The 72,089-nt window shown below is 39.1% G+C and overlaps 1 protein-coding gene across 2 annotated transcripts; it reads right to left on the minus strand.

The window, feature by feature from the left end:
* Positions 1–18,279: 18,279 nt before the first annotated feature.
* On the minus strand, positions 18,280–51,182 carry LOC149248245 (uncharacterized). 2 transcript variants are annotated; one of them, XM_089458383.1, is made up of 5 exons: positions 50,999–51,182; positions 47,403–49,525; positions 47,271–47,285; positions 47,031–47,056; positions 18,280–19,498 (listed from the first exon to the last, which is right to left on the minus strand). In XM_089458383.1, exons 2-5 carry the CDS (start codon positions 49,384–49,386, stop codon positions 18,680–18,682), a joined length of 2,844 nt encoding a protein of 947 aa, XP_089314509.1. In that variant the 5' UTR covers positions 49,387–49,525; positions 50,999–51,182; the 3' UTR covers positions 18,280–18,679. The 2 variants fall into 2 exon arrangements, with proteins under 2 accessions (XP_089314509.1, XP_089314510.1); XM_089458384.1 differs by lacking the exon at positions 47,271–47,285 and having other exon boundaries at positions 50,999–51,179.
* Positions 51,183–72,089: the final 20,907 nt, after the last annotated feature.

Raw genomic sequence — 72,089 nt, forward strand, 5'->3', positions numbered from 1 at the left:
AATGGAAATTTGAATTTTTAAATTTTCCTCCAAATTTATTAGGTCAGTTGGGCCCCTAAGTGGCACCCATTCGACCCCCACTTGAAGGCTATATAAAGGAGATCATTTCTACTCATTTGGAAAAATATTCTTGGTCTCATACATCTTTGATCCAAAAAAATTACAGGAGGGCCAAAATTTTAGGACAAGCCCGAAATTTTAGGAGGCTGAAATTTTAGGGAGGACCGAAATTTCAGGGAGTTGGTTTTTGACATGGCATTTTATCATGATTTTGGTTACTAGTTTGGTTATTATTCTGCTATTGTTATTTATGATGTATAGATGAATCTGGAAGTTGTCTCTCTCTCATAAGACAGAACTTTTCTGGATTTTCCCTTTCTGGGTTTTGCCTTAGCTATGTGCTAATTTATGTGCCTCTTATCTCTTCGTTTCATGGTTACTTTACTATTATTTCATGTTTCTTAGTTGATGTCTTTCTTTTATGTAGATGCCTAAATGATATTGAATTTCATGTTATGTGAAACTAATGTTTAATTGATCATTGAAGTAGTCATCAAGTGAATAAAAACGTAATTCTAGAATGTGCCCTAGAGGATCAATACTTTAGGCCCTAGATTATGAGCAGATTCCTTTTAAATGCAATTGTCTCCATGAATATGGGCACTTTACGAAAAATTGTTTTGACAACATCTCAACCACCTTTTAAGTCAGCACCATCTTCTCAAAATAATGATGAGCAAGGATTATTCAAACAAGACTTGGTCAGCCATTAGGCCTAAATCACATCAACCTACTCCCTCCAATAATAGATTTGAAGCATTGCAATCTTCGAGGGAAGAATACAAGGATTCAAAAGCCCATCCAAGACCTCATCCAACATTCCATTGGGACCAACTAGTGGCAAATCAAGTGCAATCAAAGAACATAAATTCTCACACCGAGGAAGAGATTCCATATGGGGAAAATTCGGAATCCTTAAAAAACAAAAATCAAATTTAGAAAAGTAGTAACAAAAAAGAGAAATAGGATGAGGTCTTTCCTCTTCTTTCCCTTCCTATTCAAATGTTTAAAAAACAATTTGTGTTCCTCCCCTAGAAAATCAACACTTTAGGCCATGGATTATGAGCATATTCCTTTTAAATGCAATTTTTTTCCATGAATATGGGCACTTTGCGAAAATTTGCCTTGACAACGTCTCAACCACCTTTTATGTCAGCGCCATCTTCTCAAAACAATGATGAGAAAGGATCATTCAAACAAGTCTAAGAAATCAAAAGAAATAGTAGTGTAGGAGGACTCAACCGACCATTGGCCCTAAATCACATCAACCTACTCCCTCCAATAATATATTTGAAGCATTGCAATCTTCGAGGGAAGAATACGAGGATTCAGAAGCCCATCCAGGACCTCATCCAACAATCCATTCAGATCAACCAGCTGCAAATCAAGTGCAATCAAAGAACATAAATTCTCACACTAAGGAAGAGATTGCATATGGGAAAAATTTGGAATCCTTGCAAAACAAAAAATCAAATTTAGAAAAATAGTAACAGCGAGAAAAGAGAAAGAGGAGGAGGTCATTCTTTCCTCTTCTTCCCCTTCCTATTCAAATGTTTAAAAAAAAATTGTGTTCCTTCCCTCCTCTAACAAGAAGTACAAAAGATCAAAGAGAGAAATCCCCAAAATCTAGTATTTAGCACTCTCTCAACTCCCTTGGCTATAGTGGGGGCTAGATCTCACTCTAATCTAATAAATGTTTTATTTTTGTCTCATTTTGTTGAAGCAATTTGTAAAATTATACTCTTGTACTTGTAAAGTAGTACATTCAACTTTTAGAAAGTTCAGTGTTGGATCTCCTCATTTTTTGTTAGAAAAGATGATTTAACCCTTTTTGTTTTAGAGCTTCTAAAAAATGTTTCCTTGTATATATTTTTAACGTACTTCAACTACATGTTCCAACCATAAATTTTTCATTAATACAAATTTACTATTCCAATTTTATATATAGCTTGAGTGGGCCTAACGGTTAAGGGCACGTGTTTCCTCCTAAGAGGTCACGGGTTCAAAACCAGAGGGTGGTGAGTATATATGCCTTCATAGACTCAACAGTCAAATCGTTGTGGGGAGGTGGGTCCCTTGTCCCACAAACAAGAGGTTCTCATACACCAATTTGGTGGTTGGTTTGGCCGTGACCTTAAAATTCTATATATGTTCTACTAACATATTTATCATATTATATTTCACTAACATATTATATTATTATTTGTCATCAATATTATTTTTTTTAAATCAAATATAAAAATATATATATATTATCCTTGTGATAATATTTGTATCATATTTCTTTAATTTTTAACTTTATTGGAGAATTAAATTATCTCATTTAAGATAGTCATACGTTATTATTATTATGATGTGTATTATATATGTTTTAAATCTAACACCATAAGTATTACATATAGACAACATCATGTTTGGTTATAGATCAACTGCAATTAGAACATTAATGCTCACAGTGAGGAAGAGATTTTATAGGGAGGAATTCTAAATCTTTACAACACAAAGAAATCAATTTTGGAAAAGCAATCACATAAAAAAGGAGGTTATTATTTCTTATTCCTCTCATTTTTATTCAAATGTTATAAAAAAAACATGTGTCCCTCCCCTAACGGCAAGTAAAAAATATCAAAGAAAGAAATCCTCAAAATCAGGTATTTAACACTCTTAACTCCTGTAGCAATAATGGGGTAGATGTCACTCTCATCTTATAAATGTTTTGTTTTTGTATCATTTAGTTGAAACAATTTGTAAGAATCTAATATTTTACTCAAAAAGTAGTATGTTCAAATTTTAAAAGGTTTAGTGTTGGATCTCCTCACAATTTGTTGAGGACGGTTTAACCCTCATTCCCTTGTTTTTGAACTTCTGAAGAAATTTTCCTTGTAGCATTTTATCTAACATACTTCAGCAACATGTTCCAACCACATTTTTTTATTAATACAAATTTCCTATTCATGTTTAAAAAAAAATCACTAATATAAATATTATATATTATATTATTATTTGTCATCAACATTATGTTTTCTTAAATCAAGGTATAATGATGTATGTATTATCCACATGATAATATCTATATCATATTTAATTAAGAAAATACTTTCGGTACTAATCACATAGGAGAAGCTTTGTTGACGCATTTTGAACTATCCAGTGTGGTTCATCATTAGGGCAAAATGAAGAGGCAGATCATGGGATTAGCTTAAATAGAGAGCAATGTAGAGACCCTTAGTCAAGTTAACGGTTATAATAAACAGCTAGTTTTTGAAAAATAATATTTTAATATATAACATCAATTATTAAGATCAAATTATATTAAATAAAATCCAATAATGAGTTATGGTTCGATATATAGTTGAATAATGAGTTATGGTTCTTTAATTGTTGCACTATATAGTCTAGTATGGAGCATACATTGTATTTAACATTGCATTTAAAAATGATAAAATAATACATACATTCACAACAACAACAACAACAAAAGCATAAATAAAATATTTCAATTTCCATCTTAATTTTACACAGAGAGAAATAGAAAGTGAAATAATAATAATAATAATAATTTACTTTTTTAATATGAGAGAGATGTAGTTTCTTCACTATTTAATATAGAATTAATAAAAATCAATATTATTAGCGTACATGATGTGTAATTCATTTTATGTTCAATTTAAATGCAATATTTAAAACAAAAATATATTAATAGCAAAAAAAAATTTACTATCAACCTTAAGTAAATATTTTAATGTTTATATTAAACATAATTTTATCTATATAGAGAAAAAAAAAAAATTAAAAAAAATCTTAGGAAAATGTGTAATTTATCTCATTCTTAATATGGAGTTGATATATAACATTTAAGATATATATATATATATATATATATATATAACTGAAAAGAGAAGGAGTTATGTATTAATCTGCGTCGGTACGTGGCCAAAAACCAGGAGACCTACAAAAATTGTTCAGAGCCACCTGTGGGCATCATAATTTACATTATGTTATACCAAGCCCAGATTTTTCATCCCCAAAATTACAAAATTCTCCCTAACTACTTGACTATTGCTATAAATCTTACAAAACATGTTCAACAGATATTTACATTTATAATTTAACATCAGAAAACAAGCAAAAAAAGACACATGGTACTAACTACTCATCCATTAGCGTTGGGCTATTAAGATCGATTCCAGTATTTTGTTCATCCAACCTTCGGATTTTCTCAACCAACTTGAGTTGAAGGTGCTCAATTTGCAGACGCGGAGCGTCAACTTCGCTTTCCAGTTGAATCCTCTCATTTTTTTCCAACTATTGTTCTTGCATCTCAAGTGTCTCCTTTTGTTGTTGACGAATGCACCTTTGAATGATCGCCAACCCCTATTATTTCTACATGCTCTTTATCACAAAGACGGCAAGCATGGTGGAACCTCCCTCGATCATTCACAATGTGCCCAGACATTCTTCCCAAACGAGGCTGGTAGCAGCCCCAAGAACCTGACACTGTGGTACCCTCCTCTGCTAGACTCAAAGCTTCCATATTGATCGTGGGGGGTTGGTGACCAAAACTGCAGCACAAAGAGAGAAAAAGGACTACAAAATCGAGAGAGGACTTACTGAGTTTCTCTAAGACTGCACAGGACGAACGAAAGTAAATGACTTCCAACAACAATCAATTCACACTCACATACCCTGTTACACCACCATCAATGGCGACCAATTAAGAAAACTCCCTCTTGCCTAAAACACTAATTATGCCACCCTCAACAGCGACCAATTCATTCCCATGACTACCCTCTGAAACCACCACGATGCAGATTACACAGACTCTGCCACTACCCAGACTTCCCAAATTTCCCTGACCCAACCACTGGGTCCTTAAGTTGGAAAACCCCAAGACAGCAACAAACCAATTCTTGTGACAGAATATCTTACCATTGCTACTTCTTATATAGAGAATTATGGTTTGGATCCTGATGCAGAGTAGTAGCAGTACCCATTCCTCTTAAATCTCAATTCTCTTCCATAATTTCTCTGATCATGGAAACAACCACCAGCTTGTCCAACACTAGCTTCCCTCGCGTGAACTGACCACCCCAGACCAGATGGATTAATTACTCCTTGCACTCACCATAATTTCACATGGTTTCATCTCGATTTCGTCAGCTGTCACGACTGATACAAGGAGAAATTACCAAGGCTCCCATGCCTAAAATTCGCCATATTCCAAGTGGAGTACCAGCCCAAGGACAGCAGTCACGTTGCATCGTAAGCGAAACGTCACTCTAAGGAGGGGCGCCACAAGGCAAGAAGAGGGACCAAGGGATATGAAGGTCAATGGGACAGGGGCGAGGGGAGAAGGGAAGAGGGGGACAATGAAATGGCTACCAAGGTGGTCGAGGTGGAAGGCGAAGGGAGAAGAGGAGGATGAGGTGGAAGGGAGGGAGGCAGAGGGGGGAGGGAGGGAGGAGAGGTAGAGGGGAAGAAAGGGGAAGCAGGGGGGGAGGGAGACAAGCTAGGGGAGATATGGCAAATAAACTCCATGCTTTCACTCCTTTTATAACTCTTTTTCCTACAAAAATCAACATTAACTATCATAATTTTGAGATTCATATCAACCATTAGGGGATGGTAACCAATCCCACAATGCCATTCACCTCATTGCTTTCTTCTTTCATCCTACAAGCCAAATTGGCTTTCTTGTCAGCTTCCTTATTATTACCTCTTAAGATATGGAAAAACTTAACTTATTCAAAGAGAGGTATCATTCCCTGAGTTCTCTTGATGATCTGGTTCAATTTAGTGTTTTGAGCGGCTGAGTTGTAGTTCATATGCTTTATAATCAACATGGAATCCCCTAGGATATGCATATCCCTGAATCCCTTTTTTTGGGCCAAAGAGAGCCCGAGGAACAACCTGTAATCCTCGGCATGATTATTTGTCTTCATTCCTAGACCCCAAGCAAATCTACTTTCTATGATTCCTTTGGGAATAATGAGAATCCCTTCCCGTCCTACCACCCCAGGATTTCCTTTTGATGCTCCATCAAATTGGAGAGTCCATTTTTTCGATGATCGCATCCAATCCCTTCAGAAGACAATCTAAGAATCCAAGAAGGGCATGAAGGAGAGGCTTTTGCAAAGGGTTGGGGAGTTGGGGGGAAAACCCAAGGAGTGGTCCATGTTGTTTCTACTTGATCTAGAAAGGGGTTTATTGTCGGGTGATGCAATTCCATACAAGACGAAAGGGCTTTAAGAGATGTGGTACTAGCTGTCATGCGGGACATTCTGAAGATCGATGTATTCCTTATTAGCCATATTTTCCAACAGACATACTTGGGTAGAGCGGTCCATATCTCCTTGAAGGTGCTTTTGGCCTAAAGGGAGCCCGAATAGAATTTGGGCCAAGAGTTAAAGAATTGAAGGAGATCATAAGGCCATTTTGTTCTGAGGAAAAGTGAACCAAGAGCCACTGACTAAACTTCCTTTGCCACTTGACAATGGAGAAAGCGATCGGGAATAGACTCTTCAAACTTTTCACAGAGGACATCTGGATGGTCCAATGTGACCTCGTTTCTGAAGGTTCTTGGCTGTGAGAATTTTTTTATGAGCTATTAACCAGCAGAAAAATGTACCTTTGGAATAGAATTTGATTTCCAAATTTTATTCCAAATTGAGGACTTTGGAGGGACTTGAGCATTGAATAGCAGGTGGGAGTATCCTTCTTTGACCGTGAAATTGGCGTGTTTCCATCCCCACTTGTCCACCATTGAATACACAATAGGGGCGCATCCTGTTAATTTTTTGATAAGGTTTTCTCTTAATGGTTACAGATCAATCGGGATGCTATCCAACTTCCACCCCTTCCACAAACCCTGAATATCCCACTCTGAAATTTGATCTAAATATACCACCCCAATCTATCCCAAATAGATACGAAGAGGATTGAGGGAATGGTCCAAACCCAAAGGTTGAAGCCCCATAATCGAATCCAAAAAAAATTCTATAGTGTCTCCTTTCCCTGGAATTTTACATAAATTATTCCTTATAATGTCTAATGAGGATCACATCAGTTCCCAAGTTGGAGCGGCTTGCACTGCCTCCATTCTCACTTCTCTATGGTTCTGCTTTTTTATATACTTTGCTCTCATCACCTACATCCACCATTGATTCGGCTTCGTGGTCATGATCCAATAGAGCTTGGCCCCCGTCACCATATGCATCATCTTTGGGTCCCTTATTCCAAGCCCTCCATGTTGTTTAGGCGCCCTAACAGTTTTCCAATTTACCAAATGGTATTTTTTGTTTTCTGTCTTTCCTCCCTCCCACAGAAATTTTCTAATATAAATTCCCAATTGATGCAATATGTACTTGGGAGCTTGCAGGGCAGAGAACTAATACAATGGGATTGTTGAAAGCATCGACTTCACCAAGGTTTCCCTCCCCGCATGGTTGAGCCAGATTCCTCCCCAATTCATTATTTTAGATTTGATTTTGTCAAAGGAATTTTTTACGGGAATAGGGAGAAGCTCGTCTTCGGAAAATAGGGACCCCTAAATAATTAAAGTCTTTCCAATCCCTAATTGATCTGAACCCCATAATTTCTTCTACTTTTTTGCTTTCTAGGGGGGATGTTCCAGTTGTATATATGATTTTTGTTGTCATTGATGGCACCTCCCGATGCCCTTAGGAACCTATTGAGATTTCCTTTGAATCGCTTCGCAATAACAACAGAGGCACCTCCCAGCGAAATTGTGTCATCCGCAAATTGTCCGTGATTAATACTTCTGATTCGATCATTATATATGATCCACAGAAGGAGAAGAGAATCTCGATCTTGTTCCAATTTTCTACTCAGTGTGTCTACCATCATGATATAAAGAAAGAGGGAGAGAGGGCAGCCTTGGCGCAACCCCATGGAGGCTTTGAAGAAACTGACCACTCTACCATTGACTAACAATGTGATCCAAGGAGTAGAAATACAAAGGGTCGTCCACCTGATGAATGTTTCATCAAACCCCATTTTTTCTAAAACATTTAGCAGAGTGTTGTGCCTTACTCTGTCGAAAGCATTTGCCATGTCTAGCTTTATATCATTCCTTGATCACCTCTTCGCCAGCTCAAGTCAATGGCCTCCTAAAGCATAATAATATCATCAAAAATTTGCCTCCTCAGAACAACCCCGCCCCCTCCCTCACCCCCCAGTTGGCCGATATCAAATTAGGCAAGAAAGGTTTGAGCCTCAAGGCCAACATCTTCGAGAAAAATTTGTAAGAAACATTTCAGAGGGATATAGGACGGAATCTAGAAAAGGAGGAAGGATTTGACTCTTTGGGGATTAAGGCTAAGAAGGAAGTATCATTCCCCCACCCATAATGAATCTCTTAAAGGAGTATCCAACCATTCTACAAATATCTTTCTTAATTACCTCCCATAATTTCGAATAGAAGATCGCAGAGAACCGTCTGGGCCAGGAGCCTTATCAGGGGGGGAGGAGAAGACCGATGGAGCAGAGAGCAATGATTTGTTCATGTCCGTCGAGACCATAGTAGGGATACTTTCCAGGAAATAGTCCTCATTCTCAACATCCCGCAGTGGGTCCTCCCTATAGAGGCTTTCGAAATGCTCCACCATTGCTCTCTTTATTTCTTCAAAATTCTTTATGGTATGTCATCCAAAATTGATCTGAGCGATGTTGTTTTTGGTTTCCCTTAACTTAGCTTGCTTATGGAAGAACTTTGTGTTCCTATCCACAACCAACAGCCAATTATTTCTCGATTTCAATCTCCAGTGTGAAAATTCCTAGACTTGAAGGAACCCCTGCTGCAGCAAATCTGAATCGACTTCACCTACTTGATTTTTAAATGACATTCATCAAGTTATTCTTCTAAACACCAAGCAAAGAACAAGATACATAGGACACTTATTTTTAGACACAATAGTCCCCCAAAAACCTAATGCGGGAAAACCGATGCAGCAATTCTAAGGGTTTATTATTATGCAGGAGAAATATATGAATACAAATCTAGGATGCTCATCTAGCGATCCTTTACAGAGAAAATACTAGCAGATAATCTGAGTGAGTTTTACCTCACTTCACCCGACAGAATTCCGGCTGATCCGACACAAAACTGGCTAACCACGGCTATTTTTGCGCTAGCCCTGCATAGGCCCTATGTCACCTCTTTTGCCCCCTACATCCACTATCTCGACTGTTTCGGCAATTCCCAACGATTTTTGTTGTTCCCGACAGCTCTGGCTTCTGCATGACAGACAACTTTTTTGCTCTGCGTCAAGCACTGCGTGCGCCCAGACTGGCCCAACGTCAGCTCCTCCCAGCTTTTGTGTTGCCTCTCTGCAAGCTCTCTCTGTCTCTCTGTCAGTATTCTCCGAAAATTCCTTTTCCTAGATTCTCATTGCCCCTGTACTGCTTAATGATCACTTAGTTCGAATTTCTCAGCGTCCTAGACCCAAAAATCAAACTCCAGATCAATTCTCTCTCTCTCTATGTTTCCAAATGAACCCCAAGTTTCTATTTTATACTTTTCCTGTTGAGTCTTCAAAAACCGAGATTAAGTTTCTAATCAATGGCTATGATTAAAACATGACTTGATCCACCTTTTAGATAATTCTCACCCATATTTTGAATAATACCCATTAATATTTTAATTTCCCTAAGTTTAGACTTAGGAACTCCATTAAAAATATTAATTATTTTAATAAAATACAATCTAGTTGGAATTTCACCAAACGGTTTGTGTGTTCTTTAGAACTCATGTGCCTTAGCCTCTCCACCAATTTTCAAGGCTAGAGCACTTCCGATGCTACTAAAAACTAACACTCCCTCTTAGTGAGGAAAGTGCTCTAGCAACAATGTCCACCTGCATGCTACTCTGTTTCTGAAGCACCTCCTTTTTGCATTGTCGCTGCCACCAACATTGTTTTGTTGCTGCTACTGTATTGTTGCCCATGACACTGCCACTGCTACATTTGTACTACAACTCCCTCTCAAACGCTGCATCGCTATGCAGCTAGCACTGCCACTTCTAACATTGCATCCGTACTACAACTCAGTCACTGAGAGAAGCAACTGAAAAACATCCAAAATTAGTTGAACTTAACTGTGTTCAGCATAATACAATGAATGTTGAATTCTGATTGTTGTTGATTCTGACCCTCTGAATCTTTTGCGCTGCTGCTGACTCCTGCACTGTGCCAACTGCACTACTGCCAACCTTGTTCTGCGTTGATCAGTCGCTGGTCCCCAGCGACTGCATCTGTCCTCCAAACACTCCACTACATCATCTAACACTAAGTCCATATCGCTACTGTTGAATCTTGGGCTCCCGAAGCAAGGAATTGATCCAAGAGGTGGACTCCTCAAGGATCATGCCTACATGTAGTCCTCCCGACTATAGCTCAATATCGCCCCATCTCCCGCCTGGAGATGCGTGGGCATTCATGGCAAACTCATCCTCATTAATATTTGTTGAAGCAGCGTTAGGATCATGTTTTTCATCCTTGTCCTTTTTCTTCAAAGAACACTAGGATGCATAGTGGCTCATCTCACCACAACTGAAACATTTCACCCTCGAAATGTCCTCCTTTCGCTTCAGCTTCTGTTGTCCCTTTGATGTTAGAGTTGCGTTCTCCTCCTTCGTCTTTGTGCCACTCCCACTACTTCCACTGAGGTTGACCTTCACTAGGTCCCTCCTTAACTCCTTCTGTTGAAGAGTCGCCCACATCTCCTCCCATGAAGATAGTTTTTCTCTGCGCAATATGCTTTGGACGAAAACTTGCCATTCATTCGAAACTCCATTGAGGGCTATCCTCACCATCACGGTTCGCTGAGTGGACCCCACTGCAGCAAGTTGGTCTCTAGTGTCTTGAAGACGCTGAAGATAGAGGTTCACCCCTTCTCCTTTCTGCATCAAGGTTCGCTGCAACTTTTTCTCTAGGTACATCTTTCGTTGTTCAAAAGAGCCTTCTTACAGAGAAGACAAGGCTTCCCACATTTCCCGAGTTGTATCCTAGCCCTGCGAGTGTGAGACCACGTGATCTCGAACTCTATCGGTAATGAGCCTCTTTTCCTTCCCCTGCTCGGCCTTGTACTTCTTCTTTTTATCATTGTCAGCAAGAACAACGACAACACTTTTGACGTAGGCCTCGAGATCATATTCCTCCGAAACAACTAAGATTCTGGTCTTCCACATGACATAGTTGGAAGCTCCTTCCAACCTGTCCTGATCTCTGAGCCCATGCGATGCCATCTCACCCAACTGTCGAATTGACTCCTCTAGTCACTGCTTAGCACTGCACTGCTACTTAGCAAGTGAGAAATCCAAACTTCTTGGCGAAAAGTTCTCTGAGGAGAAAATTCCCCTTCTACGTGTCTTCGTTCTTTTCCAGCGAATTTCTGCCCCGGCAGAAACTGTGCCCTTCAATCACTACGTTGAGGCTCTGCATCACTCCCTCTGCCTCTACAAACTCACAAACTGAAAATACCTCTTTGTCGTCTCACTCAGATAGAGATTTCCTTGGATCTGCTTCCCGACAAGGATTGCGCAATCTCTTCAAGGGGATTCGAATCGCTGCCAAGTGCAACTTTTGGCCTCTCTGCCCAGCACTGGATCTACTCTTCCTGTTTCAAAATCAATTCTCTAATACCATGTGAAAATTCCTAGACTCGAAGGAAACCCTACTGCAGCAAATCTGAATCTACTTCATCTACTTGACTTTTAAATTACATTCATCAAGTTATTCTTCTGAACACTGAAGCAAGTTACTTCTACAGCCTACACTAATTAGATATTTGATCTCATGAAACATAAAGCATAGCAAAGAACAAGATACATAGGACACACTTATTTTTTGACACAATAGTCCCCGGAAAAACCCAATCCGGGAAAACCAGTGCAGCAGTTCTGAGGATTTATTATTATGCAGGAGAAATATCTCAATACAAATCTAGGATGCTCATCTAGCAATCCTTAACAAAGAAAATACTAGCGGAAAATCTGAGTGAGTTTTACCTCACTTCACTCGACAGAATTCTGATTGATCTGGCACAAGACTAGCTAACCCCGACTATTTCCGTGTTGACCCTGCATAGGCCTACGTCAGCCCTGCATCACCTCTTATGCCCTCTGCATCAGCTATCCCGGCTATTCTAGTTGTTCCCGACAATTCCAACTTCTGCATGACAGACAACTTTTCTACTCTGCGCAGGCCTTTCTGGCTCTGCGTCAAGGACTGCGTGGGCCCAGACTGGCCCAATGTCAGCTCCTCCCAGCTTTTGCGCTGCCTCTCTACAAGCTCTCTCTGCCTCTCTCTTAGTATTCTCTGGAAAGTCCTTCCCCAGTTTCTCACTGCCCCTCTGTTGTTGAATGATCACTTAGTTCAAATTTCTCAGCTTCCTAGCCCCAGAAATAGAACTCCATATCAATTATCTCTCTCTCTCTCTCTATTACCAAATGAACCCCAAGCCTCCATTTTATACTTTTCTTGTTGAGTCTTCAACGACTGAGATTAAGTCTCTAATCAACGGCTAAGATTAAAACATGACTTGATCCACCCTCTAGATCATTCTCACCCATATTTTGATTAATACCCATTAATATTTTAATTTCCTTAAGTTTAGACTTCGGAACTCCAATAAAAATATTAATTGTTTTAATAAATACAATCCGAGTGGAATTTCACCAAACGGTTTCTGGGTTCCTTAGAACTCATGTGCCTTAGCCTCTCCACCAATTTTCAAGGCTAGAGCACTTCCGATGCTACCAAAAGCTAACATCCAGTACTCTTCTTCCCTTTTGAGATTAGTGTGGAGGGCCTTGAAGGTCTCAGCTTCTTTTTGGAAGTCTAGTAGGTTTATCTGAGAGGTTTCCATTTGTCCCTGTATTGAGGCTAGGTTTCTTCCATTTCGTTTATGTCATATTTTCTTTCACGTTTATTTTCTTTCACGTTTATTTTCTTTTAGTCACTTTTTGATATCTCCTTTCAACCTTTTGATTTTTGTTTCCCAAATAGTGATTGGGCTGCCCTTGACCCACCCCGACCAAGAGAGGAAGACCACACCCAGCGACCCATGAGAGTCCAACCATAAAGGGGAGAACCAGAAGGGGATAGGACCCAGGTTAGGGGACGGGGAAATCAGGAGGCTGATCGGGCGATGGTCTGAGCCACACCACGGAAAAATGGAAGACTTTAGGCAGATGCTCAAAACTAAAAGGTTGTCTGCGGCTAGAAAACGGTCAAGCCTAGCAGCAATGTGACCCAGGGCAGATCTTTTATTATTCCCAGTGTAGAGAATTTTCTAAGGCTTGACATCAAATAGGTTTAGGTTTAGGATAAGATCCTCCATATTCTCCTGAAGGGCATCTCTTACAATTGAGCCTCCCCTTTTCTCATGTCTGCCCATTTAGGTTTACGATAAGATCCTCCATATTCTCCTGAAGGGCATCTCTTACAGTTGAGCCTCCCCTTTTCTCATGTCTGCCCATTATGGTATTAAAATCTCCTCCCAAAATGCACTTTCGACCATACTCTGAACCTTTTAACTCCATCAAAGATTTCCAACATTCTTATTTTTCTCGGAAATGTGCGAGCATGTATATGTTGATCATGGTGAAAATTTGTTGCATCTCTACACTATTAAAATAAGTTGATATCCAGTGGATGGTTTTTAAAGAACTTACTAGTTGAAGTTTCGATGGATTCCACATTGTACGTAGCCCTCATGATGCTCCTCTCGAGCTTACTGCTACCAAATTACTGCGGCCCCAGATTTTATTGTGGAGTGAGTGAAGGTCATACTCATCCAACTTTGTCTCCTGAAGGAGAGTGACTACTGGTCTTTCCTTTTGGATTAGAGATTTCACTTCTGATATTCTTTTCCCAGATCCTAGTCCCCTACAATTCCAGGAGATTATATTCATAAATCACTTTTTTGTGGATGTCGCCCCCTTGACAGGGCCCATATTACTTCCTTTTTTTCCTCCTTTGTTCCCCAAGCCAACTAGCTGGCAAGGTATTGTATGATGAAATCCCAACTCTGTCTTTTTCTATTTTTTCTCGCCTTATTTCTTTGTTTGATTTCCTTCCTGATCTTCTAACCTTCCTATCCATTTCCTTGGCCCTTGTGCCTTCTGACTTTTCATCTGCTGAGCTCTAAGGTGTTATCGTTCCCAGTGCTTCCTTTGATGATAAAAAAACCACCTTCTTCCTCCTCTTCGTCCGAAAATTATTCAGTACTGCTAGTTGTTTTTGTACTAGAGCTTATTTCCTTTTGTTTTTTCGAGGAAGAGGAGGGAATGGCGATCATAGTGGCATGATCCACGCGGATTATTTGAGGGAGGGGATCTTCCAACCTCGAGAGTAGAAGCAAGGACTGCAAATCGATTTCTTCTTCAAGACTCGAACCACCCACCAGTGGCGGACCCAGGGGGGAGGGGGCACTCCGACTTGGACCAACATCCTTGGAGGTTGATTGGTGACTTGGGGTTGGCCCATTATTCTGCCTTGGGTTTCCCTTTTTTCTTTTTACTTCCTATCATTGTTCATTTGATTCTCCTGGTTGTTTTTCCATGCTATCTTGGATTTTTGGGTAGCTTTTACTAAAGTATCCATATTCATGGCAAATGTTACATTTAAATGGGAGTTGATCATAGTCGACTTCTTACCCATGTGTCCAGCTATCCATACAGAGATTTACTGCCACTGGGAAACCTTTCTCTAAGTCGACCTCCACACAAATCCTAGCAAATGAGAAAAAGCCATCCTTCAGTTCAAAAAAGTCTATATAATTTCCCATGGAGTTCCCTATCAACCTAAAAGTAGCATCGTTCCAACAGTGAAGGGAGAGATACGACAACTTCACCCAAACTGGAACCAAAGAAGGCACATCACAATCTGTATTAAAGCTTGGACTCCAACAATCCAAATACAGCCCCTAGGTCCCCATGAAGTATGGATTGCTTCTGAACACTAAACCCTGTCCGTCCTATTCTCAAAATAAAAGTTATAGAACCCTTTGCCACAGAAAGAAGATGTCACCTCAACTTTGATGAGAGGTTTCCAGTTCTTCTTTATCCAGGATTTAACCATCCGCGGAGACAGCCAAATGCCCATGAACTGGCCAATAAGTCCCCGATCTGCAAGCTGCAAAGCACGAGGGCGTGCTTGAGAGGCACTAATCTCTATCTTTGGGATCTCCTCAACCCGTTTCACAAACTTTGACACGCCTTGCTTCTAAAACTTTGGAGCCAACACCACCAAGAAATTGAACACAACGATATCGGCCAAGAGAGGCTCCGCCTAGGACAGCGTTGCCATCATGGCCCAAACCAAAAAGATATGCTCTCCAAGACCAACAAGAACTTAGAGAAAACACGGGGGAAGCGAGGGGGAACTTCAGCAGGACGTTGAGAGGAGCCTGACACGCAAGCAAAGGTAGGGCGAAAGGCCCTCAACAAGAGGCCGGGGGATTAGCTACAGGTGAAAACAAAGCATCAAGCCATGCCTTCCCTTTGAGAATAATTTTTCAGGTATTGTTCAATCCAACTTTAAGAAATATTAATAACAAAGAACAGTGCAATATGGATTAAAAATCAATTATTTTAATATGTATGTTAATAACATCAAACAAGAGAGAATTGTTATTTCATTAATAACTGTTTTCTCATCTAAGAGGGGGATTTGTAATTTTTTTAATGTTTTAAAAAATATTAATAATAAAAATAATTCTATGCATCAACGTGTGTGTATAAAGAGAGAGGGGGCATGTATTAAATAATTCTATACATCCATGTGTGCGTCTATAAATATATATAGAGATATATAGAGAGAGAATCCTAGGCATCTATTGACATATTAGTGTGAGAATGTGGATCATAAATATAATAATTGAATGTTAATTATGTATATATTATATAAAACAAGTGAAAATAAAGTCGAGAGGAATCAAATCTCTCGAGGTGCAAACCTTTCATCAAGTTTTGCAATAAGAGAGAGATTTGCATCTTGCAACATTTGATCTCTCTCAGCACTTAGTAAATCCTAAGTTGGCGCTTGGTTAATCCAAACTTAAGATAAATCTATGCTAGTTTTTAACTTTACCAGAGAATTAGATTATCTCATTTAAAATAAGCATACATTATAATAATATAATATTATTATAATTCTTATGATGTGTATTATATATTTTCTAAATCAACATGACAATATCATGTTTATAATAAATAAAAATGGAGACAATTTTCTTCAGAAATCTAACCATGAATTACAACAGTGAAATGAAATGGATTTTAATGACATCCATGAGACCTCGCAGCCTAAGGGGCCACCCACTATCGCTTAATCCATATTCAAATTTTATCTAGGTTGATTGTATTGTTATGTATCTTGAGTGAGAAATTTGTTGTTTTGTGAAGCCTTGTCTCCTCAAAAAGCTCATTTCATACGATGCACTCTTTGATAAAATGTCATTCTGTTTCTACCACCCCTGTGTTGCAAAAAAATGCAAATTTGTTCTTCCCAATCTTCTTTAGGAACCGCCCATCTACCAATTTCACATCTTAGATGATGGGAGCTAGTCCTCAGTTGAGCAATTAAAATTTTAATTGTTCCCTTAATTTAGGAACTCAAATACTCTTTATCATCATGTTTCCACGTTGGGTTAAATTTTTTGACATAATAAGCTTCATCTTTGCCTACCTGCTTTGTCCACACGGCAATTCTAAATTTTTCTGACACCCACCTTTTTATCTCCTTCTTAGCGAGAGGGCAATCATGCAGATTTATGTCCCATTTGCCTAACCACTTTTTGTTTTGTTTCATCCATGTCTTTTTTCGGCAATTTAGCTCTTCTTCAACAACCAATTTGGGCCGCTAGTGCTTATCCATATTTTCAACCTTTTTCGCGAACTTCGCAAATGAATGATCGTTGATGCCTCAATTGGAAACATACCAGCCTCAGCTAAAAGGATATCATATGGGACCATTGATTTGACTTTGAGGCTACTTGTGATCGGGTGCTTTTGAATTCTTTCTATTTGTCGCCATTTGTGGCTTGATATGTTGTTCCCCCATATTTCGCAACCATAGAGGATAATTGGAACCACTAATAGACCAAAGAGGGTTTTCTTAGTCTTCCAATCCCATAGTTCTGCATGTCTACACATGTTTGAAGAAGGTAAGAAGCTTTCCACCCTCCTTGGATTCTCTTTGATCTATATGTCTCCCAGCTAAGCCTATAGTAAAAATCAATTCCTAAATACTTGTACCCATCTACCACCTCCAAGGGGTTTCACCTAAGAGAAAAGTGACCTAATCTTTCTTTCTTTTTAAAGAAAAAAACATGACTTTAGTTTTGCTGGTATTTACTTGCATTCCCACCTCTTGACAAAAGAGTTTCAGAGCTTTCAAGTGTTCTCTCAAACCTAGTGCCGATTTAGCGATAAGAATAAGGTCATCTGCATATAAAAGTAGTTTCACCACATATCTTGCCAGCTGGATGCCTTCTCCTTCCGTATTGTTTATCCACTCTTCAAGCTTATCAATATATAAACCAAATAACGGCAAAACAGAACTCAGCTAGGTGAGAAATATACAATTTCTTTGTACAACACCCATAGATAAAGAATATGCATTTAACATAAAGTTAACAACCAGAAAGAAATACTGATGACATTCACGAAGAAGCCACCGTATTATCCATGCAAGTAAAAGAGTTTCAATAACAACAGATCTTGTGACCAGAACCTGTATATGTAAAATCCTGGACAGAACCTGAGAACCAAAACATTAAGTAGAAATTTCCCATGAAAATATCCATCCATCTAAACCAAGCCCATTTTTCTGATTGTGTAAACTTAGATTGGATTTAGAATAATGCTTTTGTTCATATAGTCTGTCAGAATAATCGGTACCCCACAAGTTGGCACAAAATTTACCGTCACATCAACGAAGCATAAAGAAGGTATTCACATACTCGTTTACCATCTCTAAAATAAGTTCCTTGATGGAAAAACATAGTTCTCACATCCCCGCCGAGGATCAAACACATCCTTCAATAAAAAAACAATTAAAAACCTAAAATGAGTATTAAAAAAAAAAATGAAAAGGAAACAACCCAATAAGTAGAGATGTAAACCCAAATGATTCAAATTTTGAACGAACGTTTTGGATTTCAATAAAGACAACTCTTTACTTTTAAACTGGATGGTAAAAGAATAGATCATCTGAAAACTGGAACGGATTGGTGCTTAAGCAGAAACAAACAAATAGCGAAGAGGTAAGAAACCTGGTAAATGCAACCATCATAACTACAACTGCAAACATTGAGATTCAGATTTTATATCTATTTCAGATTCTGACCTAAAATCTCAGAGAATTGAAGCAATCAATCCTCCAAACACTGGCTTTTGGTGCCAATGTAAAGTTCATTCTCGACCCACTCCCCATCTTTCATGTCTCCTCTCTCACACAGTGATATATGCTCACATGCAGACAAGCATTCAGAAATCTGATTTTCTCTAAGCTGTGTCTAAATCCCTTCGCCAATATAAATTATTGTAAATTTTTTGCTAGTTTGCAGTTCCATTCACTGTAAAACCCACTGCATTCTAGACTCTGGAGATCCACTTCTTTTGCCGCTTACAAGAATGCAGTTGTTGGGAAGCAAGCCCAACAATGGCCATTGCAGCAGCACTTGGTATCGTTTTCACTGAAAGACTTCTAAGATTAATTCCCCTCGTAGCCGCTGAACCACAATGTATCTCAAATACAGAGGATTTAATCTGATACGAGGGACACCAGCGCCGGATCCAAGGCAGGGATAGCACAGAAGCCATATCTATCTTCTTTTGTGAACTGGAAGAAGCACTCTTACCAGAATGGTCAACCCTTGTCTTCACTGTTATATTCTCTGCAGAATGCTGCATGGATCCTACAATATTTTGTTTCACGAGAGTATGGGGCAAACCAGTGTGATTGACCAAACTAGAACTTGCTAGATGGCCACCATGATGAGAATGTTCCCCAAGACAAGACGGTGACACATCACCCTGGTTTGACACACGTAGTATTTCATGATGTTGTTCTCTTGAATCCTTTTCAGATGCAGTCAATCTACTATTTTCCATCGCATCCACAGATGCCTCTTTAAGTTCTGCTCTATAATGTAACTGGATATCTTCTCGGTCTTTGTTGTCTTTAGCTCCACTGCATTCTGCTACAACCTTTTCTGAATGAAAGAAATCTAGCATTTTTACATCATGGTGGAATGTCTTCCTTAATCTTCTGGAAGAATGAAGATCTGTACCCATATGTTGGTATTCTAATGTTGAAGCCTGGGGACTAGAATGTGATGCAATACTGATTTCTGAAAGCAACCCCTCAATTTTCGAGCTACTGCAATCTCTGTAATGTGGAGGTGGTACGGCCTGATAATGATAGTCATACTAAAATTGTTATTTCCTTCAAAATACAAGACATTGTGTGTTCCCAGTTAAATAACATTTTTAGGTACACTGAAAAAGCATAAATTTTCAATGTCATTGCAGGTGTGTATAATTTTAACAAACATTTTAGTATTTTACTTGTCACACAAAAATCATGTCTCCCAAATCACTATTGCTAATGTTAAACAGCATTTGTTGTTATCATTTATGTAAAAGTTCACTCCCATAGAAAAATAAGTTAAATATGCCCACTGAACTCTTAACAACATTCTAATTTTGCTTTCATGTATATTACTCTTCAATGAAGCTGATCAGTCTTGCATCTTAACAAGGCCCTGAGGACCAAACTTATTGGGGGGATATATAAGAAGCCTGGAAGTTTACTATCTGAAAGTTTGGAACAAGATAATTGAAGGCTCGTAATTAATAAGCTTGAATTTTTGGATTTGCAAACATTGCTATTATCTCATTACTTTCTTAATGATGGGAACGATATTTTGGCATCTATTGGTCAGTTTCTTACAAGTCAAGTGAGGCATGGATGTTTGCAAAGCTTGTAACATGGTCCATGTTGGAACATGAAGACCATTGAAAGATATCTAGTTGTATTTGGGCAAACACTATTGACATTGCAAGCAAGGCTGCTTGGAAGCGGGAAGCGAGAGCGGGAGCGACAATTTTAGAAGCTTCCGGGTCAGGAGCTTTTTTTGGAGCGTTTTTTATATGCTGTATATTTTTATATATTTCGATATATATATGTCAACAAAAGCATGTAGAATATTGAATTTGTTATAAAAACAAACATATAACATCAATCATCTAGTAGTTATGATCTTCATCAACCATAGGTCCACAACATCTCGATTCTCATCAATCTTAAATTTTCAAAGTTTCAAAATTCAATATATAATGTTTGTCATCACCAAATTGTACTTGTAACCATTACCAAACTATAACAAAGAATATCAAACATGAAATGAAACGGTTCACGAAGCATCATATTCATAATTCATTTCCAATGAGTTATAATTGCCAACTTCAAACTTCAAGGTTAAATTGTCATATATTGTTTACAAAAAATATCATAATTAATACGAAATAGTCAATAATTATAAAAAGTACTAGAAACTAGAAAAGACAAGTAAATCTACTATCTACTAAAATTTCTTCTTGCCACGAGAAACTTCTAATTTCTTTTCTCGTGATCTATGAACAATGGGAGTCTCCTCCCGCATAGTCTGACTTTGCAATGGTTGTGAACCACATCCAAGACTAGAAGGCACGTGACCTCCAAGCAATGTTGCAGATGGAGGTGGCAGCAAAGTTGGTGCAACTTGAGCCCTGCTAGTGGATGGGGGTGGCATCGTTGTTGATGTTGTTGTTGTTGCTTGTTGATCGCCATCCTCATCATCCAAAGTTATGCTTCTAGCTATTCTAAATGTAAGGCTCCGTCCTCCAAATTATCCTCCTTCGAGTTGTCCCAAGTGATATATGCTCTATCAACTCAAGCCCGCTCACAATAATTTGTCAACAACCTCAAGTTGTGTACATAAACCAAGCTTTTTGCTCAGTTTTCATTGAGGAAGCTTCTATTGACATTGTGGATGAAGCTATAGGTGCTCCAACACCTCTCCGCAGAAGAAGTATAAACCACCTATGAAAGCACTTTAATTGCCAATTTCGCCAAAGGTCCCCCGGATCCATACATGTTCCACTATTCAACAGGATCCAATCTATCTCTATCATCGATCGCATGCAAAGTACCAAACGTTCTAGTTTGACTGAAGTATTTGCTTAATTCTCCATAGATTCTAGCACTCTTCTCCCTGTTAGTGACCAGATTGTCTAATGCTAGCATGTACCCATTTTGTACCTCTGGATCTATATGGGATTTTCATCTAACCCCACCCCCAGGTGCAGGTTTGGCCAACCAAGATGGAGAGTAGTATTTGTTGAGAAATCTAGGGAGTTCAAAGTTAAACAATTTCTTTGCTTGATAATTGCTTGTGATACACTTTTACTTCTTAGCTTATAGTCTTTTCTTCGTTAGCTTATTAATGTGTTCTTCCATCAAGACAATTACCAAAATGCATAATAAAAGACAAGCGACATAGTATGTAGGCTTCTCTAGCTAGGGCCAAAACCTCTCACCTCTTGAGAGGAAAACCCGATCAAAATTATTTTTCTAGATCTTCAATTGATAAGTACCCAAACCTTGACACAGACCCTTGACTCTAGTATCCTCTCAAGATCCTTGTCACCAACCTTGATGCTCTGCCTCTTCCTCCGCCTTTCTTCTTGATCTAGAACTACTCCTTTTCGGCTCCTTCTAGAAAAACTCGATCTCTATCCATTTTCGCTGCACATTCACAACTTCCCTAGAGAATCTTGGTCTCTATCCTTTTTCGCTGCACCTTCACAACTTCCCTAGAGAATCTCGGTCTCTAAGTCTTCTATAGAGAAACTCGGTCTCTACTTTGATTACCCAAAAGAGTCTGTCCTTTGCTGCCCTAGAAGAAACCCTTCTTCGTACTGCCCAGAAGATACTTCATTGCCCCAGAAGAAAGTCACTTTCACTGGCCCAGAAGAAACCCTAACTTCGCATTACCCAAAAGAATCCTTTCTTTCCCTTCTTCACACTTCTATTCTCTTCCTTCTTCATAATATTGTCTTTCACCCTTTCTTCGCACTTCTTCAAGTCGAGTTGCTTGTCCAAATTGTCTATCTACAAATGAGGCCAAGTTAGGTTATTTATACACGTCTTCACTGGGTCTTTAGGCCAACTTGACAGCTAGAGATTAGGCCGACTTGTTCTAGCATATTCCTCCATTGATGTAGGCCGACTTGAAGAGGTTAGGTGACAAGTTCTTGGAGGATACTTTAACATAGACAAGATGACCTTTTACAAAGTGTAACATGACTTCATTACATGACAATGAATCTTACATTTTATGACTAAATGACAAATAAATCCTAAAGACTCTCGACGGGAGTCTTGACTCAAAAACAACATCCTTGCTCATGAACCCATGAAGCAAGTTAAATAATTTCATTTTTTTTATTTACATCTCATTACATAAAATCATATTTACGTGTCATTATGAAGACCAAACCTAGTTACACTTTTCAATAGTATTTTGGCATAAGGACATATGTCAAGAGGCATGGAGTTAAACATTAAGATTATCCCACCTTTTGACCAAATGTTTGTGAATATGATCATACAAGATGGAATCTTTCAGTTGAACAATACCTTTGATTTTCCCTAGCATGCTATCCATCTTCTCATATATATCCCCAATCATCGGTGCATCTGTATCTGCAAAACGAAACATGTTATAAATGGTCTTAGTGAATTGCAAAACATTCTTCACACTTGCCCAAAACTAACCATCAAGAACGGTGTCCTCCACCTCTTGAAAATCTTCCCTATTAGATGTGGTTGTAGCCCTATCCTTTAACACCTGACATGAGTCACTTGATACCATGCTAGCGAATGCCTCTCTTACCTTCAAAAGGCACCTGAAGGTGAGGTGATATCTAGCAAATAGCTCCAACCTTGAGTGACTGCATAAAAGGCCATGGGCATTGCTTTGATTGGTAATAAATATTATCATGTACTTCCCTTTCTTGTACAATGAACCAATCCATTTGTATTCAAGTTCATTTATCTTAATAATGTCATGCATCAAAAGGTTCATTGTGTGAATCAAACACCCAAACCAAAATATGTTGGGGTATCTATCCTCAATGATTGCTCCCGCTACCTTACAAATAGAAGCATTATCAGTATACTTGGATGACATTGTATGGCCCAATAGTTTCAATTAATGGTTCTACAATGTCGAAGTTGGTCTTGAACTTATCTTAGTCATGAGATGAAAGGAAGACTACACTAGTAGCAAACACACCAAGAACACTTATCAATGGCTTTCGTTTTACATTTATCCAACCATCAAATACAATAGACACCCCATATTGATTCCAAGCATTTGTGAATTTACCCAAAAGCATTTCTGATTTTGGCTTTTCCCCGATCAGGGCCCACAGTTATATCTTTTTCATACACATGGCTCTTGTATCCTTTAGGGGCATCATTGATGACGGAAACCATTTCATGCCAATAAGTTGAGTGAAGAACATTAAATGGTACGCAACATGCAAAGAGAAATTTTTAAACTTTGCATCCACGTCATCCCTACAACCTTGATCAAGGAGTTTTGTTATTGTTCTACCCCTTAAACAGATGTCTATCGTGTAGTTGTAAATCCGCTACCATGGCTAGATGTCGATGGAGTTCTTGCTCTATGTGTGCTAGTAGCCTCATGTTCACTGTTTGATCTTTCTTATTTGTATTGTGCTTCCTCCTCTTCCCTTATTGTTAAAATTGGCAACTAGGGCCAAACTCCATGTGGGTCATCTTATTTATGGCAGCTGATATTTTTCTTGGATCCCTCTCATCGAGAGGTGTAGGATTGATCTAAAGATCATCTGATTCTGATAAGTATTCATGGAGTTATGAATTTATTTGCATTATAAGACAATTTGTCAAGGTCGGCCAGCAACCAAATAAACCCCACATGTGCTCAACGTTTTAGTATAAATAGAGGTGGCCTTCAAGTCATTTCAACACACTTGGGATCTCTTCCTCTCTCTACTTGTCTTCGGGTTTTAGTAGGAGGAGAGATCCTAAGGAATAACGTTGCCCTGATCTAGAGGGCAGAAAACCGAAACTGCAGAAAAGCCGAAACTGCCGGAAAAGCCAGAAATGCAGGAAAAGCTGAAACTGCCAGAAAAGGCGAAAAATGCGAAAAAGCCGAAAAATCCGGAAAAGCCAGAACTGCCGGAAAAGCCAGAAAAGTCGGAACTGCCGGAAATGCCGGAAACGCCGGAATTGCCAAAAAAGCCGGAACTGCCAGAAAAGCTGGAACTGCCGAAAAAGCTGGAAAAGTCGGAACTACCGGAAAAGCCAGAACTGCTGGAAAAGCCAGAAAAGCCGGAACTGTCGGAAAAACCGGAAAAGCCAGAACTGCCAGGAATAACCGGAACTGCCGGGAACAGCGGAAACTACCAAAACTGTCGAGAACTGCCGAACAGTCAGAGCATTTGTCTCCGAAGGAGAGCAGCATGCAAGGGACAGCGAACTAACATTGGGACAGTTGTATGGTACTTAGCAGCAAATACACCAAGCATGCAATGTTACAGCTAGCATGCAAGGGACAACTAGCATGCAACAACAAGCATGCTAAGGACAACAAGCATGCTAGGGACAACAAGCAAGCAAGGGACAACAAGAAAGAAAGGTGCAGCTAACACATAAGTCAGGATGGCAACATGGTGTAGCAATGGCACATAATGCAGTACAATGATGGGAACAGTCCTGATTAATGAAGCGTGATGAGATGCAACATAGTGATGATGGGTGCAGCATGGTGCAACGCGGTGAGGTGCAGCATGATGACGAAATGCAGCACAACGATAGGTGATGGAGTCACCTTGAAGAATTAGTTGAAGTAGCATGTCTTCAACTGATCTCATGTATCATCTTCTTAGAGATGATCTATGCTCTTATCTAGATAAGTCAAAGTGTTGACTTCTGTTGTAAACATACTATCTCTCTCTCTCTCTCTGCTGAACTATTGAAGAACATATAAGAAGAATTGATCAAAGGTTTCCCCACATTGGGGTTTGTCCCTGGCTACCGCCACATCTTGTGTCCTCTTGTCTTGGCTTGTCTTCTGCGATTTATGTTTATGTTCTATTTGTAGTTTACTTGTGATTGCTAATCTGGAAAAGATATGGAGCTCACTATGAAAATTGAAATAAATTTCTCTAAGCATAGAACATACCTAAAATTAACACTTATATATTTGACTCTCTGTTGAGTTAGCACATTTGCACAGGTTTTGATTCCTATTTGTTTATTTCCATCCCATGGCCTTTTCCCACATAGATGATTTCTAGCACAGATACATGAACCTTTGTAAGTAGATTTGCAATGGGGGCATATAAATTTAGTGGTTCCACCCCCTTTCCCTCCTCCAATCCTTGTAACATATTTCCACAAGGGTGTTTGATGTATTTTGGTTTTCTTTCCATCATCATCTTCCTCCTCCTCCTCTTCCTCTTAGTACTTCTTCTCTTCTCCAGGGTATCCTAATCTACCTCTACCCACTTCTTCATCATCTTCATCACTTCTTCTGTTTCCAAACACCATCATCATAGCCTAAAAATGGAACCAACAAGATAAGGTTAAGCCATTTATCCATCATGTTTGTTGAAGCTTGAGATTCTTACTTGCAATAAAATGAGGGAGGAATGGGAAAGAGTAGGAAAAAGAGAGCATCTAGATTCTAGTAACTAGTTTCTACTTCTAGATTTGATAGATTCATTCAACATATAAAAAACACAAATGTTACATGTAAGAAAAAAACAATGGGATTAGACCCTACCTCTTTGGCTCTCCAATGGTGGTGGCAGCCTTCAATCTCCCAAGCTCTCACAAATGGCAACCTTCAATCTCCCTTGCAAGCTCCCACAATCTTATCTTCTCAATCCTCTCAAATCTTCTACTCAAGGCTCAAACCCTCTCAATCTCTCACAAATTCATAAAAAGATATTTAGTGGGAGGGGAGGAGGCCTTTTATTCCCCTTGGCCTTCCCATTTCCCTCCAAAAATTAACTTGGCCCATCGTGGGCTGCATGCGAGCGAAGGGGGTTGGGAGTGATTTTTTGGTTTAGGAAGCAACGGGGAGCGTCATTCCTGGATTCGCTCCCCGAGCATTAAAATCGCTCCAAGAACGATCCAAGAGAGGCGCTACCTGATCACTCCCCAGTCGCTCCCAAATCACTAGGGAGCGAAATTTTTTCCAGGGAGTGCACTCCTGAAAATCGCTCCCAAACGAGAGTGATTAGGAAGTGCACTCCCTGAGTCGCTTCCTGACCATTTCCTTTCAAAGCACGCTTTGGGAGCAAGTGCAAGGGGCAGGGAGGCGCTCCCCCGCAACCCTGATTGCAAGTGAAACTTGCAAATGTGCACGTAAAACATGTAAAACATTTGAAGGATGTTGAAAGATCTAATAATCAAATTATCAATTCTTTTGTGGTGAATTCTTTTGCGATGAATGTGTCCTTGACCTGTCCTGAAATCAAAATGAGTGGATCTTGTTATCACAAAATATTGCACCTTAACGCAAAGCCTTCACAAGGTGCAAAGACTAGTGGAGCATTAAAGTGTTTCCACTATCATCTAAAAAACAACTTCCCTTGTTTTAGTGAAAAAGAAGAACAACACAAGGGAGGTTTCCCTATAAAGACTTACGGTTCCCAAGGCAAGACACAATCAAGTCTAAGGTATCGTAAGTAGCTACCCAATGCACCGCCAATTAAAAATCGCAAGTTATGGATTAGGTAGTCACACAAAGTAAATTTCAGATTTCGTGATTTCTCACTTGAGGGCTATTTGAGAAGTCTTTTTAATTGTTTATCCCATGAAAAATATGCCAAAACAATCCAGAGCTGAAAATTAATACAGACTGTGGTAAAAGTAAAACTTGCATAAAAGATATATAACTTACAGCAGTGAAAAAGTCATAATTGAAGTAGGTCTCAGCCACTTAGACAGATTATAAGCAAGTGATTTTTATGGCTAAAACAAGGAATAAAACTAGGGTTTAGGTAGCTTATTAATCATGGAAATTCAAATGCATATAACAGCCAATAAAACCAAGATGTCCAACCCTAAAATTGCTATAATATAAACTAGCTAGGCTGATTTTCCACATATATGATTGTAGGTTAAATACATGCAAGAAAATCCTTAGTATTTAGGTCAAAATATGCAAGAAAATTTGAACTTTAGGTCAAAAGAATGCAAGAAACCCCTAGACATCTAGGGTTTTCTAATGGCTGAAAATTAAAAGGAAGCTAAACAAACCCTAGATTTACCCTAAAAGAAAAATAAACTTGGAGTTTTGAATTTAAGATTGACTAGATGAGAGAAAACTAGTGCATACTAACTTTTTTGGGCATATGGGGTCAACTAAGGACTCCTTCACAAAATATAAGTGGAACTAGGGTGACAGTTAGAGTTTTCCACCACAAACCTTTAACAAATCCACCTAGTGCCTTACAGGCTTCAAGATAATTCAACACAAGATAGTCCACTAGTAATATTCCAAGAGCTTTGGAGAAAGGACTTGTTCAAAAAAAATATAGAGAGCACCACCACGCCTAGAAAGTACAAACATGGAGCAGACAACAAAAAGTTCTATGAGCGGGGAAGTTTGAATGTTTGACTTACTATAATATGAATATGTTGACTAAACTTGTGCTTGCAGGGGACTAGGATATGCATATCAATATGTCATTGAGGCTTCTGTATGACAGTATTTGATAACAGTTGCAAGGGTTTGACTAGATTTGGCTGATTGATATAAATAAGCAATGTTTGGAGTTTTGACATGATGCTTGATGATGATTTAGATCTTTGATTTGATGTTGAGATATCTTTTGGGGTGTAGATCTCACTATGATAGCAAATTTGGGATTTGACCTGATGACTATTGAATTGATTTGAGGACCGATTGTTTGCCTTCATAACAATGCTATGTGGGCGTAGTGACTTTCAGTGACTTATATCGGAACACAATAGATGTTGTGTTGACATTATTAGCTTTGGCACAATGGTTGTAGTATAAACAATTGTGATTCGGTATGAAGTAATCCCACAATAAATGGATGGAACCTGCTTGACTTATTCTTGGTGTATGCATTTGCATCTAGCGACTTGTATTATGATCATGAGATTGACTTGATGAAGTTTTGATATTGCTTGGTAAATGACAACTTGTTGGCATGATAATAGATAAGTCATAACTTGATATTTGGATGAGAGTTGTATCTGTCACCTAGTCTAAAGAATTTGATATTGTGATATTGATGATCTGACTTCTAAACCTTAGTTGATTTGATTGCACATTATTGATTTGTGTAAGGCTGATCATATTGATTTGGTGAAGTGTTATGTTTGTAGAAAGCTTTGTATGACACAAACTCCCCGATCCTGATATGTCTGCGTTGACAGTGATCTGGTGAAGTCAGGATGATGTGTCAATCCAAACCTCTGCTTCAAAAGAGGACCAAGGTATGGCTTTGATTTTGGTTTTGTATATTGATGGTCTACTCTTGACAGGGAATGAGCCTCTGATGATCAAAGTAAGAGGGAGATGGCTTTTGAAGCTCGAAATAATGAATCATGGCATGATGAATCGATTTTTGAACTTTGGAATAGAAAATCTATATTATGAACCTATCGAAGAGTTTTTGGAAAGTGGAAATGCAAATCCTTGGACACTTTAATTGAATTTAAAGAAGTTGTGAAGAAATATTGTTGAACTTGACTTAGCAACCAACAGGTGATTGAAGCTTTGATGTTCCAACTCTCGTATGTATATATATATATATATATATATATATATATATATAGAGAGAGAGAGAGAGAGAGAGAGAGAGACCTGAGTGAATTCATGATTGAGTCGCTTCATACACATTGAGTTGCCACCAAGCACCCTTCAAGATACTTGCCTGGGATGATCAATTTTTGATCTGAGATATTCTTTCAGTAATATGTGACTGCATGGATGTAATGATGATGTTTGGGATCGTTATTGATGAGCACACTTGGGTGTTGCCTTATAATGTCTTTGGATGAGAGGTTCATAGATTTAAGCACGACCAAGGTTGAGTACGATGTTGCTAGCATGGCTACTTGTGAGGAAGGATGAAGAAGCTCTTTGGTGAGTCGTTTGGGAAAGTTCTGAATATGAAAGGGATACATTGCGATAATATTGAGTGGATCTAATTGGCAGAGAAACAATATATAGTTGAGACTGAGATACCTTGATATATTGAGACAGTATTGTTTTACAAGACAAGCTTAGACATGTGGTTGGCACCTCCTTGAGAGGGAGGATGACTATGGTATCCTTTTTGTGATATACATATTTTTGTTCTAATATGATATTTGACTTGATGTCCTCTATGAACAAGACGCAGTTGCTATTGAGGCATGATGATTACCAGATATGAGTACGATGATATGTTGTTGATCTATAGAGAGCATCGTTGATCGAGGACACTGAGCCAACCATCCCCCCCTGTTTGAGCTCCCAGGGTATGGAAATGAGATGGAGGGCTCCTAGGGTTGAGGGATCTTTGGACAATAGGGCATCACCCCTATCTGTTACCCATAGGGTTGGAGATGTTACTCCCCTATCTTAGTCCTTGCAGAGTATACCTCAGTTGGCATCATACCCACAAGCTGGGCTTGTTGGGATTGTCCCTCCCCCTCTAGCCAACGGGTTGAGGAGGTTTGGGGCATGTCATCCTTACCTTTTGGTAAGTCGGGTATCTAGCCTAAGCTCAAATTATGATGCAGGTGTTCTACAACATGACTATTGAGAGTCATTGCTGGGAAGATTGGCAAGCAATAGGATGGGTTGAGATGTGCTCCCTTATATCACTTATTGCTCAATATGGGGTCGTAGATGTTTAGCTCCCCCATGAGATTCTGGGTTGAGATGTGCTCCGAGATGTGGTTCTAGGTTGAGATCCGCTCCCTAATGATATGCTCTTCAATGATGATGTGGGTTGTAGATTTGGCTCCCCGATGTATAGAGTGTGGTAGCTTAGGCTCCCCTCCGATGTGAAATTCTACTTCTTTTAGTTTCAAGAATGTTCAGCATATGAGCAAGAACAATCAAAAGATAAGTACGAATAATCAAGACAGGAATCGAGATGAACAATGACGATACGAGATGATGAGATACTTGAGATTGGATATGGTTTGATGAAAGCATACACATGACATGATGCAGGTGGAATTCTCCCTAGTTGAAAGGGAGTGTTAAAATTGGCAACTAGAGCCAAATTCCACTTTGGACATCTCATTTGATGGAGATGATGATTGCATTAAATTCCTCTTTTCGAGAGGACCAAAATCGACCTAAAGATCATCAAATTTGGACAAGGAAAAGTGTATTTTTGAATTATAAGCCCACATGTGCATATTTGATCAAGTCGACCCTAAAGCAAATTGGACACCCTTGGAAGGTTATAAATACAAGTGACCTCCACCTCATTTGGACATCATCATGGATCATTCTTCTATTCTCTTTTTTGTTTTTGGCTTGCACAAGTCTGAGGCAGATCCGCAAAGGAATGGGTTCGCAAGAAGGTGAAATTGCAGGGTCCAAAGCTCGCACCATTGTTTAAGGGTTTTGGGCCTCAATAGTAGGCATGCCATAGAGAGATCTCGACTATAGTCGCTCGCTGCCAAGCTCATCTGTGACTGAAGCCTTTCAGTCGCACGCACAACATGTCCTCCATGCGACTGACATCTAGGGTTTGGTTTTTCAGTCGTCCGAAGTTTTCGCTCATTGACCACATTGTTCGGCAATTGACCGCAGACAGTGACAGTTTAGTACAGGCTTCAGAATCAGGCTTTTGAATATAAGCATGATTAGGTTCCTCTCATGGATATTGTTTATTGATTTTTGCTGGATAGTTGTATGGATGAAGATATGGATCATTGTACTCTCTTTTGTTGAATCATTAAATGACAATCTAATAAGAAGAAGAATTTGAAAGGGCATAGTGGGTTTTGCCCTGGTCTCTAACCAATCCTGGTCTCTCTATGTGTGAATGCTTTTCTTCTATTGTTCCTTTATGTTCCACTGCATTGATGATGATGATATTGTTCTTTCTACATAGTTGCATATGTTGTTGAATAATGATGTAAATTTGAATAATGTTATGATGTTATGGGGTGAATTTAATGTGTAAATGAAGAAATGCAATTATCAAAGCAAAGAACAATATAGCCCTAAGAAAAATTAACAATTGCCCCTTTTAATTAATATTACCAAAATTGGGGCAAAATTTGCATGCTCACAAAATTGAGGATATTACAGAAAACTCTTCGAAGCTCTTCCCATAAACTCCATTATTCCTTCAGTGGGTAAATGCTTTAAATTTGTGCTAGGGCATCAAATTTTAGCCTCCTTGGCAACAAGATTGGCTTATCTTTGACATCCTTGACTCCATATACCCAAGGGACAAGGCACTAGTCCAAACCATTGGTGATCAATCCTATTTTTCATACATCTTTTCTCCCTCCTGAAATTGTGTCCTTTCAAGGCTAGAGAAGGAGCTAGGGCTTGGTGTGAATTTCTAGGGAGAGGGGATTTTGGTGGTTAAAGAGCCTAAACATCAAGTAGATAGGTTTGCCACGAAACCTATCAATTTGGTGGGCATCCACTTTAATTTCATCCATAAATTCTCTTGCCCTAGGTGTTTTCCCTAAGAGGGAAACCCTAGTTTTCCTTCCCTCAACTTAAGGACTTTCTTGAAGGTTTCATGAGCCTTGGCTTAGCTAATATAGATTGTAAGAAACCTTTTTTCCTTGCCTTGACCTTGAATTACTCCAACACTCGTCAAATCAATCAAACCCTAGGTCTTGTGCCTCTGTTTCTAGGTATCTTCACAGAAAGTGAATTGCTTCTTAGAAACCCTGAACCAAAATTGTGTCTTTCTTGAAGACTTCCTAGCGAGATCATTTCATATCCTAATCCTAGAATACTTATTGTAAGGGATCTCTATCCTATCGAGACTCCTCCTATTAGTTAAAGCTCATAAAGAACAGAGGGGATTTTAGCTGTGATGATAGTGGGCCACTACCTCATTGTTGTTAATAGGTCTAGTTTGTACCTTGTAGGGTTTCCCTCCCCAAGGCCTGCTAGATTTTGCGGCAACATTTTTGGCGTCTTTGTCGGCGAGGAAGCGAGACGATCTTCCCCTAGAGCTAAGCTTTTAGGCTTTCCTCCATTTGAAGAGGTGATTTCCATAATGACAAGATAGATCCTCTTCTAGAGACTCCTAAATTGCTTGGTTTCGAATATCCTAAGAACGAGCTTGAAGAAACCATAGCTCCAAGGACTAGAGTTGCTGCTAGAAGGGGGTAAGCATACTCCATCCCCTACTAGACAACCTCTATTTCCTGAGACTAGTCCTAATCCTACTCCTAACCCAAATCCCAATCATAACATCCCAATGGCTAAGAGATGGAATCTTGCATCCTTCAAACCTTTGAACTTTGCTAGCTTTCCTGGAGCCCCTCATCAACTCCCGAATAAATATCATGAATGGCTACCGAAATTTGATGGAAATGTTGTTGTGACCACCAAGAAACATATCAATGACTTCCTTTCGTCCATTTGTCCTAAAAATGTTGAAGAGGAGGATGTGGTCATGATGTTGTTTGTGCTAACAATTGAATGAGATGCCAAGGACTGGTATCTTAGTTTGCCTCAAGGAAGCACTGCTAATTTTGATCAATTGGAATTTGGAAGATGCTTTCAATAAAAGGTGGGACTCTGACCTAGATGGTGGCATGGCCCTTGAAAGATTCATGACTATGGCTAAGCCTGATAAAGAGAATGCTAAGAAATACATCCAAATATTTAACACCAATCTTAGGGAGATCCCTGATAAACTCAAACCTAATGATGTCATTATGCTATAGAGGTTTATCAAACCATCCTGTGGCCACTTAACATATGCTCTAAGAGATAAAAATCCTAAGACCTTAGCTGAGGCTAAAGAAACTATGATCGAGGTTGAGCAAAACACCAATGATGCACATATTAAAATGTTTTACTTCCCTAGGGCTAAGGTTGAGATAAAGTCAAAATCAAAATCAACCCCTCAAATGGAGTAAGTAGTTTTGTCCTTGGTCAAACAGGTTGGCAAGCTATCTGAGGATGTTAATATTGGTCAAAAGTCCATCATGAATAGGCTAACTACTCTTGAGAAGGAGAAGGCATCAATGTCGAATTACCCTCCTAAGAATCAATTTAACAAGTCCTCTTGTAAGAAGAATACTGAGGGAGACTGAGGTACTCAATAAAGTGTCCTCAAACCCCTTGATCCAACCAATATGGTAAGACAAGAGGAGACCCAAGAGGATAGTTCCAGTGAACAAAGTGAGGAGGAGGAGGAAATTGAGCAATTGAACAATGTAGATGAAACCCACCCATTCAACATAATGCTTGGGAATACATATGTCCATCCACAACCTATCCAAATTAAACACAAAAAAGTACAAGAAGAAAAGGTATTGGCTGAGAATGGGAAATAGTCACATGCATTATCAGACAAAGAATATTTGTCAATTTTCGCTTACGATGGGAAGAATCAGAGCATAATTCTAATGGTCAATTAGACACTAGGCATAGGCTTTATGTGTCCCTTGATCACTGATCAATGTAAGTGGGCCCATCCAAAGTGTATCAACCTAGTATTAATAAGAACTTGCACTCTGTCTCTTATACCGGTACCACAACTCACACAGACATGCAAGAAGGTGGAATTTGGCCTGAGAGGTTTGAATCGATTCATCGTCTCGTTGCAATGTGATAAAGAATGTAGAAAAAAAATAATACCTTGACCTGATGTGATTCTTAGAATACCCAAATGATGGATGCCATCTATAGAAAGGATAACCAAGCAAATGATCAAATAGATAGGGTTATATCCTCCTTATAGGACTATAGATGATGTTTAGTTTTCTAAGCATCTACATATTGTTCATGACCAAAAGATTAATTCCTCCACATAGCAGAGGGAATTCTATGGAAAGATGCCCCTCAGTCTTGCAGGTGTGGTGTGGGAGGTAGTGGGAAATTCAAGGGCTTGCAATACTCCCAAAAAAATGAGAAACAAGCCTAAGCGAGCTCTAGCACAAATCCCTCTCGAGAAGAGGAACCTCCTAAAGAAAAACCCAAGCACAAAGCCAAGGATTATGAAATAGAGTTAGGTGTTGATGCGGGCAGTGCTGTGGACGAAATGACTATGCAGGTTCCCATAAAGGAGATTGTAAAGCTCGCTCCCCATAGAAGGCAAGTCAAGAAGGCTCTTGGTTTAGATGATGATCTTGATGATCCTCCTATTGTATTACAAAACATGCATTTTGACAAGACAAATCCTGGACATGAGCCATTTTTGTTGACTTTGGCCATTAATAGGTTGTTTCTCCATAATTGTATGCTAGATTCGGGGGCTTCTACCAATATTATGCCATTAAAGGTCATGTACCAATTAGAATTAGACATTACTAGGCCTTATAAGAATGTTTGTGGCTTTGATTCTAGGTCAATTCCCGTCCATGGGCTCATTAAGGACCTAAAAGTAGCCATAGTTGTTAATAGGGATATTTTTGTGTTAATGGATGTTGTTATTATTGACATACCTAATGTATGGGGAATGTTGTTTTCAGGAAATGGAGTGCCTCAACTGGGGGTCAATTGTAAATGGACTTATCATATGCCACTATTCCCCAACCTGATGGGACTCCATTCATCCTCTATACGGAGCCTCAACTCCCTAATCACGTGGAAGGTATGGACACTTTTCCATATCCTGGTCAACAACCTAGAACCAAAAGCTAAGGCCCTCATTCTAGCCAATCTAAGTCTATCAATCCTCCCTCTACTCAAGAGGTTAGCCTTCTCAAGAAACCTAATCTTAAGCCGACCATACCAAAGAAGCCATGGAAGCAAAGGCCTAAGAGGGAATTCAAGATTGGGGAGATGGTTTTAGTTTGACAAACACCCCTTCCCTGTGAAGATCCATGGAAAGGTTGGTGTAGATTACTTTTATATAGATAGACTTGATGGTGAGCTTTGGTCTGATCCAGTTAAAGCTAACAGTATCACCCCTTCCCTGGGTACATGATCTTACATGTCATGCATGGTAGTGTAGTATTGCATTGCATGTTCCTCTTGCATAGCTAATATCATGATATCATGTTCGCATGCTAGAATAGATTGCATGTAGATTAGACTTGCATTTAGTGTAGATTTACTTTTCTATATGGATTATTTATTTTTACGAAAAACATGGGTGATTACAGTACACCCAATACACATGCTCCCAAACAGTCGTATTGTGATGTGCAAGTTACATGTCTACGATCCTAGGAGATTGTTGGAGTTCTCATGAACTCCCCGTTCTAGTACATGAATCATGCACTCTACGGTGAGCTCATGTCCCACTTGGAGCCAGATGTTAACCACCAAAAGTGGGTGACCCCTAGGAGAAACTTTTCTCTTATTTATATCTTCCATCCGGCGGCCAACAACCTCTAAGAGCCACTTTGTAGCGATGCGACATGTGATTCATATCTCCGCCATCTGCACCAGTCATATGTTTCCTCATCCATTTATCAAGAGTACATGTTGCAAGGTGGTCTTATGATCAAAAGGTACTTTATTCATTATGCAATCGAGTGTTTATGCTTGTTTGTATTTGGGCATGTTGACATGGATTATGGAGGACTTGGAAGGAAAAAAGGTCTTGATCGTAGTCTTGTTCACTCACCTTAAATAGGGGTTAATTTTCTATCCTACTCCAACGAGACCACCCTTGATGACCCAAGTCTTTAGGAAGGGGCACTACTTGGGAAGCCATGATTGAGATAGCATGCTCCATCTATGCCTATTCCATACTTACCACTTTCCATCTTAAATGATGAGCCCCTATCCCACCTCCCTTCTTTGGGTCAACTAACCATTGGTTCATTGGGATTTGGCATCCACACATCCTCATACCTTAGGTAGGGCCTAGAAATGCACCCTGGGAGGTTGATGCAGCTAAAAGAAAAAGAAAGAGCATATGATGGCCACAAGAAAAACAAAAGAAAAATCAAAATGCAAAAGATGGTCGAGACTTACAAATTAGCATGTGGGCAAAAGCCAAGCATGAGCTCTACCTCTATCATATGGCCATCACTTGGTTCCTAGGCCAATGTTTCCCTATCTCATAGAAGACAAGGAACCCTTGCATGTCCCAACCCCTAATGGGCGATGAACTACCCCATCCTAAAAGGGGGTAATAACTGTTATACATCATACAAAACAAGCTCTCATTCCTTGACCTACGAGCACTAATACAAGGAAAAAAATCAATAAAATGTAAAAGGCAATCTAGACGGTTGGAAAAATAAAGGCTGAGGTAACTCATGCATCCATGATTGCTCCCTCCTCACATCTATACACCCAGGGTGAGATATTCCATCATAGTCGGTCCCTTTGACCATGGCACTTGGCCATGGAGTTCTTTTCCCATCTATTCCATCATTATTCATATGGCACCTATCGATTGAAGGGTGGATTGAGGACATGTCACTTCTCTTTCGGGGTTGGGAACACCTAATAGGGTCATCTATTAGCCACTCCTACCTAGGGAGGTAACACCATTACGTGACTAAGGCCCTAATTTTGGAAGAGAAGCCACATATGAAGTGTTATTATGCTCATTTCTTTCAAGCTTGGTTCACTTAGATGCACAAATGATTAATGTAATTGATGATGAAAGTTGCAGCACTAGATATTGTGTGTAATTCGCAGGTGGTTCCTATTACCCACACCTGTGGGTGACACCCATAGGAGAATTTTTTCTCCTAGATTGTCTTCATCCGGCAGCCAGCAGCCCCCAAATAACTCGATGTGCCACCATCTCCGCCACCTGAGCCAGCCATTATGCACCCTCGCCCATCTGTCATGATCGTATGTTTGAAGGTGGGCCTTCCAACCCTGAAGGTATGGCTTTCACTATGTAGTTGGGTATTTTTTCTTACTTATTATGGACATTTTTGGGCATGGATTAGTGGGGGGATTCGACGGAAAGAATGGATCTGGTCCATACTCTTGTCCCCTTGTCCAACTTGATGGTTAACCTTGTATCTTAGTCCTGTGAGGTCTCCTCTATTGGCTACTAGCTTTAGTAATGGTACTACATGGGAAGCCCCGATTTTGGTTGTGTGGTCCCACTTCCCGACATCACATACATCAATCTCCTCCGCTCATTATAACCCATTTTCACATATTTCCCATCTGGGTTCACATTTGTCCATTAGGTCCACAAGGAGTTAGCCTCCCCCTCCCCTTGTCCACACTTTGGGTCAGGCCTAGAATGATGTCGTAGAGGTTGATGCGGCTCAAAAAGGAAAGTAAAAAGCATAATCTGGCCACTCTCAACACGAAATATACCATAAAATGCAAAAGATGGCCAAGACATACAAATTTAGCACGTGGGCAAAAGCCAACATGAGCTCTAACCCTATCATCATGGCCATCACCCTAGTTCCTAGGGCCCCTACATTGGCCCCCTGCATCACTAAGGAACCCATGATTGTCCCAACCCCTAGTGGGCGATGAACTGCCCAACTTTAAAGGGGGTATTCACTGCTATATCATACACATCATGCTCTCATCCCCTGGAGACCCGAGCAGTTATAAAAGAAAAATCAATAAAAGGCAAAAAGGCATATAAAAAAGGGTGGAAAAACAAAGGTCAGGGTAACTCATATACCACGATTGCTCCCTCCTACATCTGTACACCCAAGTGTGGGCTTCCCTCTTCATAGCTACCCTTGTACCATGGCATGTGGCTTCGAGCCCTCCCCTAGCGCCCCACTTTGTTCCATCACTATATCACATGACACATGCCATATGATGGATGTACCATGGACTTGTTACTCCCTTAGAGGTTGAAACCACTTAATAGGGTTCTTGATTAACCTCCTTCTTAAACTTGGAAACACCTAAACACTCTAACGCCCATTATGGAAGGGCATGCCACTATGAAATGCCCACTTGGTTCCATGACTTGTAAGCTCATTTGCTCAATTACACTAATGATTTGTTGTAATGGAAGGTGAGAAGACATGGCGGATCTTATGCAGGATCATAGGTGGGTTTTCATCTTGGGATTTGGTCTCCCTATACATGGTCCAAGCCCTCCAAAGGGTCATATTGGCATTTATAGGGTGCGCGATGAGAGCCATGGGCCTCCACTATAGCAGAGAGCAAATAGCCATTCCATGGATCCTTCCGCACCATTCATTGCTCAATCGTGTCCCACTTATTTGATGATGATGATGCACCTGGACAACCTTGCCCAGCCGGCTACACTCTTGCACCACACACTTGGCAGTTGATCCAAGGCCCATATTGGGTTGTGTCTTACCATGGGAGACAAAGGGAGGGTTTGCGTCATTGTTCCAGCCCTTGAAGATAGGATACATGCTTGTTCGATTCAGTTGGAAACACATGAGGATGATTTTGTGCCCCCACATAAACTTAGGGGCACCACAAGTCATTTTCTTGGAGATCAAAGGACCATCCCCTTCATCACTATTTTGGGAGCCCTTCTATTCATTTTGGCACGTGTTGGACTTCATTTGGCCTTCCAATGGCCCTCTTAGCTACTTATCTATCATTTTGGCCCTCTTGAGAGGCTAATTATTTTTATTGTATGGGGCATTATTAGGCATAATTAGGCCATTTGAATCCCTTGGTGGATCATATAAATATAAGAGAGGTTCATTTGATCTCTCATCATCACTTAGATTTGGGATATATCTTTCTAAAGATTTCGGACCTGCAATTTGTGGAATGATTTGGATGATTAAATGCATTTTGATGTGTGGAATATTTTCGCTTTCTCTCTTGGAGCTTCTATTTGGCAAGTTTATGGATGGATATACTCTTTTAGTGATGTAAGTGCTCTTTTCATGCGAATTTCATAATGTTTCATGTCTAATGTATGGAATGTTATGTCATGACTTTACTTGTGCCCTAAAAAGCAATGTGCATTTACGAAACACTTGTAATCTTGGCTTGTTGCAATTGTTATTCATCTTGGCAAGAAGAACGAATTTTCCTAGGGGTAGGTTGTGCACCTTTTACCCTGAAACTCCATCAAATCTTGCATATCGAAGTATAAAAGTCTAAAGTTGTTGTGAAGCTGCATAAACAAAGAGCATAGCTACTTCTTTAGGCCTCCTTGAAGAACGAAGTTCCTAAATCTTGATCATTTTGACTCCAATCTTCCCAATAGCCAAGCATTGGTCCTAGATCCTTGGTGATCACATTAACCTAACGAAATATCATTCTTTCACCTCTTTTCTTTGTCCCCCAAGGATAAGGAGATTTTTTAGGGCCTAATGCAAAATTTTAGGGAGAAAGAATTTTAGGATTATGTCTAGACAAGTTTCTTCATTTATGTCTCCTCTAAGCATCCTCCAGCTTTGAACGAATTTCAAAGGTGGAATTTCAAATAAATTGAGCCCTAGCTATAACACCAAGAGGGAACCCTTGAAGTTGCTTTGACTGGGGGATTTATTGAAGGTTTGCACTTTGTAGTTCATCATCCAAAACCTTTCCTCTTAACTATAGGTGATCATTGGATGAGCCTTTACCATGGTATATATCTCAACCCTTGGTCTCTATAGTATTTTATCTCAAGGGGATTTTCGTGAAAAGTCACCCTAGCTTCTCCCAAAGCTCACACTTTAATTAAATCTTTCCATTGAATGAGCCATCCTTGCCTCACTTGGAACCCTGGTATAAACACATCAATCACAAGTGAGGGATTTTGGAAGTTTTGATCTTAGGCATTCATCATTTTTTAATATTCCTAAGCCCAAGGTCATCCTTCATAGGTCTTTCTTGGGGAGCCTTTCAACTTTTCTTTAAGTATTTGAACCATTAATTGAGCCTCTCCTTTGAATGGGCCTAGGAAATCACGTTATACCTTGCCATTGATCCTATCATTCAAGTGATTTCCTCCATACCGGGACTCCTCCCATCGGTGAAAGTTTGTAAAGAGCAGGGTACACCGACAGAGGTGACAGTGGGCCCTTGTCCCATGTTGTCACTTGCTCTAGTGCTGGTCCCTTTGGAACCCCTCCTAGGACCCCTACTAGATTGAGCAGTAACAGTTCCATCTATAGGTCTGGGCAACTTAACTAGGGTCCAGGTTCTCTAAATGGACATGTTGACACCCACAGGTTATGCGTTGAGAGCCATGGGACTACGGACAGATGTAGAGCATCATTCATAGCCACGGGCACCTTCAACACCCACAACTTCTGCACTTTGCCTTATATTATTCATGGAATGATGCACTTGGACCAGATTGCCCCCAGCCGACTTAGTATATATATATATATATATATATATATATATATGGTGTGGCAGTTGATCCGAAGCCAAAATGATGTTTGTCTCATGCCTTCAGACATGGGAGGGCTAGCACCATCTTCATTGCCATCAACTTTGGAGCAAAGACAGAGATTCCATCACTTGGAGACCCATTAGACACGGTTTTGTGCCCCAAACCCACATCTGGGGACCACAGGATGATTTGCACGGAGATAGAGGGGCCAACCCATCTGTCATGATTTAGAATCCCTCCACACTTAACATGGCATTATTAGATCTCAATGTCAGCGAATGGATGCATGATGTCATCATTTCAACCCTCTTGTTGGAGATTTATTTTATTTTCACAATGGTTACTAGATCAACCTGTGACCTAGAGGCTTTCTTGCACATCAATGTATAATTTTAAGGGGCTTGTAGGAAAAATTACTAAATTAGACCTAGGATGACTCATATATATTTGTGAGATATCATTTCATCTCACATCAACACATTTTGGATTTCCGGCCTCCTTAGAGAGACTCACACTTCTTGTTCTCTTGGATTATATTGGATCTTAGATGCATTTTGATATTTGGAGCTGATTTTTGGATATTCTTTGGAGCTATTCTTGGCATAATGGATGGATTTCTTGCATAATTGTCTTGTAAGTGCTCTTAATTGTTGAAGATCTTTATTTCTATGTCTAATGTATGGAATGATTAATTCTAATTCATGCTAAATCGTGCCCATTTTTTTGTTGAATATCTATTGAATGCTAGCTAAATGAAAATTGCATGCATTACTCATACATGACATTGTAAGAATTGTCCCAGTGGTGAAACTCTTTGAAGCTCTTGCCATAAACTTCATTATTCCTTGAGTGGGTAAATGCTTGAAATTTGTGCTAAGGCATCAAATTTTAGCCTCCTTAGGAACAAGATTGGCTTATCTTTGACATCCTTGACTCCATATACCCAAGGGACAAGACACTAGTCCAAACCATTGGTGATCAATCCTATTTTTCATCCATCTTTCCTCCCTCCTAAAATTCGGTCCTTTCAAGGCTAAAGAAGGAGCTAGGTCTTGGTGCGAATTTTTAGGTATCTTCATAGAAAGTGAATTGCTTCTTAGTGAAGCCTTGAACCAAAATTTGACTTTCTTGAAGACTTCCTAGTGAGATCATTTCATATCTTAATCCTAGAATACTTATTGTAAGTAATCTCTATCATACCGAGACTCCTCCCATCGGTGAAAGTCCGTAAAGAGCAGGGGGTTTTGGCTATGGTGACAGTGAGCCACTACCCCATTGTTGCTTAGGTCTAGTTTGTACCTTGTAGGGTTTCCCTCCTCAAGGCCTGCTATATTTTGCGGCAACAGATACCACTTTAGGATTGCAACTTCACACTTCACACTTACAAATATGGAGACAAGTATCCTGGCTTATCTCCAGAGGAACAAGGTCCCCTTCAACAAAGAAGAACCTTCAAGTATTCTAATTCAAAACAAGGATATAGTCACTATTGTTCTATCCCACCACTAGCCTAGTGAAAGCCACTCACATCACTAGATATGTAAAGAGATACAAAGTTCCAACCAACATATAAATCCCACTTCATAACATTGCTTACAGGAAACATTTTATTCAAAGAATCACTTTTGTATAAAGAGATCATATATAAGGAAATGATAGCTAACAACTAGCATAATCAACATTGTTTCAGCTCTTCATTACATACATACTCAGTAAATGATCATAACCACTTTCGACTCATAATTACGAACATATATAGTAATCTAGGATAACTAGAAATCATGGAATAGTAAATCACAATTCATTTCATTGGCAAGAAGATATATTCACTTAAATTTGTTGGAAATTGAAGAAGGAAGAGCAAGTCTCCACCCAACCATAGGCATAGATACATTGCAATCTCTCCTGCAGTTGGAGACCCATGAACCAAATCTAATACCTTAAGGGAAGATTCTCTTAGGGATCCATGGAATTCAAAATCAAGATAGAGGACATCAAGGCCACTATCCTTCACATACAAGGACTAGTATTCTGCTCTTCATTTACTAATTCTGGCCATTGAAACACAAGAAGGTATGGCCACTATGCGCTAGCACGACACAAAAAGGGATCCCTTCACTATTCTAGCAATCCCTCGGTGCCTCCCCTTTGTTTTCCAATGCCTTAAATGCCTAAACAAAAAAGAAACACACACACACAACACAAAAAGAGCGCCCTTCATTATTCTAACACTCCCTCTATGCTTCTCCTTTGTTCTTCAGTGCCTCACGTGCTTGAACGTAACAAATAAATTAGAATTTCCTCCTAACACTGTGATTCAGATTGAAGACTTCTTCACTAATTTCTCGTAACTAACTTAGTTAACAACACAAGTACGTCATGACTTAACAAGTTCTTAGTCGTCCCCTTTTCAAAGTCACATTCACAGCCTCATGTGTGGTTCAGTTTCATTCCCATGGGTTCTCTTTGGTTTACTTGCACACCTTCTTCTCTCTAGTCCTCACTCTCTATCTTTGTCTACTCGTTGGTCTCTTATCTCACCAATCTACTCACCCCCACACACATTACCCTAGCATGAGAGTTCGAGGTCTCTTCTTGGGCTACAAGGTCAACCAGAAACCTCCAAAATGGTACCTAGCCCATACTTTGGAGTAATTCAGTGCCACCTTCCCCATCGTTCATAACTACTAGCAATTTGACTGGCTCAACTACCACATCAGAGGCGTAATCAATTAATTCAACTTGAAAGGAAACCTCCCAAATCCCCCTTATAGCTTTCCCTCAATCAAGCTTCCCTCTGGGGCATCGGGATCCATGCCGATTGCCCTCTTCTCCAACATTAAGCTATATATATGTAGATGGTGTGAATTTGACAAATTTGTAGTGGTAGAAGAATCTAATTGTGCATATATAAGATGTACTCAAATAAGATCTCAAATGTCAGCATGACCAATGATCAATTCAACCATACATGCTCTTAATAGTGGGTGTTGATACAAAATTATGCCATTTGTGCTTCTTTAAATTGTTGATCTACATGAAGACCTGCTATCATACCAATAAGTGTGACAATAAGAACATTGATCCTTGGATGGGCAGCAAGAACAACTCTAACCATGATAATTAAGATGTTAAGATGACTAAGATGTGGATTGTGTGAATTTAACAAATCTTAAAACTAATAGAAGAATCTAATCGTGCAAGTTTCAATTCTCGCAAAAACTAGTAATATAAATGGATGGTGCACAATTTGGTGTTTTTGATTTTTTGCTACAACACTCCATGCATATCTTGCCACTTATGTTGGAGACTACACTCTTCATTCACAATGCTAGGGTTCACATTCACAAGGTAGGGTTCAGCACTCTAATGCCATTTTAGGGTTAAGGAAAGAACATCACAATGATAAAACCCAATACATGATAATTTTGAAGAGAACCCAACACATAATAGAACACAAGATTTGCACATGTACAAATGCAACATTAAGATACGTAATGGCGATGATTAAATGATATATTTTCGATAATTAGAAATAAGTTTTAGAATCTAGATACTTCTTATATGTAAGTGTTAAGGTAACTTATGTGTAGCCCTTAACCCTAGGTGTGGGACCACTAGGGTCACCCACTTAAAACCCATGTGACCATACATTGACCATGAAGTGTTTACAATCACAATGGGACCACAAGGTTTGCATCACCAAGACAAGAATGACCACCATAACATAAACATGATAATTGTTTATCTTATTCTCACAGCTTACTACACTTGAAACCTTGATAAAAGAAATAAGTCATTACAAATTTCCCTCTCTTAAGTCCTAAGAAAAAATTGGGATGAGCGTTGAGTCACGAAATACCCCTAAGTTGTATATGAATGCAGTTTACCTCTAATAGGTATCCACGAACACTTAGGTATTACATATAAGGCACATGGCTCAACCCCACCTAAATACTAATAGACCTTTGAAGGGGGGATCATTTAAGAAAGGTCATTGTCCAATTAAACTTTGCTCAAAGTAATAAAAAAACAGTTTTCCAAGCTTTGCAAGGAAAGCTCCCAATGTCTATCTAGTTCAACACAAGAAAATACCACCATATGCAGCCCTAGGCCTTCTTGAAATCAATTTTGAGAATGGGTCATTTTGACCCATCTCCTTACCACTTTCACATTTGGTGTCAATATATTCACCCTACCAAATCCCTATAGAAGTAGATAAAAATTTCATTTTATAAGACAAACAGTACAGTGGAAAATTGTTAAAGCCACATACTGAAGCATATAACATTAGCTAATACCACCGGCCATACACACAAGAAAAAAAACATACACTTCCATAGTACAACCTACATCTGAAACCCTAATCAATAAGGTCCATTGTGTGACTGTTTGATTCACTCGCTGATCATCCTGCTTGTGTAGAACAATAGGTAACCTGTCTCCCTGCTAAAAAATATACATATGTACTAGCACAGAGGAGTATTTAAACACTCCTTCAGTAGTAATATTCATCAATTGCTCATGCATAGTTTCAGCCAAGAATTGACTATAATTATACATGAAGGTAGACTTGTTTTCTTTAGAGAAAATGGATAGATAACCTAAGATAGCTTCATCCACCCATTGATCTGTTTGGTAGCCTAACAAGCAAGAAACTAGGGAAATGATGTGTTTAGCTCTCTCAGGGAACATGGATGATGGATAAGGAGGATTCTTTTTAGGAAGTTCAGCATCTTCAGGGAGAAAGATCTCAAAAATTTAAGCTCTTTGAGGGAAGGTGAGCTTTTGATATAGGTCCATTAATACTGCAGTGGAGAAAAAGCTAAGGGAATCGTTTTCAGGGATCAAAAGCATCTTGTTGATAATCTCTTGGGTGATAGATATCAAAATGTCTCCATTCTGAAACACCACAGTTCTCTGCAAAGGGTTATACTTAGCTTGGCACCACATGGCTGGATCAGGAAAGGATGGGTTTGAGGAAACATGTACAGGGGCAAAAAGAATTCCCATAGATTTATATCGTCTTCAGAGTCGATATAGGTTTGTTTAAGCCAATTGTGTAATTCGAACATGTCGAATTCACACTCTGTGTCTGTGATTTTGAAATATTAGTCAGCTAATGGAATGTGGTCCAGGTCTAAGGCATCGGGGCCCTTTGGGTTTCCCTGTAATGAAAAAGAACTGGCAGATGGCTTATCTTTCTTCTTAGGATTCATGATAACAGAACTGTAATGTAGGATAACAGAAAAAGGAGCAGAGATACCTTAAGATGACGTGTACTGTTTGTAGGCTCAACAGTGGCATAGAGTGTAAAACAGGAACAATGAAAAGAGCAATTTAGGAAAGCAAGCGTAACGGGGCAAGGGGATTATTATAATCGGGATAAGCTTACCATTATGGGAAAGCCGTTAATGATCGGGAAAATGGGCATTTAATGCGGAGGGAGAACAGTAACGGGAGGAAATGGATAGCGGCAACGGATCGAGACACATGGCGTGCAACGGTTGGAGGCAGAAGGAGCAGGAAGATAACCGTTGGCGCGGTATCAGGAGGCGCAGGAAACTAGGTAGGCGGATTTCGGAGGGGGGGTGGTGGTAAGTGGTAATGCGTGAAGGGGGTGCGAAGCATGGAGGTGGTGACACATAGCGAGGGGCCCAGCACGAATAAAACTGCTTTTCGCACCCCCCTGTCGTTATCACATATCATAGCGAGGGGGTGCGAAGTGGCTTCCGCGTCACTGATCTGGGCGAGGAAGCGGATCACCATCGATTTGAGTTTGAACTTTATCGCTTGACGACAAATGCCTTTGTCGTTTATTGACTTTGACTTAAAGCATATGAATATTTATTGACAAAAATTAATCACCGTTTTAAAGGTAATTAAGTCCTAATTAAAAATTAATCTAACTTTGGCGCATTTAGACTATCAGCTATTATTTGGCTATTTCACTTATAATCCTATTCTAATACAACTTTGGCCAAACTTTGAGCATATTATGCCATTAATTTATCCTAATCTATCCTATCTTCTAGTGTTCGACCAAGATTGAACAGTGTGGTGAACTTATTCTCTAGTCTAAAACATAAATTTAAATGATTTGATCAAGATTAAACTGTATGATTCAAATCAAAAGAAAAGGTTGTAGCATGTAAACAAGCTGCACACAAAACCTTGATTTATTACAATGCAATTTATTTCTATGAAGTGGCATTTAAACAAGCACACTTGTACAAATTTTATTTTCTTTTGATGGAGTTTTATATCATCTCTTTTTTTTATTTTCTATTTTTTCATATTTCCATTTTTTTCTTTATTTCTTCATACCCTCTTTTATAAATAAAAACTAACTTATCAAAAATAAAGCATGTTACAACAGTACCAATCAATTCATTCACCACAGAAAAATAAGCTAATAAGGGTGAGATGGGGTTACCTCTTTATCTGCTCCAAGCATTGTGCCTGCATAGACCATATTTAATGAGTGCTAGCTTGAACTTTCAAAAGTGCATTGTAATATACTTTATTAAATTGAAACAGAAATAAATCACTATATAATCTCCCCGGAGGAATATTCAATTCATAACCTCGAATAGTGCCTGTATCCAATGATTTAACTAAACTGCAAATATTCACAAAGTTGCCAAGAAACTACCTGACATAAACATAAATATACCTTTCCGTTTGGAACCTGAATTGCAAATGTCAATCTCAACTTGGTTAGATTTATTTTGCATTCTGTCTACATCCATTTTTCCATCTATGTCATAACTCTGAAGATCACATTCAAATCCTTCAACACACTTACCAGAATTTTCTTGTGCCTGTTGAAGACTGGATTTCGAAAGAAGTTGTGAACCACCTTTTTGATGAGCCATCTCACATGACATATGATCTAATCTTGTCATTGCCAATTTATCAACTTGATTTTGTGGGTCCCACTGGCTCTGAGCTTTGTAATAGGACTCGATTAATGTTTCATAAAGGAAACTGAATCTGGAGGATGCACCAGAAGCTTGTAGTTGCATTTCTTCCCTCTTTTGAGGAGAGAAAGGGGTAGTAAAAATAGCTCGTTGCACTAAAACATTGACTTGTGGTTTCTCTGATCCTGATGGCTCTGCACTGCGGGGTTCTCCATCACAATGAGTGTAAGCCTGCAATGACTTGAAATGAACAGAACTCTCATTTGACAATTTAGCCATCTTTCCAGGCATTTGATCACTTGAAGACATTTCAAGTGATCTGGAAGTGTCCTGGGATTCAAGAATGGGATCAGTGGTTGTTGAAAAAAGACCTGGCCTTTCTTGTGAGCTTGCTTTAGTGACCTGCAGAGCAGTCCCATCATTATTCCATAATGATTCACCAAGAGTAAACTCCCCATTGGGCTGCTCCTCTTTTTCAAAGAAGCTTTGCAGATGAACTTTACCTGTCATACCACGTGTTGGATGCTGAAAATGTTTCCCTTTGTCACTTAAACTTGAGACCATTTTGCTATCACTTTCGTTGATTCCTCGCCTGCCTGTAGATTTGCTCATTATATCATTCCTAAATGCTGAGAAGCCTTGCTGATATGATGACTTGCCTTGTAAACTGGATTCTGGATAGGTTGATTTAATATCTTCCGATGATGTTACAGGCTCCAAGGTGGGATTGGTAGGTACACTTGCTACCTTATCAAACATTCCAAACTCAGCTGTTAATCCTCCACCTGCACCTTTAATATTTGTTTTATTGTGAAATGAATATGGATTTCCTCTCTTTGCACATACCTCTTTATCAGAGTTTGTTCCAGGAATAACCTTGTTAGTTGCTGACTCTGAAGCCCTTTGTCGTTTTCTGAAATTTAGTGTTGTGTCATGGCAATCAGCTTTGTTTGACTGAAGAATCGCATCTCCCTTCATGCGTGTCACAGCTCCTGGGGGCAATGGTGGCTTTCTCATACTTATAGGTACAGCTCTAAATGCAGAAACACTATTTGCTGGAGGTATTACAGATGTTGCTTCACTCTTGCTCTTCTGTGTTTCGATTCCAGTAAAGGCTGGCTTTCTCATACTTATAGGTATAGCTCTAAATGCAGAAACACTATTTGCTGGAGGTATAGCAGGTGTAGTTTCATTCTTGCTCTTCTGTGTTTCAATTCCAGAAAAGATCACCTGTTCAAAATTCTTATATTGTGAACAAAATTGCTGCTCTATCCTAGGCAAAACAGATGGGACATGAGCAGATGGCCCCCCTGATTGTTCAACAACTAAACCTGAACTTTTCAGTTTATCCGAAATTTCTCTCGAATGAAAATTGAATGATCCCACCGTAGGGAGCGTTGAAGTCTCATCTCCTAACTTGGCATCTGCAATATTCGAAGCTCTATTCTCTCCCAAGTCACCAACTCCTCTGACTGTCTCCTTTTGCATAGGCCCTGGCAACTTACTTGTTTCTATTTTCTCACTAACACCTTTAGCTCTTTCTTCTTCTTCTTCAGTACAACCAAGTTGCAAGCTAAAGCTATCCAAAGTAATTGCGCTACCGCTTCCTACAAAAGCATTGTTTTCATGGCCATGCTTATTTAATCCTAAGCGCTGCTGAGTTTCTTCAGAAAGAGCTCCCTTTTCTACTATCAACCTTCTCGGAGAAACCAACGAGGGACCAGCATTCTTCTGCATCAATCGTTGAATCCAGGATGATTGCAGATCGGGTAAAGAAAGTTGATTTCTTGAATTCGACGAGGTGCCTGCGGCTAAACTCGTCAATGTTTTATTTGACTGTGCACTACTTTCTGGTGCAGGATCAGCCATTCTTTCGCTAGCAAATACCAAGATTTCTCACAAACAGAAGTCCCTTGCTGCATCAACTCAACAGCCACTAGCTTACATTAACCAGCGTTGAATTTGACTTCAGCCATACAAATTTCAAAATAGATGTCGTGGGCCAATCCTGCAAATAATTAATTCATAATAAATATGATAAGATCCCTATTCTTCATTGCCTCAACTTTACTAAAATGAAAATCAAAGTTCCCTGCAGGCACAAACATTTTTCTTATCCAAAACTAATGACCAGTCACACCCTTTTAAAATGGCAAAAATACCTGGATATACAAGGTCACTACCCAAAGTATGAAGGTATCTAATGCACCAATATTTGTTTCAAAAATGACTGTCCGCCTGCTATCAGTCCTCCATATTTAATATATATGTCAATAATTTATGACAAAGGACTGGCGGACTCATAAACAAGCTGGAAAACAGGGGCCCATAAATTTCACAAACTGCACACTAGAAATTGCCAAAAATCCATGGATGGCTTTGGCACAAAATGAGGTGCCAGAAGAATCAGTACAATCTATTATATTGAAAAGTTTCCACAGAAAGCACACAAACAATATCAATCCCCAGTCCCCTTTGTTTCACAACGAAATCAATTGGCAATCAGTTAGTTGACACTCAAATAAACCAACCATACAAACATTTGCCGGTCAAAATCCAAATCGATTAACTGCAAAACTATACAAGCCAGGTTTCAATACATTATGTACAAATACAAGCCATAAATACAAGAATTTGGCCAAGTTTTCAAAGAGATTTATAAGCACATCAGAAATATTGTTATGCCAAAACATGTATTTCATGTTCCTGTATGTCAAGCTGTTGATTGACATGCCAGAAAAGAAAATAGCAAAGTTACTCCATCCCTCAAATGAGAATTGCTGTTGATTGACATGCCAGAAAAGAAATAGCAAAGTTACTCCATCCCTCAAATGTGAATTATTTTTCCCTAGTTCTTAGTCTATCGACTGCTATATATCTATTTCTAATACTATTTTTCCCTGTGATCACCTATTTTGTCTATTTCTACAACATGTTTCTTTCTAATCCTTCATAAAAATGCCAGATTTTACCAAAATACGCCCCACCTTCAAGTGCGTGCAAATTTTCTACCGAACAGAAAACTCTGCCCGGCTTAGAAGAAAACTTCAAAAGCTTTGAATAATGTGCTAACAAAAAATTAAATATTTCGCAGGGGAAAATAAGCAGTTTCCAGTGCAACTTCCCTGACAAAAAATTATAAATTTAAATTGAACGAAAGGAAGAAGAAGATGACGACATTAAAGTAGACATCCCTTTTTCTTTTATCCCTTATTTTCAGCTCTCTGTAGGATGCGATCACATACAGGCATGAAAGCGGATATTTTTATCAGTTAATTTCAGCTCTCTTCTCCAGGGTTTGATCACACAACCAGATTCGTACCATAGACGTTTAGAAGCTTTCGAAATTCTCGAAAAGATACATATTAGAAAAAAATAAAAACAAGAAACTGAACCAAAACAAAGTGCAGTTTTCTGTGAAACGCCATACGAAAATTATAGAAATTTACAGAACATGTTCTGCGCAAAAATTCAAATATACCTTGACCTCTACTACGAAACATCTTTAAGTATAGACGGCCAAAATCGCTGAAGCCGAAGCTTTCGCCTCTCTCCAGAAACTTCGCCTCTGAAGAACAAAAATTGCAACTCTAGTGTGCTTAGTGATATCAAAGCTGCCAACAGTTTCAGTCTTGACAGACATCTTTGAAGCAAATTTTCCGTCAGAAAAGGAGAAGGAGGAGAATCCAAGCGACGAGTGGTTGGCGGTGCCTTCGCTTGCCACGTCATTGTCCCGCGAGTACGCCTGACACTATTTCGTCAGACATGCTAGCATTCCGTGATTACCTCCACTCGGGGACGGGTGACTGACGGTACTTGATTGTCCACGTCATCTCCCCGGTACATCTGAAACTTTTCCGTAATTTCCCGGGGAGTCGACTATTGAGTCGGAGGATTTCACGGGGAGTCGACTATTGAGTTGGAGGATTTGTTGGGATGGGTAAAAGTGATGGGAATTTCGGTAAAAAAATTCAAAAAATTTAGTAGATGCAATGTTTGAATGTAATGTTTGAATCATATTTTTTGACAATAGCAATAGGTTCAACAACATTAAAAATATTAAACTATAATTTAGATTTACAAAAATCCTTGCGAATATCACTAAAATTTTCATAACTTTCCGGAAAAAAAATTTAATTAAACTATGACAACGAAGCTCACAATCTCTAGAGCCACGAATGAAAATATTTAATGTCGTTCAGCTTATAACTGCCACGTATGTCCAGATGTCAAACGGTTTGCGATTTTGAAATTTATTTTGATTCGTTTTTATTTTATTTTCTTTAATAATTGTTGGGCCCACACAAATGTAGTGGAGTTTTTCCTTGTGAAAATGAGTGACCCACAATAAACGTAAATTGTTCTATTTATCCTTGTGAAAATGAGTGACCCACAATTGTGGTGTGCACTTAGCCTGTTTTTAGCGACAGATGAGTTTTCGTCAGCGTTAATTCTTTTATCACCACGGAGGTGTGTACTATTTACTTTAATAAATATAAATGAACATTAAATATTTAAATATATATATATATATTAATATTTTTTTTAAATGTTTTTTTAACTAATTTAAAAAGACAATAGGGAAAGTTACGCTCGCAAGTAGTTTTTGGGATTTTATTTAGCGAAAGGTTTGTAGAGAAGGAGGGAGTGTATATGGCAAGGTTTCAAAGGGAAAGGTCCAATACAACAACAAGATAAAGAAGCGATTTGTCCCGTAAGCTATCTTTAGCCTCATAGACATTAAAATAGTTTTCTTTCTTTCTTTCTTTCTATATATCTTTTACATTTCAATTACATAGGATGGAAATACATAATTCCTTTTATATTCATTATAGAATTGGTTGTCCTGATGATGAACCACACTAGTTGGTTCGAAACGCGTCGACAAATGGTTTTCCATGTGATTTACGCCGAAAAATCTCTCACAAACTTGATATGGATCACAGAAGCCTGAACTCTATAATATATATCTTAATTTTAGATTTTACCATATAACAAAAAGGATTAAGTTTCGTAATTACTTTTAAAATTTAAAAAATTTAAGAAAAAGTTTACACTTAAAATCCATCTTGATATATGATATATGGGAAATTAAAATAACTTATGTTGATTAATTTCTTTTATATTGTATTTAAAATACATTTAACTTGTAATAACTCATTTCAAAAGTGACATTGATCAAGGTGCACACTAGCGAGGAGGGTGGCGATGGGACGACACCAACACCATTTCATCCCTTAATTCAATTTGATAGCCCAGATGTTACTATGCCCAACTCCCTTGCATACAATTTTTATGATGCGTCCTATAGTAAACTGACCTCCCAACATTGCTCTAGTCCTTGGAAGCCACTACCACTGTGAATTTCCTCTGCGTCCCTCACCCTCAACAGCATCCTATTTTTACCCTTGTGGTCATAGGGGTTGGCCCTGGTCCTCTCGACCAGGCCACCCCTCTTGAGCTCACCAACTCCCACTAGCATCCAGCATTTCTCAACTCCAACTAAGCGTCATTGGATTTCGGGCAACAGTCCACCACTTAGATTTTGCACGAGGGATTTACAGCGCAGCTGCAATAGATATGTTGGAATTTGTTGGCTATATGATGCCCAACATCAGGTATTCTTCCATTTCATTTCTAATTGTAGAAGGTCTTTCAATTTTGTAGCTTAGGCTCAATTTTCCATTCTTGAGAAGCTTCTTATTCTCAGGTTTTCTCTACTCAAATTCTTGAATAGGTGTTGGTCCCTTGCTCATTTACTCCCCATTGTTGTGTCTGTGAACCCCACTCACTTCCCGTTGAATCCATACAATCTCAACTTTGTGACTTTAGTATCCTCCCTCAGTGTTTCTTTCTTTCTTTTTGGGGGTCTTTGCCTCAGCATTGCACCTTTATTAGTCACCACGCTCACTCACTGCACTGCAACATGCACCACGAACACTTGCAGAGCCGCAAGGGTTCCTTGAATCGGGAAGCTCACAATGTCCGCATTCGACACAGAGCCTTCTCAATTTCCAATCACTTTCATGCCCTCACTTCAGACCCTGCTTACATACACTTAAACAAAGCCTCTGCAACAGCCATGAAGAAGTGAAATGAGTTCATTGATGCAAAGCTTTTGGGGTCAACTATTGAGCGGATCCCGAACCCAAGCCATATTTGCACTCAACAAAATCAATTTCTCTGCACAATAGAGCTCTAATGCACATAAAAGCTTTCTTAGGTCAGCTCTTAGCAAAAACACATGACGTTCTCGAAAGATTTTATTGCAATTCAATGACCTTATCATTGAGCATTAAGATCAATCCATCGATCACAGGGACTTAGCTTTGCGTCTAAGACACATTGAAAGCATTCTTCTTAAGGGTAAGGGGCCTACCTCCTCATGTACTCTGGCAACCCTGATGGATGTCTCCACATCTATTTAATATTCATGCAGCTACATTGGCATTCTAAGCCCCCTCTAACTATCTTTTCAATGCTTTTAATTTATGTTTTCCATATGCAACCGCTCTACTTCTATGCTATGAACAGTTATATTTTATGTTGTAGATACCATGTTGGTCGTAGTACAACAATACAACAATTATATTTGTTTCCTTAGGGCATGGATAAAGCAATATAGAGCTATTGTCTTTTTTTGGACTAAGATCCTTCTCTTTCACAGATGGTCTAGTTCCCAAGTGGCAGTGTGTAGCTAAAAGAAAGGCTTTGATGGTTGTAATTGGAGACTCTTTATGACTAATCAATAGAACTAGTAACTTACCAAAAAAGATCATTTTAAAAGTGATTAATCGATGAAATTGTGTTTAAAGTGCACTTAGTTTATTCTCAATGTGTCATTTTAAAAGTGATTAGTTATTAAAATTGAATGTGAACTTTTGTTATTCACTATTTTGATTTGACAATTAGTGACAAATTATATCATTATTTTGATTTGATAATTAGTGACAAATTATATCATTATTTCGATTTGACAATTAGTCACAAATTTTTATCATGATTTTAAGAATCATTAACATAAATTCATCTTAATTTTAAATTTGTTAAGTAGTAAAAGAGATTAAAAAAACATTATATATATATAGAGAGAGAGAGAGAGGAATTGGCGATTGGGTTGGTCTCGTAGTTGTGTGACATGAATCGTGTGATACAGGGTTGATTATGATCGCTATTGCTATAAACACTAGGTGAACAACACCCCCCAGCGCAAGACCACAAGTAAGCAATTGAGGATTTGAACATGGGACCTTATACTCATATTTACTTTACATTTTCACGTGCTTTCCAAGTAAACTCCCCAAAGGGGCTTTTTCTTTAATATTATTAAAGTTGATATCTTTTCAATTTTTACCTTTAAATTATAAGTTATAATTTATTTCATTTTAATGTATTAATATTACGATATATTATTTTATATTATATATCTTATTTATACTAGGTTATTAAGTATACTCACTTTTCTATATGCAATAGGAAAGTGGAATTTCATATTGATGTAATGGTTTATTGGTGACAAGATAAGTGTATTCAGTTATCACATAGTCTAACTAATAGATGAAATGGTTATTTTCTAGGCATTTTTCTGGTCAATTTTTCCCTAAATTGATAGAACTTTTTAAGAATCATAAATTTAAGTTGTTTAATCTACAAAGTTTGAGTGCCTTAGGGGGTTTTTAGGGTGTTGAATCCATTGCATTTAAAAATGCATTTTAAACAAGAAAAAATCATAATCTTTCTTGAAATTGTATTACCGAATTCCAGCCAAAAAAACCATTTCATCTATTACTTAACCTCTATCCATGTACCTTTTCCTTCTTTGTTTTGTATTATAAATATATAAATAAACTTAATTACTAATATGTTATCATTCCTATTTTACATGGTTTTCTACATATCTATTAAAAAAGGTTAGAGATATCTAATTGTACACCTTAAAATTTCTTGTACAATGTAAAGCCTCTTTTATTGAAAATTTATTATCTTACATCATGTAAGAGGATTTGTTCACCCACCTTCGTATGGGGTGCCAAGGACCCTATAACATACCTAGTAAAAATTCATGTAAAAAAAATATAAGACCAAGGTCATGGGACACGTATTCCAAGTTGAATTGTGGACAAAACATCCTAGTGGGTGTTCATTTCGGTTTATTATGGCTAAGAGGAAATTGGCAAAGGAAATGGCAAAGGCTTTGGAAAGGCATGAGGCATTAATTGGCATTTTATTTATGAAAATAATGGAAATTAAGAGAAAAGGAAGGTGAAAGGTCACAGGTTGCATGTGAGGAGGAAAATGAAGGAAAATAGAGGAAATTGAAGAAAATAGAGGCCTTGTTGATAAAAAGGCTTCTAAGGATCAGTTCATAGACTTTTGTTAGTTCATTTTTGGAGCTTTCTCTCTCTCTCTCACTCTTGAACACTTGAGTTTTCTTGAATCACTTCAGCATTGGATCAAGAAAAGCAAAGAAGGTGAGAGGAAGAAAAGATCAAGCAAGGAAGAGCAACATCTAGCAGCTACAGTGGGATTAGTTGCAAGTATCGAGTTGCATGTATGATTGCCTTGCTAGTTTTGGCATGCATGGCTATGCATGTGTGTTCTTGGTTCTCTTGTTGTCATGGGCATGGGTTTTGCCAAGTGTGACAATGTTTTTCATCCTAGCCTTGCCATTTCCGGAAAGCCATGGTGTGATGGGGTTTTCATGTTTTGGTTGAAATGGATTGTCGGATGGATTCAAAACTAAGAGAGGTGGTCTCTGAAAGAAAGAACACATGTCCTAGTGATCGTTGAATCAGACTGTGGATTGCGGTAAAGCCTTGGCCTAGTAACCCCAAAATCGCACTGTGGGTTGCAGTAAAGCCAGATTTTGTGTTCTCTTGGTGGGCCTAAGAATCCTCGACCAGCGAATGACGGGATATATGGTAAAGCCTAGAGGTGGGTTCCCTCAACCAGGCTTAGGAATCCTTGGCTGATGAATGATAGGATATACGGTAAAGCTTGGAGGGTGGAGTCTCGATTAGGCCTAGGGATCCTCGACCATTATATGACGGGATGTACAGTAAATCCTAGAGACTAGGAGACAGGAAATTCCTCACAGTGTAGGGGGAGAAATCTGGTGGAATCCATGTCTATTTAGGGCCAAGTGATCCAGTGGGGATTGCGATAAATCCTGGTTCTATTGATGAGGGTGAGGTGGTTTAGCCTCGAGAAGCCTTGGTTGAATTTGGTTATGAGTCCCACATTCATGCTTGGAATATGGCACAAGGGTGATTGGCTGAAAGAAAGATTTGGTTCATCCAATCTTTGGTCAGGTGGTACATGGAAGTCCCAAACCTGGTTGGCTTATGCATTCATTAATAATAGTTTCTTCTCCTTGTTGTTTCATGTGTAAATGTATTGGTTCACATGTGGTATTTATGGTTGTTGTATCCTTGTTATTTTTGTTGGTTATATGTTGGTTATGAGTATGTTTTAAGACAGAGACAATGTATGGCTCTTAACATGTTTTGATTGGTAAATGAATGGCTATTGAATGCATGACCTAATAGGTGTTATTGTAGCTATTATGAGAAGGTACTGGACCTTCTTGGTGATTTTCATATAAGTATCAAACCCTTATGTTCAGATGTGCATTTATAGCTTGTAGGTTACATGTTCACAATGTGTTCGACGAAATGTCTGTCATCGTTAGGCTTGGTTAGGTCAATTCCTTGATTAAGTTTTGTGTTAGAGGCCTTCTCTTGGTGTCATTTATTGTCTTGGAAAGTCTCATCAAGTTTTTGGCATTGGTCTAGAGCCTAGCCCTGAAAAAGTGGCTTAAATCTCGCAGTCTCTAGCACAGAATTGGCTGAAAAGGACTAAAGTCTCTCCCTTGCATGCTTGTCGGAGTGAATGGAGGGTTCCTATCACATGGAGGCCTTGTCATGGGAGCGACTGGGGGTTCAGTTCAATGAGAGGCTAGGTTAACTCGCGGGTTGGGCACCTGGAGTGGTGGATTAGCTCCTACGGGTCCTGTAGCACCTGAGGGAGGTCTACAAAGTGTTTGTTCATCGGTTCCACTTCCTTAACTGCACTTAGGGAGTTGAATCATATCATAGTAACTCTTCGTAACATGTTTACCCCAGTGGATCGGTTCACTTGGGTAAATGTGGGAGGAGGGTGTTACAGAGTGGTATCATAGCCGGTTTCATTCTCTTTAGGGAATGTTTAGTTTTTGTTCTCTTTGGGTGTTATCTAATACCATAGAGTGGTATCATAGCATGGTTCAACACTTGGACATGATGGGCGGAATCTATTTGTCATGCATGCATGTAAGTTTTATATGTACTTGTTAGGTTTGCATGGTAGTGGTCATTGTTACAGTTGTGTTGTCATGTTAAAGTTGATGTTGTTGTTGTTGGGATGTGTTTGTCATGAATACATGTCGGTTGTATATGCATTTGGTATGCATGTCAATGTCTATATGTTGTTATGCATGCATTTGTCATGGTTATGGCTATGCATGTATAGTAGGTGAGACATGCATTGTGAGGTCATTGTATGCAATTAGGTCATCATGATGATATTGGTATGTTATGATGCTAATGTGTTGGCTGAGATGGAGCAGGAGATGCAGATCATCAAAGCGAGGTTGCAGCAATAGACTTTGGGGTAAGAGAAGATCGTCATATATGTTTGTATGTTTGGCATGCAAGGATGTGGTTAGTGGTTTATTATAAGAATTAGGGTTACCTATATGCTTTTCATTCTATTATTATGGTTACATGTATGAGAAATGCTAATTGATTAGTGTAGTCGTATGCACATGTGTCAGATAGTCGTGAATGATAGTAACCTATTGTTGTATGCATTATGGTCATATGCCTAATGATTATTTTCATTGCAGCTGAGGTCTTGATGTTATCGTGTTTTGTGCTAATTTGGATTGATCTATGTAGATGAGTATGGTTATGACATTCAGGTATGACTTAATATATTGTGATATTATTTCATACTAATCTAGACTCACTGTGCAGATGTGATTGTTATGCGTGAATATCAATTATTTATGAGCTTATGAGGTGAACATGTTTAGCTAGTTACTGTTATGGATATCATGACCTTATTTATGTTTGAGTTGATGTGTTGTGAAGTTATAGCATGCTAAACCAGATTAATTGTGCAAGCAAGATAGCCTCCTCTGAGATACATTAAGGTATGAGTTTTCTTATGTCGTCTACTTGGTGTGTGAATGTTTGATTATGTCGTCTATGTGGTGTTTGAGTGTTTGATTATGAAGTTTATCTAGTGTTTGGTGTATATTATGTCATCTATTTGTTGTTTGATTGTTTGATTACTTTCATGATATGATTATGTATCTATAATATTGCATGAAGCAATGATCTTGTTTCAAGGCGGTTGTACTTAGACATATGTGCTGAGAAAACTGATATGTACTTGAGTGTAAGTGTGTACTAGCTGTAGTATTATGATTTTGACTATTAGTTTATTATGACATGGTTGTTAGTCTTGGAAAAGGTTGATTTCAATTAATATACATGACGTTTTGATCATTGGAACATGTGGCTGACATGTGTAAACAGTTGCAGGGAAACATGCTTGATATTAGCATGATAAGGTACGATAACTGGTATATTGTCATGTTTACTTATGCACTGACAATTGTGTGTTTATGGTAGTATGATGCAAGGGATTGCATGGAAAAAGAGACTGACATGGAATATTGAATAAGGCGTAGGTTGAATTTCCCTTGGAGGCATTGGGAACCCATGGGATTGAGTCATGGTATTTGTTGGGAGTTTTGTGCCTTCGGTATTTTGTGATTTGTTTGAGCTTGATTTATGGGTTTTGATGGTGTTTGTTGCTAGTCTTGTGCTTTCGTCCTTTTGTGATTTGTTTTTGCTTGCTTTGTGATTTTGTTTATGTCTAATGTATGGCCATACCACCTTGTTTGTGGTGTTGTATTGTTTGGGTTTTTCATGGTTTCTTCTTGTTTGTTTCTTGTTCTTTTCTTTTATGTTTTGAGTCTTCTGAATTGGTTGGGAAGAGGAAAGTTAATGGAGCTTGGGGAGAGTTGTGTGATACCCGACAGGTAATGTAACGCCTGGATGAATCTCGGTGCATGATTAAGGGCAATTGAAGGTAAGAATATGACAGTCGGTTGAACTAGCTGGGTCCATTGTGGTAAATGGATGGTGGCAATACAAACATGAGAAAGGTAACCGAAAAGTTAAAGTAAATGGATTTGAGGCTGCAGATGCCTTGGCTATGTTGGGAACCATTGTTCTCAATGTTGCACATGCTGTGAACGGATAAAGGGAGTTATCTTAACATTGACCTTAATTTATTTGGTAATTATGTTGTGATCATGATTATGCTGATGTCTATATATGTATACATGTATGTATGTATGTCATTGTCTGACAGGGTCGTCATAAATCATGATTGTTTGATGTTAATATTTATATGTATATATGTATGTATGTATATATGTATGTCGTTTTCTGACGAGATCATGATTGTTTTATGCTAATGTTTATATGTATGTATGTATGTATCTATGTCACTGTCTGATATGGTTGGCAGGGATCATTTTATGGAGGAATAATTTCTTATGCAGGTGAAGGGCATGAACGAGGTTCATGGTCTTATGGGGAATCAAGTGGGAATAGTAGCCTCGACAAATTTATGAGGTCAATATCATGTGGATATGAGTTGATATTATGTGTTTATATTATGCCTATGTTTATGTTATGGACAGGTAATGCTGAGAGATACATCAGCGAAATGAAAACAGTGTGATCCGTGGTGTTATCACAACAAACTTTTCACATTTTTAAATCTTTTTTGTAAAATGCTGACAATTGTAGTGTCAGTATTTAGAATTGTAATAAACAGGGAAAATTTCTTGATAACAAGGATGTCAACATTTTTTAGAAATTTGAGTAAATAAGAAGAGAAGTTTGCAATCATTTTCCAAGCATTAGAAGGAATCAAAGCATACATCGTACCCTCTCCATTGGAAAGTGCTCTGAACAGGCTTTCCAACGGTATGTGGAAGTCCAAAAATGGACTCCTGGATCAAAAGATGTGGCATGTTGAAGTTTAAGGGTTTGAAGCCTTTGAAAGGAAGGAAAAAGAGAATATCGACGATCGGTGATCGACGATCAGAGGTCTAAGGCATATCAGAGGTCAGAGAGATATCACATATAGCATATCATAGGTCCATGGCAATTGGCAATCAGCAAATCGACGATCACATATCGGAGAATGTTGCGACATGCAAATATTGCAAATGCGATGTTGTGATATAAAAGTGTCGATAGTGTTAAAACTGTCGGGAAAGCGTCGATGGTGTTAAACCATCAGGGAACGCCGAAACATATTAAAAAAGGATTTCATCAAAAAACCAAAGGTGGACGAGCCTTTTATTTCTCCTCTAGCGGGACATGTGGCAGAGTATGATTGGTTTCGATAAAGCTACGTGGCATCTGATGTCAGCATGACATGGCGGTACAAAAGGACATATGGTAGACAATTTTGGTGTTTTAAGGGGTCCTAAGGGGGAAAATCAAGGTGACACGTGTAACCACTCACGAGGTGCCACGTGGCAATGATGATGTCATAATGGGAATTCGACATATTGAAGGTCCAGAGTAAATCGACACTTTGTAATACTTTCCACTTGAAAAAGCTCCGAATAAAAAGTTCCAATAGAGGGGTTAGCACATGGTCGTTAAGATTTAAAGAACTCAGACACTAAATCATTTAACAAAGGAAAATATCCCCCTACAGAAAACAAAAAGCTTAGCACCTCAAGGCTAGGCGGTATGGTCACAGCCCTTAGTTTTACGACAAAGAAATGCGGGAAAGGGCTAAACAAAAGGGGTTAAGGGAACATCGAAAATCTGTTTTCATAATGTTTTAAGAATAAAGTCCAGATGAGTTGTAGCTCCAACATATTGGGCTTTGATAATATAACGCGAAAGTGTTAATAGATAGATGGGTCAGAAGTTATTGAATCGCAGGAAAAGAGGGATGGTAGTTTGGAATGGATAGTCAACAAGCTTGTGCGAAAACAACTACAACCACTCCAGATTTAAAGGCAGAGGATTAGCATTAATAAAACAATTTCCAATTTTAAAGGCTAAAGATTTTCCAACATAATTGAAGAAGAGCGAAGGAGCAGTTTTGATGGATTATTGCAGAGGGACCTGTTATGTTAGCAGAAATGCTAAAACTACAGTTTAGGGACCTATTCTACTTTCAAGGGAAGCAGTTGACCAGATATTTCTTTTGCCTGAATGCAAGCATATTTTCCTATAGTTATTCTAGGACATACAAAATATTTTTAAGTTTATCTTTTGCATACATGAACTTGAGAGATATTTAAAATATCTTTGTTTCTATAATTATGTGATGACTATTATTTTGTAAAATTGTTATGTAAAGCACTATATAAACAATTTATGAATATGTAAACAAGGTTGGATTTTATTGGAAAAACACTTGTAGTCCAAATATATTTGAGCAATCTTGAATGTATTCACAGTGTTTAATGAGCATTTAGTAGGAAATTCATGTGTTGCTTCTCCCTGTCAGTATTTTCTCTGTTATATAATTGTTTTCTTCCATGTCTGAGAATGTTAGTTTATGAGATTGGATTTCATTGATGCTCCTCTCTTAAATTATCAGACATTAATATGTTTTATTCTAGCCATTTATAAAATTTGTTTTCCTTCAGTCATCTTTCTTCTAAATCTCCCAAACAGTTAAAGGACTTGTGACTTTTCATGCTTTGTACAGCATGCTCATTAGAGTTGTGATCTCATTTTTTTAATAGCTAGACTCCATGCCCAATGGTTTTGAAGATCACCCTACTAATTTATCCATAGATCTAAATTTGGTCACCTGAACTCAATTGCACAAAAAATTCTACTACAGTGACCATAGGGTAGTTGAGTTTTACAAAGAGATCCCTCTCTGGGTTGAAGGGCCAGCTTCAACCTAAAAGAGGTTATGAGGTTACCTCACGGTTTTTCCCTGCAGCCAAGGTTTCCCTGAGTGATAACACCTGGCATGCTAGGATAAGCATGGATGGAGGAGAGACACTAGAAGCAAGGTTGCTTGGTAGAGACAGTGTGGTTTTGGATGTGCAGTGCTATTGTTGTGTATATTTTATATTCAATGATTGTACCTATGGTGTTGAGTGTCTGTTGTATATATGGTGTTGTGTGCATATTTCATATGCAGTACTGGGTATAGATGATGTTATGTACATGTTGGATATGTGGTGTTGTGTACATATTGTACTGTGTACATATTGTACTATGCACATGATGGATATGCAGTGTTGTGTGCATGTTGGATATGAAGTGTTGTGTACATATGGTGATGTGTACATGTTGTATATGCAATGATATGTACATATGGTGTTGTGTGCATGTTGTACATATTGTGCTATGTACATATGGTATTGTGTGCGTGATTGTACATGTGGTGTTGTGTTGTTGTACATGTGGTGTTGTGTGCAGGTGGTGTTGTGTACATGTGGTATTGTGTACACGTTGTACAGGTGGTGCAGTGTACATGTGGCGTTGTGTACACGTTGTGTAGGTGGTGTCATGTACATGTGATGTTGTGCACACATTGTGCAGGTGGTGTTGTGTACAGGTTGTATTATGTACATGTTGTACATGTGGTACTTGTGTACATGTGGTACTGATGTACATGTGGTATTGTGTGCATGTCATACATGTTGTGTTGTGTACATGCAATACTACGTATGTGCATTGTGTAGTCGTGGCATCGTGACATGTGTATTCATTGTGTTGTACTATGTGTACGTATGTGTATTGTGTTGTACACTGGATGTAGGAGTATGTATTGTGTTGTGTTGTACACCGGGTGTAGGTGTATGTGTCGTGATGTATATCAGGTGTAGGTGTATGCATTGTGTGGTGTCATATGTTGTGTGTGGATGTATTGTGTTGTGATGTACACTGGACGTAGGTGTACGTATTGGGTCGTATGCCATATGTAGGTGCATGTATTGTGTGGTGTCATACGATGTGTGTGGATGTATGTCTTGTGATGTACATTGTGTATGTGTATGAGAATGAAGAAAATAAAAAGGCACTGGGTGTTTGTTAGGTGTGGCAACCAATCCAGTGTGGGTACGAAAAGGAAAAAGGACCGATTGAAGGATAAGTACCAATATTTTATTTCAATTTTAATTATGCATGTGATATATGTTTATGGTTTGTGATGGTTACATGTGATCTATGATTATGACTATGATGGTTGCGTTTTGAGCTAACTGGATGTGATATGTTTGTAGGTTTTAACCCTGTACAGAAATTATCTGCAAACATATTCTAAAAACGGAAAATAAACAATGGCGAGAACATATAACATAAAACATATATACACAAAGATTTTCCCTTGGATCCCAAAACCAGGACCACTAGATTGATTTTTCATTATGTTCCTTTCAATGTTACAAGAAATATATATACATGTCGAACCATTCAAAAACCCCAATCCATTAACTCTGGATTAGAACTTAACCGTAGTTCCCTTGACCGAATCTACAAAATACCATGGGAAGAAAACCATCATGCCCAAAACCATGTGCAAAACCCATGCACAAAACCATAGGTAGGTCCTGTTAGCACTCCAGGAAACTCTCCTAGGTTGTAACTTGGAGATGCCTGGTAACATATTAATCTTCAATATCATTCTCTAAACTATTGGAATGGATTGGGGTTTGGATCAAGTCAAGTGACTGTTTCAACTCTATTTTCACTCAAGACATGCATGAACAGCCTCAGCTTGACAAGGCTTTCGACCACTAATGCTCAATAATTTATAGATTCAATGAATAGATGGAGAATCTTGACTGCACCAGCAGATACATACATAAACACATACGAATGGCTAGCTACAGAAAGTAAATGAATCTTGCAAATCTAATTTATCAACGTAGAGATAAGATGACAACTATATGGCATTAGACAGAGAAGAAAACACGAATAACCTATTCAAGTGCAAGCATATAACAGAGGAGAAGATGGCAATTGAACATGTAACAACAAAAGAAGCTTGTATTACTGGAATGAAGATGAGACGCTGGGAGGAACAGAGTATCCACAGTCTCCAAAAGTTGAACCCCTATTACTTCGAACTTTCAGCCATTTATAGGCTTTTTACAATACTCTCGAACTCTCTGAGGCTCGAGATGTCTTAATCTATCCCCTCTGTCTTCTAACTACTTGATGCCATAACTAGACAAACATGAGCTCAAAGAGCTCTGTTTCTAACAAACACGATAATCAAATTCTGGTAATTTCATCGCGCTGTCAAGTGGTTCGCTCATGCCAGCGATGTTCCATGATCATTTATGTTGGTTCGGCTGCATCGTGCTGTTGTTTTTTCCCCTTTTGGCCATGCATTCTGTTATTTCAGTTCAACTGTCCGACTGTCAAAAATACTGACAAAGCCAACAAATTTCCTCCCCGGTGACTGGTGGGAAGTGGGGTATGTGGGCCGTTGGATGGTGTGGATCGACGGTCGGGATGTTGGTCAGGTGACGGAGGATGAACTATGGTGATCGTGAATGAGGGTCATTGGATCGGGAGGAATGGGCGGAGGAGATCAATCGCTGGAGGCTTGAAGTCGTGGCGGGAGTGGAATAAGTCTGAGCCATCAGATCTTAGATGGGTAGATCGAACGACTATCGGGCGGAGGAGGTGCTCGAAGGATAACGCCCGGGAGCGGTTTACTCAAGCGGAAATGGTTTATATCGGGCGATCATTGGGTGGTAAGTGGTAAAGGTCGGAGCCCGCCCGATTCCATTCATCGAGCGCCACGTAGCAGCGGAGGAGAGAGAGGAAACCGCTTTATCGGGCAGGTATCCCTCTCTCTTGTTGCCCAAGCGATATGTGCGATAGCCGTTAGATTTGGCGGAAATGATCTAACGGTGGTGATTGGTTGAAGCGGGTGAGCATATAACGTTGGTCGGATGAAGTGTGGACTGTCAGATCAGTGGGAAGATCGACGGCGGGGGACACAAAGGTATGGGACGACCTCGAGAAATGTGCAAAGGGGCACATATGGACGGAAAGGTAAGGTTTTCAGGGGCTTTTGCGCATTAGTGCATGTTTTCATGCGCTCTGAAAAATAATAATACATAAGGGGGAAAAATGGATTAATTCACATAGGGCCAAGGTGAAAGTGAGTTTTGTTATGATGTGAGGGTTGGGTTAGGACATGAGTGAACGTGGATGGGAGTGGATGAGTGAGAAAAGTGAGGTGATGGACCATATGGGAACCTCTCCACGACAGCAGAATAGACCATTTCCCTCCTTTAGTCTTCAAAATAGCAACACTGCACCTCAGGGCTAACACTGGCTCCTTCTGGGGATGAAAGCCTCCCTGTGAGGTTTCAAGAACTATAGACTACTGCCTTTCCAGTAACAACCAAAACAAACTTATCTCCTAGTGTTCCATTGGGCATGGAGTTTATTTGCATAGAAAAAAAAAAACTGAAAAAACCTATTATAATATTAAGGCCTTAAAGCCTCATATGAAGTAAAGTTTTAAAAACCGCCCATTGACTGGGCCATCAAAAACACCTTCCCCCTCCAAATTCTGCAGAATGAAAGTATTTTTCAGTCTGAACTTGAGCAATGACAAACGGTCCTGTCCATAAGGCATCAAATTTACCATGGTTTCCCTTCCTTTTCTTCAATGCATCCCATTTGAGAACCCAGTCACCAACCTGAAAACTGTCCATTTTTGCCTTTCTATCAAAGGTTTCTTTGATATTCTTCTGATGAATTCTTGACTTCTCAACCAGTTGTTCTTTGATCCGCTGTAATTCAACCAAGTTACTCATTCTCCTCACCATGTCATTCTCTTCATCCTGTTCTTCTTGCAAGCATTTGGCCACAGGGAGAATCAGTTGGATAGGAAAAACAGCATCAATGCCATAAACCAGCTTAAATGGAGAATTTCCTATGGACTTCTTGTTGGTAACTCTGTCAGCCCACAGTGCAAACTTCAACTTGGAATCCCAGCTCTTTTTGTTGTCCTCCAATAGTTTTTTTTATTATCCTTACAAGACTCTTGTTAGATGATTCTGCTACGCCATTGCCTTGAGGATAATATGAGGTAGAATGCACCAATTGAATGCCCATGGATTCACACATGTCCACCAATTCTTCTGCCTTGAAAGTTGCTGCATTATAAGTGACTAGTTTGGTTGGGCAACCAAATCTAGTGAAAATATTCTCATTCAAGAATTTTATGATAACCTGATGATTAGCATTTTTAGTGGGTATAGCCTCAATCCATTTGGTGAAATAATCAGTGGCTACCAAGATGCATTTGTGCTGGCCACTTAAATGTGGATTGATCTCACCTATGAAGTCTAAGCCCCACTGTTGGAAGGGACCATTGGTGTGTACTGGCTTCAAGGGCAGAGATTTTAGCTGTTGTCTTCCTGCAAACCTCTGACATTTGTCACAAGACTTCACAAAAGAAAACACATTAGAGAACAGAGTAGGCCAATAATACCCAGCTCTCAGGATCTTATGGGTTGTGGTTTTCCAATAATGATGCCCTCCACAGATGCTAGAATGGAACTAGTGCATGACTTCCACAGATTGTCCTTTGTCTAGACATCTCAAGAGGATCCTTGATGGGTCTCTCCAATAAAGCAGGTTTTTATTAATGCAGAATTTGGTTGATCTGAGCTTAATGGCCCGGGCTTGACTTGAGCTACACCCTAGAGGGACTTCTAGCTTCTGCAAAAAATGAACTACACTGGAATACCATTCACAGGTGGCTAGATTTTCAGCCAAAGACTGATTCTGCTCTTGCTCTCCTGCTGCTTCCTCTGTCCGCTCACCACCTGAATTTGAACCCATGCAATTGATGTCTAACAAATTGCAATTTTCCTCAGCCATAAGCTTAGCCAAGCCCTGACCTTTGACAAGCTTGGTGGGCTTCACCTCTATGTTGAACTCTATGAATTTTGCAATCCATTTAGCTCTCTTTCCATCAATATCTGGCTGAGCTAGGACATCTTTTACTGAGGCTGAAGGTACATATGCAACCACTTTGGAATGCAGATATAAATTCTGAATTCCTTTAAAGATTTTATGAGAGCATAAGCTTGTTTTTCAATAAGGTCATACCTTAGTTCAGCATCCCTCAAAGTTTTGCTGAAAAAGGCCACGGGGTGCTCTACACCTTCATCATTTTTCTGCAATAGAACTGCTGCAAGTGTATCATTAGAGGCAAAAGAGAAGATATAGAACTCCCTGGTATAATATGGACTGATTAGAGTGGGAGCTTCCATGATAGCTTGTTTGATGGCTTCAAAAGAGCTTCTTGCACCATCTGTCCATTTTATTTTTGATCCTTTCTTCAGCATGGAAGTGATGTGCTTCACTAGCTCTGCAAAGTTTGGAATAAACCTCCTGACAAAGTTAATCTTACCCAGGAAAGATTGAATGTCCCTTTTTGACCTTGGGATGGACAATGTCTGAATTGCTTGAACTCTTACTGGATCGATCTTCACACCTTTAGCAGAAACAATATGTCCTTGCCTTCTTCTAGAGAAAACTGTGACTTCTTTGGGTTCACAGAAATTCCAAACCGTTTGCACTTTAGAAACACCTTCTTCAAATGCTACAAATGGTCCTTGTGACTGCTGGAAAAGACCGTTATGTCATCAAGGTAAATAAGGACAAACTTGTCCTTCTCTCCCACAAAGGCTATGTCCATGGCCCTCTGAAAAGTAGCCCCAACATTCATCAGTCCAAAAGGCATCTTGGAGTACATGAAAGTGCCCCAAGGAGTAGTGAAGGCGGTCTTTTCCTGATCTTCTGGATGTACAACAATCTGATTGTAACCTGAAAATCCATCTAAGAAAGACATGACTCTAGCCCCTGAAACTTTTTGCAGCAAGTGTTCCATCTTAGGCAGGGGGTAGTTGTCTTTTTTAGAGCATTTGTTCAGATTCCTAAAGTCAACACAAAGCCTGATTTCTCCATTCTTCTTTCTTACTACCACAAGGTTAGCTATCCACTTTGAATACCTTAGGGGAACTATGATCTTGGCATCCAACAACTTCTTGATTTCCTTTTCAATTAAAGGAAATAAGAGAGGGCTGATAGGTCTTAATTTCTGCTTAAAAGGGATGGTGTTCTTCTCCAGTGGAATCTTATGCTGAATGATGTTGGTGTCATAGGTCCTAAGATCACTATACTCCCAAGCAAAAATATCAGTAAATTGTTTCATTTGGGCGCAATACTCGGAACTTTGGGCAGAAGACAAGTGAGTGGACAAATTTATCTACTTTGGATGGGCTAGATTCCCTACATTATGTTTATGAACTGCAAACTCATTTTGTTTTTTGGCAAGCTTATAAGGTACATCATTATGATCAAACAGCTTCTCTAGGGGCACCAATCCTTTGGTTATATGGTTACTAGGTAGCTGAACAATGCTATCCTGATCAATTTTGTCCTTTAGCTTGGACTAGTTGCATTCTTCAATGGTTTTGTTTTCTTGGTCAATGCGCATTTCAGAAAATTCATTAATGACTTGTAAAACCTATTAATTTCATCATCATCTTCAAAAACTTTCCAGTATTTGACATTGTCAGGCAGAGATGGTCTATATTTCACCTGAACTTCATAAGTCAATTTAGGAGGCAAAGGAGGAATAAACGTGCTAGCAGACACAACAAGGGAATCAACAAGTTGGTTCTTCATTCTAGGGATGTAAGAAATGTTGAAACTATTAAAAGAACCCTTGAGCTTCCATACCTCATCTATGTATGCTTTCAGCCTTGGATGCTTTGCTTGGAAAGTTTTGTTCACTTGTTGAATGATAAGGTCTGCATCTCCAAACACCTTCAGACCTTTGATGCCCATTTCTTTAGCAGCGTTTAAGCTCAATATCAAGGCTTCGTACTCTGCTATGTTATTTGTAACCTGAAAAGTTAACTTGGAAGATAAATGAATGCATTCTTGTGTGGGGGACACAAGGACTACACTTACCCCTGCAGCTTCCTTAGAGCAAGCTCCATCAAAGAACATGTCCCAAATTTGTGGGCCTTCTTCCTCTGTGATCTGGCAAACCGGTTTCCTAAGTTGCATGGAGGCCAACTGGGATTATTCAATCTGAAGAATACAGGATCCAAAATCAGTGTCAACAACATAGATGGGATGATTAGTGGGATCTCTTTCATCACTGATGATATAAGCCAACTGAGCTTCTTTGTATAATCTCCTACTCTCACCTCCAAAAATTGGGACAGTAGCATAGGACAGATCATTTTGCAATGTTCCACCTAATCTCTTGATCCAACCTCTGGAAAGCAACATGCCAAACTTGGGGGGTACATTTGCTACCACAATATCCATCATCATGCTCTTCATGGGCAGCTGAGACAAGTTGATGGATAGGTCTTTGATTAATCCCAAACATTTCACTTTTCTAGAGTCAAAAGAAAACAGGTCATGATAAGACTTGGTAATGTCAAGACCCAACTCATCCATGACAGCCTTGGGCATTAGATTATGGTTGGCTCCTGTGTCCAGAAGGAAGTTTTGAAGGATTTTGTCATGAATAGTCAAAGAGACATGGAATTATGGAGATTTTTCATCACAATTTTCAATCATTGGGCTGAGAACAACAAATGGTTTGTCGTCTTGCAGATTTACATAGTCAGTGGAGGCTTGGATGGCTTTAGGCTCAAGGGCCTCGAGGATAGATCTCTTGAAGGACTCATTCTTCACTAGTCTAATCAGAGGTATAGGTATGCTTAGCTTTTGAATTTCTGATTCAAAACTGAAAGGAGAAGGAGATTTGTCAAGGTCTCTTACCTCATGAGCTGGAGCCTTGAGGATGATGGGATCAACTACGGGTCGTTTCTGCTTATTAGCTTGCTATATTGCAGGGACAACAACTCTCTGAACAGGAGTTTCCTTGGCATTATTCATCTTCAACCTCAGATCATATCTGTGTTGATCATCAGTTTGCAGAACAACTCCACCATCCCACTCTTGGCTGATCTGATCATTGAATAATGAATTCTCATAGGCAGCTGAGGTAAAAAAGGAGGCACTGCCTTTGTCTTCCAGACAATGGATCTCATCATCTTCTTCAAACTACTCTTCTTCCATGACTACATTCTGGAAAGGGGTCTTCACCCTTTTGTCTTCATTGGCATCTTTGCTTCTTTGTAGAATCTGCAACTGCTCATTAGCTCTTCTATATGGATTTGGATTTCTAGGAGTAAAGGTATTAGGAACTCTTCCTTTCCCAGGGTGTTGCTCAACCTTTAATTTGGATATTTCAGAGGCTAATGACTCTATCATCTTGGTCATTTATCTATCTTGGGATCTAAAGATGATGAAGATCCGCCCCTCTGTCTCCTTCTATCAACATTCCCCTTGAGCTTCTCTGCAACCATGATGTTTGATTCTACTTCCAAAGCTTCATCCCGCATATCAGCCAAGGTAGCACATCGTCTCTCCCTCAACAATAGACAAAAGTTAGAATCAAAGGCACTGGCATAGGTGAGTTTAGCAGAGGTAGTGGTGGGTTTTACTTCAGCTGGTATCTTGATGTACATGCGGTTAAACCTCTTATTAAAATCAGACAACAACTCACAATTTTCCCTCTTTAAGTTCCCAAACTCGGTGTGGTAGTAGAGTAGATCCTTCTTATCCCCCCAATGCTTTAGGAATGCATCATCTAAAGCCTCAATATCTTCTATAGACCTTGGGGTCAGTTCTCTGAACCATTTTCTAACCTCTCCATCTAGACTTTGGACAAAGACTCTCATCCATACATCAGCTTCACTAATGTTCAGGCTATCAGCATAGATATAGAATGATTCAAGATGTTCCTCAGCTGTAACACCTTCAGTCCTAGTGAACTTAGGCATATACTTCTGATATTCTCCAGTAGGCATGGCATTTAAAGGAGTGGGTAGCACTAGAGGTCCATACCTAGCAGCTATGATTCTTTCCATTTTGGTAGGTGCTTGTGGCGCTGCCATAGCTGTGGTGGCTATGTAGAAATTATGAATAATAAACACATATTCAACAGAGATTATCCCGATTATACACTATTGCGGAATACATGCATAATACATAACCTCCTCTACGTTGATCATCAATTTAGCAACATCAAAAACAATGAAACATCAATCGCATGCACACATTAACACAGTATGTAACCCGGGGAAAGCTTACAGCTGAAAACCCCACACTATCTGTATATTAATGATTGAGAACATGTAACATTACATAGTACAATACTCCTCACAAGTATCCAGCACTATCTCCACCTGTTACACACAATACAGCTCAGATCTGATCTCCAAATCTCCTCCGCTGCTTGCTTGCCTCCACTGCACAACCCTGCAAGAGAATGAATGAATCCAAACTCGTTCCAAGTTCTATTTACCTTGGAAAATCACTCACGCTGAAAATCACATGAGCACATTCTATATCATTGGGCATATGCAATTCTCATGGGCATACTCA

This window comes from Pinus tabuliformis, chromosome 7, assembly GCF_031772625.1.
Source record: "Pinus tabuliformis cultivar Carrire ecotype Pingquan chromosome 7, CPIR1, whole genome shotgun sequence".
NCBI lineage: Eukaryota > Viridiplantae > Streptophyta > Pinopsida > Pinales > Pinaceae > Pinus > Pinus tabuliformis.

What these genes read in the sequence shown, in the direction of transcription:
- LOC149248245 (XM_089458383.1), bottom strand. Translation starts at nt 49,386, where the DNA reads ATGGCTGATCCTGCACCAGAAAGTAGTGCACAGTCAAATAAAACATTG. An exon ending in TGCTTGGAGCAGATAAAGAG is followed by an intron (nt 19,499 to 47,030) that starts GTAACCCCATCT and finishes TATCATTATCAG; the next exon opens with GCCGTACCACCTCCACATTA.